Below are 72,089 nucleotides of genomic sequence, written 5' to 3' on the forward strand. Positions count from 1 at the left end.
AGGCAGCATTGTGGAGTAGTGGTTAGCGTTACTGCCGCACAGCACTGAGATGGTGAGCTCAATTCCCAACCAAGGAGCTATCAGTGTGGAATTTGCATGTTCTCCCCCAGGTCCGTGTAGGTTTCCTCCAGGTGCTCCAGTGGGTGTGGCAGATTTTCTCAATATTCAGAATGTCCACAGGTTCTGAATGTCGACAGTCAGCATGTCGACATGGTCATTAGGTAGACAGTCAAAAATTTAGACATTTATTAAAATCGGCCTGGTTAAAATGTCAACGCTTTCCAAACATAGCCTGTAAAGCGACAGTTAGGAGCTGATTCGTTGGTACTGTATTTATCTCCACTTTATCACTCTCCAAAGCTTAGTACATAGACCCCATAGGACAAATGTAATAGGTAGAGCCGGCCCTAGGCATAGGCATTCAAGTCAAATGCCTAGGGTATTTGGAATGCCTTAGGGGCAACCCACGGCTCTGAACTATTAGCGGTGCAGCCGGTGCATCGCGACAATGAAGGGGCCCGCTGCCGGCAGTACTAATAATGAGTCACACTGACACATTATTACAGTACTCTGAGTCTGCGCTCCGGCTGGGCGCAGGCAGCACCGAGGAAAGAGGCGGTCACAGACCAGAGGAGGGGGGCCCTCCCCTTCACCTAAGTCCATTGCGCTACGCTGCAATACCCATAACACGTGGCCCGTGGGTGACTCATTGTTCCCGGCCGTGTTGGCTACTGCATTGCTGCCGCTGCTCTCCCCGCTTCCCGCACATCACCATTGCTGCAGGCTACAGCAGGTCACACTTCCATTACACCTGTGACCTGACCAGCCTGTCACTAGACTGCAGGAGACCCAGCCCCTCCCCCCCCGAGTCCTCCCCCCCTCCACTCTGTCTAATCTACATGCACACTCCTTTCCTCTGCTGAGATCCCGCCCCCTAACCCCGGGTCCCCATCCCTTCCTCTCTAGTCTAGCCCTCTGTCACACAGTCTCTCCTTTCCTGTGCCATGTAGGAGCCCAGCATGGACCACACATCCTCTTCCAAGATAGGTAAGTTCCAGTGTCATCTAGGGGGGTGGTATCTGTAAGTAATTGGGAGGGGTGTATTTTTTTTGAGGGGGGGTTTGGAGTGTGTTTTTAATACTCTGTGGTGGGGTGATGTATTAATGTAGTGTGTGTGTGTGTGTGTGCGGGGGGGGAGTGTATTAATTTAATGTGTGTGGGGTGTGGGCTCATATTATCTGTGTTGTAAGTTATATGTGGGTCACTGATGCTCTCTGCATTATATGGTGCTCACTACGACGCTCTGCATTATGACGCTCATTGTAACATTCTCTGCATTATATGGCGCAAACTGCGAAACTCTGAATTATATGGCGCCCCACTGTGACACTCTCTGCATTATATGGCCCTCACTGCGACACACTCTGCATTATATGGCTCTCACTGTGACGCACTCTGCATTATATGGCTCTCACTGTGACACACTCTGCATTATATGGCCCTCATTGTGATGCTCTCTGCATTATATGTCCTCACTGTGACGCACTCTGCATTATATTGCCCTCACTGTGACGCACTCTGCATTATATTGCCCTCACTGTGACGCACTCTGCATTATATGTCCTCACTGTGACGCACTCTGCATTATATGGTCCTCACTGTGACACTCTCTGCATTATATGTCCTCACTGTGATGCACTCTGCATTATATGTACCTCACTGTGAAGCACTCTGCATTATATGTCCTCACTGTGACGCACTCTGCATTATATGGCTCTCACTGTGAAGCACTCTGCATTATATGTCCTCACTGTGACGCACTCTGCATTATATGGCTCTCACTGTGACGCACTCTGCATTATATGTCCTCACTGTGACGCACTCTGCATTATATGGCCCTCACTGTGACGCACTCTGCATTATATGGCTCTCACTGTGACGCACTCTGCATTATATGGCTCTCACTGTGACGCACTCTGCATTATATGTCCTCACTGTGACACTCTCTGCATTATATGTCCTCACTGTGACGCACTCTGCATTATATGTACCTCACTGTGAAGCACTCTGCATTATATGTCCTCACTGTGACGCACTCTGCATTATATGGCTCTCACTGTGACGCACTGTGCATTATATGGCTCTCACTGTGATGCACTGTGCATTATATGTCCTCACTGTGACGCACTGTGCATTATATGTCCTCACTGTGACGCACTGTGCATTATATGGCCCTCACTGTGACGCACTCTGCATTATATGTCCTCACTGTGACGCACTCTGCATTATATGTCCTCACTGTGACGCACTCTGCATTATATGTCCTCACTGTGACGCACTCTGCATTATATGGCCCTCACTGTGACGCACTCTTCATTATATGGCCCTCACTGTGACGCACTCTGCATTATATGGCCCTCACTGTGACGCACTCTGCATTATATGGCCCTCACTGTGACGCACTCTTCATTATATGGCCTCACTGTGACGCACTCTGCATTATATGGCCCTCACTGTGACGCACTCTGCATTATATGTCTTCACTGTGACGCACTCTGCATTATATGGCCCTCACTGTGACGCACTCTGCATTATATGGCCCTCACTGTGACGCACTCTGCATTATATGGCTCTCACTGTGACGCACTCTGCATTATATGGCCCTCACTGTGACGCACTCTGCATTATATGGCCCTCACTGTGACGCACTCTGCATTATATGGCTCTCACTGTGATGCACTCTGCATTATATGGCCCTCACTGTGACGCACTCTGCACATTATATGTCGCTACTGATACCCTATGTGCTATGATGCTACGCCTCTTCTCCATGCGTCCACACCCATTTTTTGGCTGCATGCCTACTCTGAGCACAGATAGTCTCTTGCTTGCTATCTGCACCTGGACCAACCACTCACTAGTTCCGCCACTGGGCTGCGGCAAGTAAAATGGCCATTGGAGGGCATGCTGGGCATGCCCAACAAAAGCGACTCTTCACATCTCATTGCTCCGTCTCCATCAGCCGCCCAGCATCCACCAAGTTCAGCAGGGACGGTCCAGGAGCTGGAAAAATAAGCGGGGGTGGCCGAGACTGTCCGTCTGCACATGTGCTTGGCACTTAACTGGGAGGGGACACGGCAGTGCCTGAAAGGCTTCACTGAAGCTGGAAAGGCAGCGCTTGGTCCCCATTGCCGGCAATGGGGACCGCATTGCTCTCGTCACCTAAAGATGGTGAGAGCGATGCTGAGTAATCTTAGATTACCGCTGTTTGTTGAATACAGAAAGGATGACAGCGAGGTTATGCATCATTGATAATGTTGCCCTAAGTAAGTCAGCTGAACTCTCAGCTGGTAGAGGGGTGCTGCTGGATGACTGAGAGGTGCTGACTGTGCTGGGAAAGGGGTGCATAGAGTCCAGCCTGGCCAGGGGTGCTGACTGTGCCTAGGGCACCAATTTGGCTAGGGCCAGCCCTGGTAATAGGGTGACAGATTAGCAGTAAACTCTCTCACTTTTTAAACCCAGCCAATGTAATAGAGTCTGAGAACATACAAACTCGCATATTTTTAGACTTAAAAAACTCTCACAACTTAAACTCTCATCTAGATGTTTTTCCATTTTGAAGATAAAACTCGACCAATGTGAGAATCTACTGCTAAACTCTCACATTTTCTAAACTTACATTTGGCCCATAGCCACTAAATTTAAAGGGACGACTAGTTTTAAGGGAAAACCTGGTTGGTTATATCAACAAAATCGCTCTGGTGCTATTACATTGGGCAAGTAAGTTCCACCTGGGCAAGTACTGATGTGAATGACAAATATTCTCTGTAAAGTTCTGTGTAATATATGTGCACTATATACACAACCATTAATAATAATATGAATAATAATAATAATACATTACATAATTGATAATCAGGCTCAGTCCTGATTTTGGAAATACGGTGGACAAAATGAGTAGGGGTCCCCAGCAATTTCTAGTGGGGGTGTAATGCCATAGACGGGAGACCCTTTAACCGGGTCCGCCGGCCAAAACATTCACACCTGACCACTAGTCAGCACAGGCCAGGGATCCCTGGGGAGGTGGGGACCCCCCAATACAGGGGTTCTCCCTCTCCAGGGCACCCCAGGCCTGTGCTGATAGCCTAGGGTTATCTGTGGCACCCCTGGGCGCTGGGTTGATTGTGTCAAAAATTACATGAATTAATATTACAGTAAACCTAGAGGTCCCAGCAAGCCTCCCCAGCATGCTGGGACTTCTAGCTCTATGAGAACCAGAAGTACTAGCATGCAGGGCATTAAGGGCCTGCTGGTATCTCTAATTCATCTGCAAAAAATAAAAAAATGAAAGAGAAGACTCACAGACCATGAAAGTACAACTTTATTACACTCACACATACTCACCTACCAACCTTGTAGCCATTCACGTCCTCTTCTCCATGTAGACATCCACATCTTCAGAAAACAAAGAAATGCCAAAGACCTGAGCTACTGACTTTAGTACTGTCCTTGAAGTACGGTACTTCCTGAATGATGGCTTAGCCGGGGCATTTCACATAGAAATGCATGGGCTGAGCGTTCATTGGCTGAGAGTGACATTAACACTCAGGAACACAGTAGAAAACTTTGAAACTGACACAAAGCAAAGCAAACAATTGTCTAATTGACTATGGGTCTCATTCAGACCCGCTCGCAAACACCTGAGCGCTCGCAGATGGGTCGATGTTTGGCCGTGCGCACGTGCAGCGGCCGCAGTGCGCAAGCCTTGGAGCGAGAGAGAAATTCTCTCGCTCCGTGGCTCACTACAAAAGGGGCGGCTGTCGACCCATTTTGTAGGCGTGGCGGGGGGTGGCTTCACAAACGGAGCGTTCCCAAGCGAACGCCTACCGTTTGTGGACGGCCCCACTGACATCACCAATGATGTCAGTGGGAGAGCTCCCAGCTCTATTAGAGCCGAAAGCTCTCTGGGGCTTGTGGCAGACATGACCCTACCACAAGGGTCTCGTCGCAACCCCGATGGTCGCGATGGTCTTGACCATCGCGACCATCATCCTGGTTGCTCGTTAAGGCTGTGGGTGGTAACCCACAGCCTAGTGAGCGGCCAGGAGGCCGGATCATTTTTTAGATGCGGCCGCCCTCATTCAGAGCGAGCGCTCGCATTTTGCGAGCGGCTCTGAATGAGGTCCTATGTGCACAGCTCCAGTCACTGACACCACTTTCAGGGTGTTTGGAGCTCCCTGTAGTTGCCAGTGCAATGTGTGAACAGCGTAGCTGTGAGAGAGATCTCTGTGCTCCTGAAACCTAGACTTGTGCTCCGGTGCTTGCCCTAGCTCCTTGTCAGCCTCTGGCTCTCTGCATAGCGTGCACCGCTCTGCCTTGCTCTCTGCTGAGATCAGTCCTGCACCTTCCACCGGACCCACTCCTGCCTGAACCTGTCTCCTCAGTTAACCCATTCCTGCGCTGCCATCATCACAGCATTACCGGATATCCCCTTCAGCCCCTATTCAGCAAACCAGGATATCCACTTCACTCTCACAGTCTATCTGGATTCATCTCTGGCACTGATCTGGACATTCGTTTACTCCCATTCACTACAGTTCCCTTCAGCCACATATATCAGTTTGTTTATTACTGGACTTTAATTTATCTTATTATTCATGTCTACGAACATTCACATTAAACAACCCATCTTTCAGTTTAAACCTGGTCCGGTGTCTGCTCCTGTTTCCAACCCGGGTCCACAACAAACACAGACTCTGACAATTGGTATGTCTGCACAAAACACTGCCAATGAAAGCATTACTGGAGGTAATAGGGATGGTATGATGGCAAATGATAATTAGTTTTACTACCGATGGTGTAGTCCCGATAGTTAATGTCAGCTCCGGTATGTAAACGCATGTCTGCAGTCTACACATACGTGAAGATAAACCACCGATGGCTAAATCATTAATGATTTTTTACCAGTGATTTAAAGGCATCGACCATCGATGGCAAAGCCACCAAAGGTCAACCTTAGGAAGAATCCAGAGCATACTTGCCTACTCCACGAAAATTGAGTGGCGCCCTTGGCTGCCCGGAAGAGCAGACAAGTCTCACGGAGCTGGCCGCCACCTCTCCGCACCTTCCCGTAGCTGCCCACAGTGTTGCGGGGGTTGGACGTGATCCAGCCGCTGCGTCTCCCGTACCTCCCACCTATACCGATGTCATGCCCTCTACTGGGACGAGTCTGGCAACCTGGCAGAAAGTCGGCAAAAATTATCCAGAGATGACCAATACCTCTTTCAGACAGAAGAGTAAATTACCGGGTAAAGCACTTATACCCGGTAATTTGCTGATCAAAACGAGTATTTCTTCTATCTGAAAGGGTCAACCCAGGTCGAAATTCCTGGTACTTCGACCCTGGTTTTTATTCATACACAGCGAATCGCATCAGTGGCTATCTGCCCCTATTTGAGAATATTCTTTTTTATTAAAGTGATATATATATTTTTAATCTATCTACATATTTATTTACGTATTTATGTACAGTATATGTATTTATCGGGATGTAGTTAGCAGACAGGCATGCCGCTGGTCTGAATCCCGACGTTGGAAGCCCGACACGGGAATTAAGATAGGCGTCGAAATACCGGTACCTATTTTAATCCCGTTGCCGGAATACAGACATACGCCAGCCCAAACGAGGTAAGCTGGGTGCGTCTTAGCTGTTAGCCGCGGAAGGGGGGGGGGGAGTGTTAGGTTTAGGCAGCATAGCGGGTTAGCGTTAGGTTTTGGGGGGAGGTTAGGGTTAGGCATCCCTAGAGGGTGGTTAGGCACCACTGGGGGGAGGGTGAGGGTGCGGGGTGGGGAGGGTTAGGGGTGAGGTCACGCATGCATAAAGCCGCAGGGTGGGTCAGCAAGGAGGCGGCGAAGTGATCCGATTCCCTCTTCACATACCCGGAACTCCTTCCCATAGGAAGAGAGTGGATACGAGAAGGTGGCACTTGTTCTTGCAGGCAAACTAAGAAATCTTTCAGTTTTTGGAGTTTGCTGAATATCAGGGGGTCCATTTGGGACCTCTGATGATGAATGGCCCGGTAACCTAAATATGCAGAAACTAGCGTTCCGCATGGTTAACGGGCCATTATCGTATAATGAATAGACCCCATATTCTTAAAGGCATACAGTAGTTGTCATATACTGTAGATTCAGTTGCATCTCACACTTAAAGCTCCTTTCAGGAGGTGTGGTGGGGGCCGGTGAAATGATGGCCAAGTACGGTAAGGGCATGTCCTCATAAAATGCGACTGAATTGGACATGAAAGCAGATGTGGATATGCACTTGTAGGGAGGTGTATCTCTTGTTGGTGCTGATGCAAATATACGCACTGATGATGACAATTAGTGGCATTAGCTACCCACTTCTAATTGGCAGCATTCATCCTGACTTCTTCCATTGTTGATACTTAGGGCCCAATGGTTTGCGAACATCTCCGATATTTTGGGGTCTGCACATGTGCAGAAGGGGTCCTGCGATCTCGCTCGCAAATAATCAGCATGAGTGACACGCTGCAGCATTTGGGGGGCAGAGACGAGTCTTACCAGCGTTCCCAGAAATGGGGAAGTGTCGCCCCCATTATCTGGGAGGGATGAAGCCAGGGTCTGCGTCGGTGGACTCAGATTTTCTGGTCTCGCAGGCTGCCAGGAACCAGCCAAGCTGAGTAAAGTCTAAGTTTACGCAGCCTGGCCAAAAGAGCAAACATCACGACTAATGGTCACAATGGTGATCCGAGGCCGCGTCTACGGACTGCAGGTGCGGCTGGAGACATCTATTTTCTACAGTCACCTCATGCCCCATTTGCGTTTGAGTTGGACGGTATTGTACAGCTACTTCCTTGCAACTGTGCACTACCCTCCACCTCTAAATCAGGTCCTTCATTCATTAGTGTGGCTGATATATGGCCCCACTTTGTCTGCATTACTTATAAAAGATTATCTAAAAATGTAAAGATTTTAGGACTGCAGAAGGAAACAATATTTTTAATCTTAAAAAGGAAGCCAGCAAAATTTGTATTTAATTTAATGAGTACTTTTATTTTGTATTTGTGTCTGTATTTTACATGGTAAATGTAATTTTCACATTTATTAACAAAACTGTGCAGACACTATTCTTTCTTTCTTATGTACCTCATTACAGTATTATATTGTGTACAAATATGGTAATGCTTACTTCTGGCATTTTATAGCCACTTCCCTATGCTTTCTCTATGCTATTGTTGTGTGGAAGTATACACACTTATTACTATTTAAGTGAGGTAAAGCTGCTGTTACGTATACCAGTTTGCAGAACAAAGACGGTTTAAGAGAGGAAGGGGCCCGTGTGCAGGATCTCTGGGCCCCCTCCTCTATGGCAGCGCAGTAGACTGTGGACTTGTGCCAGAGTCTATTGCACATGCCCAGGTCTCTGGCAACATGGAGCCCATGCCAAGTTCCCGGACACTTCTCTAATACCCATGCGCAAAAAACACCAAGAAAAGGGCCGCCAATGCGGGACTCCGGAGAGGTATTATTATGGGTCTAGGGTGTGTGGTGTGCAGGGGCCCGTGTGCACCGCCCACCCTGCACCTATTATAGATACACCAATGTTGTAGAGCCATACTTGTCTTGATATTCCAAAACATTGTTTAATCAATATTTATTGAAAATGAGGATTTCAAATAAAAAAAACTTACATTTGATCTACTTGTCAAGACGGGAATTGTAGTTCTCTGAGGTCCAGTGAGACATTATCGCACCGGACCTGCTGGGTACACACCTAACAGATATATCTGCAGATGATGGTTGGTCATACACACTGAACAACCATTATCTGTCTTCTGGCCGCAGATCCCGCTGCAAGTGTACACGCAGCACAATACTGTATATCTGCAGATATATCTGCCATCGGCCAAAATATCTGCCAGTGTGTCCCTGGAAATGATTATGACATTATGGCAAGTCAGGTCGGCATATTTGGTTCAGAACTTTAGCTCTGTACACACGTAAAGATTTTCTGTCCAACCATCCAACTAGTTGATTGGTTGGAATGAAAATCTGGTAAGGTATGAAAGCAAATGACAATCAGCAATTTGCTCCCAAACCCTGGACAATGGACAAAAACTGTTGTTTGAACAAATTGTTTAGATCAAACATGTAACAAACTTGTCTGACGACTATTTTCATCTGTTTTCTGGCATTTAGGAGCAAATTGCTGATCATCAGTTACTCCCATACGTTACCAGATTTTCATTCCAACCAATCAACTAGTAGGATGGTTGGACAGAAAATCTTTACGTGTGTATGCACCATAATAACATTGTTTAATCGTTTCAGATAACAGCTTCCCTCTTCATTAAGTCACCGGGCGTTTTCTCATCTGCCTTTGAAGGAGAGAAATCAGGTGGGCGATGATAGATCTCACTGATAACATATGCTGCGGCCTCTTACATCTCTGAGCTTCCTATTGATTTCATAATATGTAAAGAGGTGTTTTATGAAGACCAGCAGAGAGATCCGTTGTCACATCCCCCTCCCTCTCTTATCATTCCCAGCACATACTCCGCGCACTCAGCCTGGGTCTGTTTGCCTTCTGGACAGTGCTCTTGTTCCACCTAGAGAATAGAGCAATGATAGATTTCCTGTGATCCAGTGCAGGTTCCTGGGAGGGCGCTGCCCATACTGAATATATACAGCAGGGGGGAGATTTTATTCCATGTTTGTCCTGGATTTTCACAAAGGAATCAAAGCACTCTCTTCTGCCTGCTGCTGTCACTTATTTCTATGGCAAATGCGGACCCTTCCAGCCAGAATCTACGCCTAAGCTACATGGGGACAAGAAACAGACTGCAGTACCCAAGTGGTAAGCACTATATAGATTCATTATCTCATTACTCTAATGTGCATTCTGCAGCGATTTCCCAGGCCTTATGTAACGGTGTGCTTAGATTTAACTCTTACATCATCTGTGGTACTGTGCTCTCTCGCAAAGGCTGGTAGGATTGCCTAACAGATTGCTCCAGGAGTACCAATATAAAGGATAAAACACATCAAGGATATTATATAACATAATCCTCTTATAGTGCTGACTAGGAAATATGGTGTAGTGGTGATTAGTGTGTGTGTGTGTATATATATATATATATATATATATATATATATATATATACAATGTTTGGGGTCAAACAACAAGGATAAATATTTATTTTCTGCGGTAGATATCATTTTTTGCCCTTTAAAGGCATCTTCTTCTCATGTCAGCAATTTTTATTTAAGAATAATGATCTGCCAAAATGACAGAAATGACATATTAAAGTATTTGCATGGAGCACATAGGCATTTAAAATAAAATAATCTTGTCCCGCATTTTGTTGCAGCCTAAAACATGTTGCCTGCGACAGCTGATTCAGTTTGCCTCATTATAGGCACCTCCCTAGGTGCCTCATACACCTTTTCTATCATTGCGTAACATGTGCCCAATTACATTATAATAGAAATGCAATTCTTGTATATGGTGAAATAAAGGTCACATTTATGAGCGTTGGCGCCAGAGGTGCACTGGGAGTGTCCTGTGCCCACGTACCTGCACCTGAGCAAACTCCGTAATCACCTGCCTACTCCACGACTTCCATAAGGGTGGTGGTGTATGCATAAGCTGCATTGCAAAATGAATGAAACATTGACCAAAAATGAGCAACCAATGGCTGCTCCCCTTGCTATGACCTATCTGAAACATAAGGTTGGTTAATGTTACCTTCCTTAATACTTGCATTGGGGGGATGCAATGACTGATCAACCAAGAGGCTGATGAGGCTTGGTAGGCCTCAACCTCTCTACTGTACTGGGACACAGCAATTGACCAAAATGTATTTAGATGTTCTCTTCTCCTGGCATCATTCAGGATTTCAAAGTCTTAGATGTGTGCACTGTGCAGAAGAGTTGGGAGGAGTACCCGGGACTATACTTCTAGAGTGCTCTCTGTATTGTGTGGTATCACTGGGATAATCTTTGTATTTTATGGTTATCCCAGGTTCCTAGCGGGTCTTTGAGGTGTTGATGTGCACTGATTGCTGCAATCATATTTCAACAAGGGTTAATGAAGTCTACAGGTTGCTGAATATGAACATAAACTGTGGGGATGGAGGGTAACAATCAGGCGGTGCACCTAGAACTCTTGATTAGGCCCGGGATGGAGAGTGGGCCTTCAGAATGGGTCAATGAAGAGCTGGCACCCTCCCCTTCCCTCATATTTATACTTTACTGTAGCGGAGGACTGAGAACTTACTCTTTGTGCCTCCTTTGGAGTGCCATTGGCTTTGTACCCCGCTGGCAGGGGAAGGGTAAAGGTGATTGCAGCCCATAATTACAGCAGCCCCCTTTTCCTCAGTGGCCCCTTAGATCTTCAGGTTCAGGCACTTATGTTCGGCCCTCAGTTTTCTTAAGGTAGATTAAGCTCCAGTAAGGCTGTGTAAGCTATGCCAAACACAATATAACACGTTAAGTTTCAGGAACACTACTGTTAATCAATTAATTGGATAAACAAAAGTGTTTTATCACAAAAGTATACACATTTTTTCTGGCACTGTAGAAACATTGAAAATCATTAAAAAGTAAAGCTGGGTACACACCTTACGCTGGTGCGACCCATCTGAGCGAGATATGTAACAATACATTGCACGCACTGTACACCCTGCACTATCCGCCATAGATGGCACGGTGTGCTGCAGGCAACTACACAGCGTCATTCATTGCATCATCCCATGTGATGTGCAGAACAGCAAATAAGACGATTCAATGAACAACGGCCGGGAAAGACGGATCGGCCGTACACACTATACGATGTGTACGATATATTGTTGCATTCCTCGCTGGCCCTGATCCCTCCAGGCTGCAGAGCCCTGGACAATAGCCCCGACAGCGCGCCCCTTAAACCATTCCTGGACAGATAGTGTTTGTGCTTGCTCTTTAGCTATGTATGGACACTGTAGTGCTGTTAAAAACAAACAGAGAGCTGAAGCTCACCTCCACATCCTTCATCTATAAGAAAGGGCCCTTAGGGGATTGGATACAGGGTAATAAGCTGTCATTTCAGCTGCTATGAAATCATTGTCAATCAATTCTGCAAAGCAAGTCTGTCAAGTTGCCATTCACTCTGTGCCTGATTCAGAGATAGAAGCTAATGCGATCGCAGCTGCGTTTTCGCAAGGAACGCAGCTGTGAAAACATGCTAATAGTTCAAAAGATCACCCGAGCATAGAGACACCCGCTGCTGCCTTCTCATCTGCGAACGATGTCGCTTACCAGCATAAATATCGCTAACATCGAGCAGCCATCTTGCCCTTGTGGAAGGTCTGATCAGCCACAAACAACGCGGCTCTCCTGACACGCAGAGGGCGCTCATGCTGCGTAGGAGATCGCAATGGCTAATGTATGCACGCCAATGTAACGGTGTGTAAACAGTAAGACACACCTGCGTATTCTGACCACCACCCCCATCACCCCACTGAAACGCTGACTACCTATCACTCATTTTGTGAATGGGTTCTCTGTGCATGCGCAATCGGAAGACAATGGCAGCGAATACTTAGACGCATGCGCAATGGCAAACAATCGCGCGATCTGCGTAAAACTCACGATTGCGCCCATCTCTGAATCCGGCCCTCTGTGTATGTTCTGGTAGAGAATAACCTACTTTTTAACATGGCAACCTGTTTAAAGGATAATTAACATATTACAGTATGTTTAGTATAAACCCTGCAATTATTCCGTACATATTATTTATCTTGATATTTATTCATGTAATATAGTAGTGTTACTTGGTCTATAACTAGGTGCTGCTCTTTGTTTTTTTTAGCCCTCTCCACTAACAGAGAAAAACAACCTGACAGAAAGGAAGAGGCCTCTATAACTGAGCCACAGACATTGAGTGAACTTTCCCTCTCAGTTCTTTTGGACAGATTACATGTCAATCAAAGTGGCATGCACAAGTAAGTGTGAATGACTGCAAGGGCAAATGTAGGATGTCAAAAGGGGGGTTTCCAAAATACTTGATTTTGGAACAATGCAACAACAACAACAACAACAAAATTAAATAAGGCTCCAAAAGATACTTAATGTAGTAAAATCATTTTACTGCACAGTTCGGTTGAGTCAAAGGGCTATATAATATTATCAGCGATAACGATAAGTTTGACATATTCGGGCGATCAGTTTGATAAGATTACACTGATGCAGTTATCACATGTTTATCGGGAAATCCTATTACAAAACCGGCGTTAACGCATTCCCGCGATAAATATTGCAGGGATGACAGGTGAAAAGAGGGAATTCAGCCTATACTCCAAAAAAAAGGAAAAATAATATTAGGTAACATCATAGGGGGTAAATTTACTAAAGTGAGAGATTTTAGATGTGAGTTTTAAAAGTGATGTTGCCCATAGCAACCAATCAGATTCTAGCTATTATCTTCTAGAAGGTGCTAGTTAAATGTTAAGTAGAATCTGATTGGTTGCTATGGGCAACATCACTTTTAAAACTCATTTCTAAAAACTCTCACTTTAGTAAATGTACCCCTAGTAGTCTGTTAGTTGCCATAATCAAAGGGTTTGGGGGGTCTTTAAATTGTGTCACATGGCTGTTATATGAATTTTTCCTGTAACAGTGAAAATAATGTAGAAAGCAATATTTTTTGGACAAAATAAATAATGTAGTTAAATTAGGGGTACATTAAAATGGGTGGAAGCATATTTTGTGTTATTATAGGGCATTAAAAAAAAAAAAACACTTCACTTGCGTCTACAATCCTAAAAATACCTGTCCCATCCATACAGCACCCCCATATACCTATCCCTTACTTTAAACCCATTTTCCAACACTTTTTACTTTTTCACCCCAAAAATTTAATTATTGGCCAAATTAAGCTAATTAAAAAATTATTTTCACCTAATTAGTCATTATGGAGGATGTCCCAGTGGTTCTGCACTGACATTTTTAGCCAAAAATAGTGGTTTTACACAACTTATCACCTGCTCCTGGGTCCTGAAAACAGAATAGCGATGACTCCAATGCAGAATTCACTTCCGCAAAAACCGCGGCTAATTTGGTTGCCCGATAACCATTTTTTGGCAAAATGTTTTCACAAATGAAAACTTATTGGGGAAACACTGGTTATCGCAGCTATTACAACATGGCCCATAGTGTTGTTTATTCACAATCTGTAAGGGGAGATTTATCAGTCCTTCTTATGAGGACAAGATGATGTGTTGGGCAATGAGACCTAATCGAATTCTAGCTAGCATTTTATAGAATGTACTAGATAAATAATACCTAGAGGCTGATTGGCTGCTATGTGATACACCTCCACTTGTCCACTTTAAATAAATCTCTTGATAAATCTTTCCCACTATCTAATAATAATTGATAATTAACATTAGGGGCTACTTCAGAGGCAGCTTTAGGGATCAGGCTGCCCCTAGACACAACATTATTGGTCCCCCGCCACCCTCCTTCACAACAGCCCTCAGATTCTGCGTTATGGGCTATGAAGCATAACTGCAGAGCTGCCCGGCAGCAGTGACAGATGGCTCTGCCTAGACATGATGAAAGTATCACTGCAGGCTTCATGATGGCCGGGGCATACTTGCCTACCCTCCCGATTTGGTCGGGAGCCTCCCGAAAATCGTCTGCCGCTCCCGACCTCCCGGGAAGGCAGGCAAGCCTCCCGGGCACCAGCGACCTGTCCGCTTCCGCCCCCCCCCCCGCACTTACTTTAAAAATCCCGGCGGCAGTGACGCGATTCGCGCTGAATCGCGTCATCGTGGCCCGCCCCCTGCCCTAAAATGTTCGTCATCTCTGGGCCACGCCCCCTTTTCACCGCTACCCGCCCCGAGAAAGCCCGACAGCTCCCTCCCGGTAGGAGGGAGTGAAATGTTGGAATGTATGGGCTGGGGCCAGTTGTTCTCGGAGCTGAAGCCACTCGGCAGACAGCAATTAGACAAGTTTCCCCAACGTCTCCACTACATATCACCCCTGGAGGGGCGTCTTAAAGAGAGGAGGGGGCCCGTGTACATTCTCCGTGCCGGGCTCCCTCCTCTCTCCCTGGCGGCCGACTGACGCGGCTGGGCGGCCACCGCAGAGTCAGTAGACTCTGGGCACTAGTGTGCCCAAAGTCTACTGCACATGCGCAGAAAGCTAGAAAAATGGCCGCGGCTGACATTTTCTGGTGTTCTGTGCAGCGCTGACACCCGACACAGGACCACGGACAGGTGAGTTTAGATAATATGGGTGCAGGGTGTTCGGTGCAGGGTCACTCTGGACCCGTGTGCCCCACACACCCTGCACCCATTATTGATACGCCCCTGTGAACTCCCCATTCCCTTGCTGTTGCTACATAAAAAAGTATCAGCAGCACTGATGCAAGTGAGTTGGTCTGGTGGAGTGGCCTGCTGTGCTGCACCCAACAGGTGTTGCCCCGAGGCAAGTGCCAAGTGGGTAAATCCAACACTGGGCCACCTACAGTATCTGGTCATAGTACTACCAGTAGCAGCTACTGAAGAATGTTGTGACTCCACTCACATGCAGGAGAGAAACCGTGTAACATATACGTCACATAACTCCCCTCAAGTCCCACCCAGTATGAAAGGGAACCGTGTGATAGGCCGGTGCCAAGTGTTGTGGTATGAAGATAGGGAATAGTCAGGGCATGAAGCGAGCAGCAGTACCTCCTTCTGGGGAAGTTGTACCCTATGAAACCTATAGAGGACAAGTGAAGAAGTTGCGTATAGAAATCTATCGGCTTCTTGCTATCATTTTATAGAATGTACAAGATAAATAATAACTAGGATTTGACTTGTTGCTATGGGCAACTTCTCAACATGTTCTCTTTAGAAAGTTTGATACGTCTCGCAATCTAAGTGGTAGAACCTGAGACAGTTTTACAGTAGAAGAGGTACATGAAAATATCAAGCAGGGCACCAGACATCATGCTCCAGCCCTACAGATGACAAACTACAAGCATCTCAATATGTGTACGGCTCAGTATGGGTGGAAAGACACTATGTAAATGCTTTCTGGGGAATAAATCAGGTTATCACCAACATGCATCAGCTGTAGGGGGAGATGTAGCAAACCTTCGAGAGAGGTAAAGTGCAGAAGATGTCCATACTAGCCAATGAGCTTTGGTCATTTATCTAGCACAGCCTATAAAATGAAAGTTAGAAGCTAATTTGTTGGTATGGGGGAATCGGTATGATATCCCGGTGGCTGAATAGTAAGCGGGTTCAAATACCAACGCCGGAAGCTCAATCATCCAGGATCCCGACAGGGTCGGTAAGTACCCTAACCCTCCCTCGGTGGTACCTAACCCTAACCTCCCTGGGTAGTGCCTAACCCTTCCCCCCCCCCCTTTCTCGCACCCTAAACCTAACCCTCCCTAGGTGGTGCCTAGCCCTAACATGCCCAGGTAGTGCCTTACCCTAACCTCCCTGGGTAGTGCCTAACCCTAACCCCCCCTTCCCACACCCTAAACCTAACCCTCCCTGGGGTGTGCCTAACCCTAACCTCGCCCCAATGGTGCCTAACCGTAACCCTCCCCGGGGAGTGCCCAACCCTAAGCTCCCCCCAGGGGTGCCTAAACCTAACCCCCCCCCCCATCCCCAGGCTAAGTATCATACTTACCCATCATCTTACCTTCGGGATGGTGGGGATTGGAATGCTGACGTCGGTACCCCAACCCTCTTCTTGATGTCATCGGCATTATGCTGGGCGTTGGGATTCCGGCGTCGGTATATTGACGCCTGGGAACCCGTCCACCGGCATATTAAACATATACCAGTATGGAATCTTCTACACTTTATACCTCTCGGAGGTTTGATACAGTCTCCCCCCCCCCCCCCCCAATGAGTTAATTTTCACTTGATGCATATACCAACTGGGTGCAACTGGGTGGTTCCTATAAGTCAGCAGATCATTCGACTGGAGCAAATGGAAAGAGGAACTGTCCCCTAAAATCGCCCCTGAAAAATCCCCTGTACAGTATATGTACAATGGAACTTGTGAGGAAATGTTGATATTGTCAATGGTCTATGAACACCTTATAACCCTATGGGCGGGATGCATCAATGTCAGAAATGCAGTCAAACCCCCGAAAATGCAGTTTTCAGGGGTTTGACTGCATTTCTCATATGCACCTAGCCCCAGAATGTGATACATTCCAGTGTTTGGATGCGGTGGGCAATGTCATTTCAGGAGCTGCAGTATGACCGCACGGTTCACTGTTCTCTCAGCAGCACAGCATTACATGTGTAATCCTGGATCAATCGCCGGTTAGATCTGTACAGGAGTAGTGGACTGCTATGGATACAGTAGGTATGGGGTGGCAGGGAAGCAGCAATGCGTTTTGTTGCAATCCCCGCAAACAACATGCAAAATATATGCATATGTTTAACTAAATATTTGCCTTAGATATAGGAAACATATGTCTATTATAATATCTATATATAATTCTCAGATGGAAATATAGAATTGGTTTCAATATGGATAATTGTGACATGAGTATAATACAAAAAGCCTCTCAGGTAACTTAACTATGCAATAATGATGATCCATGGAATTAACAAGATGGAATCCAATTAACCAATAATTATATAAATCTTCCTTTATTTAATGGAGTTGGATTTTGATGAGGGGTATTCTGCTTGAAAAAGTCCACAGTGGTGGACGGAACGCGTTGCTGCCGCTGCAACTACAACAGTCTGGAACTAGCAATGTACGGTACCGTAAGCAGAATACTATCATTTAATCAAGGATTCCTTTTTGTGAAATTACCTATTTGTGAACGGGATGCAAGATGCAGCATCCTGACACTTAACGCAGTCCTTCTGCACATGCATTTAGCACTGCGGGGGGGATACTGGGAGGGATCCCATTGAATCCCTCTTATTGGTAAATGCAAATAGAAGCCCAAAAGATGGTGTTGGCCTAATGCTGGTGGCACTTTGGAAACTTTTTGAGCAGTAACGTTAAATGTCTGACACACAGGGCGGGATGTAACATGTATCACATACACTATGCAAAACATTCCGCCCCCTATCGCATGTATACTGATATTTAATAACGTCGGTATGTCGGAATGTATGAATACTTACACCACCCCCGGGACAGCACTTACAATAAGAGCTTTCCTGGTTTATAATCCGGGAGTCCTATTGCACTTGCGTGGCCATCGGCCTGCGCATGCACAATCGTCAGGGGACAGAGAGGGATCCTTCTGATTCCTCTCCGGGCTTTTGCAAAGAGAAGCCCATAGACTTCTATAGGCAATGGTTATGCTTTCCAGAGCTTACTGCATACCGGCACATCACAGCCCCATAGACTTCTATAGGCAATGGTTATGCTTTCCAGAGCTTACTGCATACCGGCACATCACAGCCCCATAGACTTCTATAGGCAATGGTTATGCTTTCCAGAGCTTACAGCATACCGGCACATCACAGTCCCATAGACTTCTATAGGCAATGGTTATGCTTTCCAGAGCTTACTGCATACCGGCACATCACAGCCCCATAGAATTCTATAGGCAATGGTTATGCTTTCCAGAGCTTACAGCATACCGGCACATCACAGCCCCATAGACTTCTATAGACAATGGTTATGCTTTCCAGAGCTTAGTGCATACCGGCACATCACAGCCCCATAGAATTCTATAGGCAATGGTTATGCTTTCCAGAGCTTACTGCATACCTGCACATTACAGCCCTATAGAATTCTATAGTCAATGGTTATGCTTTCCAGAGCTTACTGCATACCGGCACATCACAGCCCCATAGACTTCTATAGGCAATGGTTATGCTTTCCAGAGCTTACTGCATACCTCCACATCACAGCCCCATAGACTTCTATAGACAATGGTTATGCTTTCCAGAGCTTACTGCATACCTGCACAACACAGCCCTATAGAATTCTATAGGCAATGGTTATGCTTTCCAGAGCTTACTGCATACCGGCACATTACAGCCCCATAGCCTTCTATAGGCAATGGTTATGCTTTCCAGAGCTTACTGCATACTGGCACATCACAGCCCCATAGACTTCTATAGGCAATGGTTATGCTTTCCAGAGCTTACTGCATACCTGCACATCACAGCCCCCATAAACTTCTATAGGCAATGGTTATGCTTTCCAGAGCTTACTGCATACCGGCACATCACAGCCCCATAAACTTCTATAGGCAATGGTTATGCTTTCCAGAGCTTACTGCATACCGGCACATCACAGCCCCATAGACTTCTATAGGCAATGGTTATGCTTTCCAGAGCTTACTGCATACCGGCACATCACAGCCCCATAGAATTCTATAGGCAATGGTTATGCTTTCCAGAGCTTACTGCATACCGGCACATCACAGCCCCATAGACTTCTATAGGCAATGGTTATGCTTTCCAGAGCTTACTGCATACCAGCACATCACAGCCCCATAGAATTCTATGGGGACTGTAGTGCCAGCGCTCGGAGTGGATATCTTTGATATCCTCTGCAGACCATTTTCAGAAGTTTTGCCACATTTTTTTGATTGATACATCCCGCCCCCCAAGAGAGAAACGTTGACTACCCCTGATGCAGGGAGTTCTCAAACGAATACAGAGCCTGACTCAGAGATGGATGGTATCGCACAGCCGCACAGAAACGGCTGTACAATACCATCCAACAAAATGTAAATGCAGCAAGAGGTGTCTGGAATAAATAGGCACTACTTGCTGCATCTGAGTCTGTAGACGCTGCCTGGGATCACCACCCTTTGGCCAGTCTGCGTAAGCTGAAGCTTATCTCAGCCTGGCCGGTGCCTGACACTTGTGAGGCCAGGAAATCTGCGCCCTCCCATGCAGATCCTGACCTTGTCCTTCCCGGAAAATGGAGACGACCAGGGCCGGATTAAGGGGGGGACGACAGGGGCGGTCGTCCCTGGGCCCCCACACACAGAGGGGCCCCCACTAGCAGCGGTGCGCTGTCTACACCCGCTGCTAGTGTCCCCTCTGTTAGTGTAGTGTAGACCGCGCAGTGAGCGCGGCCACACTACACAGTTACAAACACACAGCCGCCTCCGGCAGATGTGTGTTTGTTACAGCAGCCTATGAGAGTCAGACAGACTCTCATTGGCTGCTGCGTCAACAGAGGGAGCTGGCTGGAGCTCACTCATGAGCTCCACCTTCTGGCTCCCCCCACAGCGTGTGATTATGGGAGAGATGTCATGACGCTGACGTCTCTCCCATAGTGCAGGAGAAGAGCCGCCGGTCGCGTCAGGAGCGGGGATTGAGGTAAGTTGTGGCTTTTTTTTTTGTGTGTAAGGGGCACTGCATCGGGGTGTGGCTGCTTCATGGGGGCACTGGGTGGTGCTACTAGGGTTAATGCATAGGGGGGGACTACAGGGGGCACTGCATAGGAGGGACTACTACAGGGGGCACTATATAAGGGGTACTGTATAGGGGGGGACCAATACTGGGTCTGGGGGAACTATAGAAGGGGCAGTACTGGGGGCACTGTATAGGAGGACCACTACTGGGGGCACCATATAAGGGGCACTACATAAGGGGCATTACTACAGGGGGCACTGCATACGGTGGAATACTACAGTGGGCACTGCATAGGGGGGGGCATTACTGGGGGCACTTCTACTGGGGACATTGCATAAGGGGCACTACTACAGTGGGCATTGCAAGAGGGGTCTTACTACTGGGGACATTAAGGTGAATAAAAAAGAAAAATAAATGTTCCTAGGGTGACAAGAAACGGTGGTATGTAGGGGCCCCCACAAGTTTGTTGCCCAGGGGCCCCCACAGACCTTAATCCGGCCCTGGAGACGACACACCCCTGTTTCCGGGAGCGGTGGCTGCTCCGCCCCTCCCAATTGGACACTGCTAGCGGACGCGTAGATGGAGGGCTGCACATGCGCAGTACACATCCTGTGCATGTGCTGTACTCCAACAATCGGAGATGTGTGCCCTCCATCAGATTAGCGTACAGCTCTGAATCAGGCCCACCAGCTACACCCAGAGGGGCAATTCAATACCTTTTCTGAAAAGCAATGTAAGCAGTACTCTGTTTATGCTGTGATACTCAGGAGCATAGAAAAGGGGTTCTAAAAATCCCATGGGAGGGTATGTTAATAACAGCAAAAATGGGATGGCACTCAGTGAGACTCCAATACAAGGAAAAAAATTACAGCACTGCTTTGCTTTCACTTGTCAACATATCAGTGTTCACACACTTTTATCAAGACACGACTTGATAAAAGTGTGTGAACACTGAAACGTTGACAAGTAAAAGCAAAGCAGTGCTGTAATTTTTTTCCTTGTATTGGAGTCTCACTGAGTGCCATCCCATTTTTGCCGTATATATATATATATATATATATATATATATATATATATATATATTGTAACATCCATGTAAATAGCGATAGGGTGGTTTCCTGGGAGCACATATCTTTATCTGTTGTCTGTTATTTATTTATACATCATTGTGAGTGTTTAAACATGGTGAGTGCTGGGTTTTCTGATTTTATTTATTTAAGCAATGTGGTCACAGGCCACTTGCACCCCAGACCTGGGAATGGCGAGTGCAGGTCTGCACCCCAAATCTACGAGTGGCGAGTGCAGTGGATTTTTGACTATGTATGTATGTATGTGTATGTGTGTATATATATATATATATATATATATATATATATATACACACACACACAATGTGTCATAGACATTTAACATTGTACAGCTGGGTACACATTAGACGGTAATTTGTCTGCTCCGACGGATCGGTCCAATATATTGTCAATATCATCTAATGTGTATGCTCTATGTCAGGACATGCGCGCTCCCGTTAGGTAGTCAGCCCCATCGCCAGGTTGTCCCTGCATGCAACTCAATCCGACGATGCGACTGACGACCCCAGGCAGCAGGAGCTGACATATCAGGCGGTCGGGCGCCGGATTGTCTAATGTGTACTGGCTGCCTGATATGTCGGCCCGTGCAGTTGCCCGTCGGATTGCTGGGTACACATATTGTTTAATGTATACCCAGCTTTAGTTATAATGTATAGTAACCCACGTATCTTGCATTAATAACTTTAATCCTTAAAATGTAATACTTTTGTTTCTAATTTCAGTAGAATGAAGTGTGAAAAATCACATTACTTGATTGATACAAACTCAAAAACAAAGTATTTATATTCCCTCCAATCCTTTATAGAACATATGACTACTCTTTTACATACCATCCTTCGGTGACATCAGTTTTCTGCTAAAACTTGTTTGAGAGCTTAGGGCCTGATTCAGACTCAGTCGCAAGCGCTCGCAACCGGGTCGATAGTGGCCCAGAGCGCATGCGCACAACGGAGCCGGGTCTCGTACCAAAGGGTGCGTGCTGTCGATGTTGAGTGACAGCACGCCCCCCCTTTGGTGGATGGGCCGGGAGAGTGGCTGCCCAGACGGAGGCGTTCCCATGAGAACGCCTACCATCTGGGGCCGTCCCCACTGACATCACTCTGTTTGAGCCGAAAGCTCTCTGGGGCTTGCGGCAACGAGACCCTACCACAAGGGTCTCGTCGCAAGCCTGATGGTCGCGATGGTCTTGACCATCGCGACCATCTTCCTGCCCGCTTGCTATAGCTGTGGGTGGTCACCCACAGCTATGCGAGCAGCCAGGAGGCCGTTCTAGAAAAAAAAAAAAAAAAAAGACACCCTGATTCAGAGCGAGCGCTTTGTCAGAGCGTCCGGCTCTGAATCAGGGCCTGAGTCAGCACGGATCACTACGGCGAACGCTGCTGTGTAATCACACGCTATGAAGCTGCGAAAATATGCTAATGTCTGCCACTGCTCAGCCAGCATAGAGACGCCCACTGCTGCTTTCTCACATCTGTAATACCTCACAGTCCTGCGTATACATCAGAGAACATCGGCCCCTCATGCATAATTACAGCAGCTCTGACCAGTCTCAGAAATTGCAAGTGTCGTCGCACGCAGTGAATACACAAGCTGCGTATGCAATCGCAGTGGCTAATTTATGCACACCCATGCAACGGCGGTCAAACAGACAGGCACGCCTGCGTTTCTGCAAGCACTCCTCCGTCACCGCCCCCAAACGCTCACAGCCTGTCACTCACTCTGCGATGGATACCACAGTGTGTCCGTAATTGCAGTGCGATCGCCATGTACATACAGCTGTTTGCATGCGCAGGACGCAATTGGCCGTTCTGAGTACGCAGTTACAATTGCGATCCGTGCTGAATCAGGCCCTTAATGTGATAAATTCCCATGATATAGAAGACAGCAAAAATCAGCAGATGCCAACTAAACCCTTGGTGTATTTCTAGCAAGAAAAGTGATTTTTTTTTTTTCCACATAATTAGTAGGGTAATTTCATAATGGAACTAATTAATGGCACCACTTAGCAGCTGGCAAGAAGAAATTACAAGTGTAAGGATTTGCATTATCTATGACTCCTAATGTCCAAATAGGTTTATAAAATGAAAATAAATTGCTTTACAAGGAAATGAATGCAGACAAATGTATGAATAGAGGGCAGAATTACAACAGAACAAAAGACACAGATTGCGGTGACGTCTTGAACATCACTGGTGTCAGGATTGCATTCAACAGTGGATGATAACTAAACTTTCAGGGTGTAATCTCTTAAAAGTTTTCCACACAAGCAGAATAAGCACTAATAACTGAGCATGATTGGGGTAACAGGGAACTGCTTGGCAAATTCTTACAGTGAAATTCACCTGCAATTATTACGACTTTTTACAAAAAAATACTGCATTTTCCTGTACCCCAAAATGCTAGAAAGATGTTACTGTGATGATAAACACTCACTTCCTATCATTTTTCAACCATTATTAAAAAGTGCAAAAATCGTCAATTTGACACCATTTAAGAGCCATCAGTACTTTCCTTATGGCCACTAACAGTCTTCTACATGGTTCTGCTATCTCAGTTGTCACTTTTGGGGGGTTGACGGTTTCCCCACGTTTTCATGCTCTTTTCCAATTCACGCAACATCACAGCGAGTACCGTGAACTGGCATTTGAATTGCACATTCTTAGGTGCACGCATTAGTACGAAGTGTGCGAGTATCATGAAACAAGCTCGCATTCTCATACTCGCCTAACTGAATTCCCCCCCTATACCTTCAGCCAGTCTTGCCATCTTTCCTGAGTGCCAGAGTTTTTGCTCTCTCCTGCACCAACTTTCTGAAGTTATCACCTGAAAGATGGCACCGCTGGCAGAATGCATGGGGGGAGGAGGGCCTACTGCATTGCACACAGTGGGGTTTCTTCTGGCTGCAGGGTCTGTGTGCACTGCAAACCCTACACCCATTAATGATAAGCCACAGCTGTGCATCAGTCTAATGTGTGTATACAGCAGGGTTAATAATAATTCTATTTATATAGCCCTTTTCTACTGAATGGACTCAAAGTGCTTTAGATTTGCCGTTACAGTACAAAATAAGCTTAAACAAGGGACATTAGTGAACTGCTTGGGTGAAGAGACGAGTCTTGAGTCTATTTTTGAAGGATTCTAGAGTGGAGGCCTTTCGAACTGTGCGGGGAAGTGAGTTCCATTAGGTTGGAGCCCCAAAACTGAAAGCTCGACCCCCAGACGAATTCCGGGAGATTCTAGGTACTGTTAATAGTCCTTTGTCAACGGATCGCAGTAATCGAGTGGGACGGCAAGGAATCAGAAGCTGCTTTTGGTACCCTGGGCCATGGTCATGTAGGGCTTTGTAAGTTAGTAAGCCAATCTTGAAAACAATACTGCTAGCAAAGTATTTATTGATCCCTAAGATGTGCAATTAAATACTTGATATGCAAAAGTGCAAATGACGACAAAAAATGGTGTACGTCCACAATTCAGGAAAGTCACCTGAGGAGCAGTGGTTCTTGGACGTCCTTTGACCTCCTGCTGTACCTCCTCCATTGTCAACACAAATTGCAATAATGTACTTAGCTCTTAATCCGGTTCACTAGATGATGTCTAGTGTGTACCGACCTCATTAGCAACAAGACCTGGCGGGGTGCTGGCATTGGTAAGTGCATACACACTTTCCGATGCCGGCAGCAACGGAATGATGACGAGGGCCTTCGGCAGCATGGCCCCCCGCTGACTATATCGCCCGTCGGACCTACATGTAGGTCCGACGGACGAGGTCACGCATCGCCAGTGACATAGTGCATACACACTGGATGAACAATTGGTCGTTATCAGCATATTCGTTTAAAATGTCGTCTAGTGTGTACCCGGCTTTACCTTATACTGACACAGGAAAATGCCATGATCAATTTAGTGTGGACAAGCCGTTCTAGATCACCAACAGCTTTGTGTATGTATTGTTGCCTATAACCATTGCATAGCAGTAATCTGAATCTAAACAGATGTTATCTTCCTGAATGAATAGTTTGAGACAAAGGAGTATAGAAGGTTTAGCGCAATGTTGGAAAAAGCAATTGATTATTTCCAATGTCACACATAGTAACCACACATTCAAAAAAAACTCTCACAGTTCCTTCTAATCTCTGAGTGATGGATACAATTATAGATCAGAATATACAATCTTTAGGTGGTGCCAGAAGAAACAATTTCTATATAGAAGTGGAGGAAAAGTGTAACAGAGTCTCCGTACAAAGTTCTCTTAGAAACAATGGTACTACAAAGGGCATGAAGAAAAGTGTTGAGTGGGACAAGGGAACAGAGGAGCTCATTCAGACCAAGTTGAGGTAAAAATAGTGGGGGTCCTTTGATAAAGCTGCACCTTGATGCAGTGAAACGCGTCACGCTTTTGGGATCATCACCCCACTATATTTACCTCAACTTGGAAACTTCCATCTGGACTTTACCTCTTTGCCTTTAAGCAGCCCTTGGGACCATAAGGATTTAGCCACTAAAGGAGACATATATCACTGGCCGCAGCCAGCCCTTTGCTGCCCTTGGACACCGCATATTTGAGGACCCAATAATTTGACCAATTCATCTAAAAGGGACATCCCTCTAGCGGCAACCAGGACCACTATCCAGCAGACAGTCTCCACGCATTATATTGGCATTCCCTATGTTACCCTATAAAGGCTATATATGAACTGGTTAATATGGACTTGAGGCTGTGGGTGAGATCACATGCTATCAAATGTTCAATATTTATTGTGTATATCCAACTGGAAACAGTGATAACATTATTATTAATTATATGTATTAAATATTTAAATTTTATTTAGCACCATATTTTATTTATATATGTAATATAATCAAAATATCAGCGCCACTATCCCTTGTTCTATTTCTATGTGTATTAGGGAGTGACTATCCCTTAATATAGTGGCTGCTAGACAAAACAGCTCATCTCAGCGCTTGTGCATACCCACTAGGGTAATTTCTTTTTTTTTAACCCCAAAAGATGCTCTGACATGGGGGGATCACTATGGGTACCCCCGAATAGCCCTGCTAAAGGTATGTGGGATCTTTAAACGGTCTCAATAGATGCTGTATAGCGTCTTTGGGAAAGTAGTGAAGAATAGTATTTAGCAACTTTTTTGGCGAAAAATAAGGTGTCCCATCAAATTTGGGGTACATGAAAATGGGTACGAACATATTTTAAAGTGGCTAATGTGAAGTTTTAAAAATCTTGAAAATCCATCAGCAGCAACCAACTGCAATCACAAAAACCCCTGCCGCATACTTGGGGACCCCTCTGAGTCTATTTTGTTAGTTTAGAAGTTTGCTCCCCAATTATTGTTTTTTGCCCCCAAAATGAAAGTACCTTTTTTGGGGTGGTCTCAGAGGTGTAGCGTGTTGCCAGGGTGTCCGGAGCATGTGTATGCTATGGCGCCCCCCCCCCCCCAAGTGTTCCATGGACGAGGTGTGTCCAGCATATGGGGTTAAATTACAGGGATGTAAAAATAAACATTAGGGGCTCTATTTACTACAATCCGCATATTGAATGCGGATTGTAGTGTGATATTACTGAGTGAATTCGCATTGCGAATTCAGGCAATATCACAGGGATTTACTATAAATCCCTTGCAGGGACAGAGCTTGCGATAAAGCTCTGTCCCTGCGGATCCCATCCGCACTCTAGTCGCGGTATTTTCTGAAAAAATACCACGACTAAGAGCCCGCGCATGCGCCGACCCACCGTCGCTGCTACCCCCCACCGACGCTAAGCCCCGCCCCCACAATCGCAGACCCCCGCGACCCCCCCCCTCCCTTCATTACACTTGCCTGCATCCTACTGGCCTCCGGTGATCTTCTCTGGGCTTCCCGATCAGGTGATCTCCCTTACTGCACTGGGGCCCGATCACCTGATGACCGGGCAGCAGTGCACTGTGGGAGACCAGCTGACCGGAGAGGAGCCATCACCGGAGGCCCGATCACCGGTCCCTGGATTCAGGTAAGTAAAAAAAAAATGTTTCATTTTTTTTTTTACAGCAATCAGCTTGCGGTCTGTTTAGACCACATAGCTGATTACTGGTACCGGCTCCCGCCTCTGCTCTCCCCGTTAGAGCAGAGTGGGAGCCCGGTAACCGGGGGAGACCCTGGATAACGCCACCTCCAGGTGGCGTTATTATCACAGGGCTTCCCCTGGTATTTTTTTACAATTTATTTTTAGTAACTATGGTCGGATCACATTTCCCATTACAATTATGGGAAATGCGATCTGCTTTACTAAAAATAAGTGATACTTAGGGGTTGCAGTAGAATTTTACTAATTCTACTCCAATTGCCCTATAGTAACTAAAGGTGATACTAAAATAATGTGAAAAGGGTGTGAAGACACCCTTTTTCACTTTATTTTAGTAAAAATAATGTTAATAAATAGAGCCCTAGATGAGGTATTGAAATGATATATTCCAACCCACTAAAGTAGTTCTGTTAATAAAATAAAAATAATAACCATAAGATTATGGGGGGTTTCTCTGCAATGGGGAACCTCTAATCGGGCCCCCCCCCCCCTAACTGATTGTAGCAGGCCCCCATTGTCTATAATACTCATTACACCCACCTTACTCACTGTCTGTGCACAACAATTGTACTGTTTAGTGACAAACTGTCTAAATAGCAAACAGGTGCAGCCAGCACGATGTTTCACCTGAGGTTGGGGTTAAGCACCTCGAAACGTGGTGGTCAATAAAGGAATCATTTATATGAAAATCTGCATATGTGTTTGTATTTTTGGTTGATCCGAGGAAAATCTCCAATAAAAGGAGATTGAAACGTCGGCTACATGATGGTCTAATTGTCATTTAATATATTACCGTGTGGAAGTTCTGTAAGTGCCGCCTTCTATACCATATATCACAACGGTGTACATCACCCCCAGGAGGGCGCCAAGACAAGATATTTATTTGACTTTAGTGGAGTGTCAGTATGTATATATATATATATATATATATATATATATATATATATATATTGAAAAACAAGGGAATTGACAATCAGGCGACTAGTTTGCTAGATGTGTAAAATCACACACAGTGAGAGATACAATGTAGAACAGATGAGTTAACCAATAACTCATCTGTTCTACATTGTATCTCTCACTGTGTGTGATTTTACACATCTAGCAAACTAGTCGCCTGATTGTCAATTCCCTTGTTTTTCACTGTTTCTAATAATACTCGCACTGGTATTACACTATTGACTCAGAGCAGACACCGAAACACTAATAGGCCAAGTTGCTATACACTATACAATTTATTTGGTTCACTCAGTAAGTTATACAGGTAGTGGCGCTGTACCCATCTATTTCTTGATATATATATATATATATATATATATATATATATATATATATATATATATATCTGTGTCAGGTGCATAAATATTGGGATATTGACAGAATTTTCATATTTTGGCCTCTATTCACCACCACAATGGCTTTGAAATGAAACAAACAAGATGTGCTTTAACTGCAGACTTTCAGATTTATTTTGAGGGTAATTACATCCAAATCAGGCGAACGGTGTAGGAATTACAACGGTTTCTATATGTGCCTCCCACTTTTTAAGGGGCCAAAAGTAATGGGACAAACTAAACAATCCTAAATCTAACTTTCACTTTAATACTTTGTTGCAAATCCTTTGCAGGCAATTACAGCCTGAAGTCTGGAACGCATAGACATCACCAGATGCTGGGTTTGGGTTTCATCCCTGGTGATGCTCTGCGAGGCCTCAACTGCAAATGTCTTCAGTTCCTGCTTGTTCTTGGGGCATTTTCCCTTCAGTTTTGTCTTCATCAAGTGAAATGCATGCTCAATCGGATTCAGGTCAGGGGATTGACTTGGCCATTGCATAACATTCCACTTTTTAGCCTTAAAAAACTCTTTGGTTGCTTTTGCAGTATGCTTCGGGTCATTGTCCATCTGCACTGTGAAGCGCCGTCCAATGAGTTCTGAAGCATTTGACTGAATATGAGCATATAATATTGCCCGAAACACTTCAGAATTCATTCTGCTGCTTTTGTCAGCAGTCACATCATCAATAAATACAAGGGAACCAGTTCCGTTGGCAGCCATACATGCCCACGCCATGACACTACCACCACCATGCTTCACTGATGAGGTGGTATGTTTTGGATCATGAGCAGTTCCTTTCCTTCTCCATACTCTTCTCTTCCCATCACTCTGGTACAAGTTGATCTTTGTCTCATCTGTCCATAGGATGTTGTTCCAGAACTGTAATGGCTTTTTTAGATGTTGTTTGGCAAACTCTAATCTGGTCTTCCTGTTTTTGAGGCTCACCAATGGTTTACATTTTGTGGTGAACCCTCTATATTCACTCTTGTGAAGTCTTCTCCTGATTGTTGACTTTGACACATATACACCTACCTCCTGGAGAGTGTTCTTGATTTGGCAAACTGTTGTGAAGGGGGTTTTCTTCACCAGGGAAATAATTCTTCTGTCATCCACCACAGTTGTCTTCCGGGTCTTTTGGTGTTGCTGAGCTCTCCGGTGCATTCTTTCTTTTTAAGAATGTTCCAAACAGTTGATTTGGCTACACCTAATGTTTTTGCTATCTCTCTGATGTGTTTGTTTTGATTTTTCAGCCTAATGATGGCTTGCTTCACTGATAGTGACAGCTCTTTGGATCTCATATTGAGAGTCAACAGCAACTGATTCCAAATGCAAATGTCACACCTAGAATCAACTCCAGACCTTTTACCTGCTTAATTGATAATGAAATAACGAGGGAATAGCTCACACCTGTCCATGAAATAGCTTTTGAGTTGATAGTCCCATTACTTTTGGCACCTTAAAAAGTGGGAGGCACATATAGAAACCATTGTAATTCCTACACCGTTCACCTGATTTGGATGTAATTACCCTCAAATTAAATCTGAAAGTCTGCAGTTAAAGCACATCTTGTTTGTTTCATTTCAAAGCCATTGTGGTGGTGAATAGAGGCCAAAATATGAAAATTCTGTCAATAATTTTCTCTATATGTCGCTGTTTTAATATGACGATATTCTGAAATATACCTTTTAAACAAACAATTTTTAATGTAGTGCACAGTAGCAAATGAATGTTCTACATCTAACCATTATGGAGATCCCACAAATTATACTTCATTTGCAGTCTGCAGACTAAATGAAAAGAGCACACACACACTCCATCTTTACTAAATGCAATGCACAGATCCCCCCCAGCCTTACTAAATGCAATGCACAGATCCCCCCACCCTTACTAAATGCAATGCACAGATCCCTCCACCCTTACAAAATGCAATGCCCAGTTCCCCCTCACCCTTACTAGAAGCAATGCCCACATCCCCCTCACTAAATGCAATGCACATACCCCCCCCCATACTAAGTGCAATGCACAGATCCCCTACTCACCCCTTTTCTGCAGTAGCTACACTTAACTGTCACTAAGATAGACTTACCTTAGGCAGTGGCCCCTCTCATCACTTTCAGGGTCCAGGACAGGCTGTCACACTGGGTCTCCTCTCAGTCTCCAAGAGTATCTGAGGCTGCAGCCATCTGTATATCTCAGATATCAGGCCACACCTCCTGCTCCTGTGTAAAGCATGCAGCTCCTCTCCTCGGCTCTTCTTCAATTCACACACGGCCTAGGCAGGCACACACTCACTCACAGAGTGTACATTCAGCATGACGTCATAAAGTCAGGTCACGTGCGTCCGTGTACCCAGTGAAAGCCAAGGCCACTTGCAGACATGGGAGGCCGAGCTGGGAGGCGGAGCTTAGGGACGGGGGAGGTGCTCTAACTAATTAGACAGCTCAACAGCCAGAGTCTGGGCTCAGCGTGCGGTGCCTTCTGACATTATCAGCACCTGGAGCATGCGCTCCACTAGAACCGCCCTCCCTACGCCCTGGGTGGCCTGTGGTCCTTTTTTCTTTTTTTTTGACACAGAATAACTTTGGGGGACTGTCCAAGGGGTGCAGGGTGGTTTTGGAAGTCTGCACCCAAAACCCCAATTCTGCTCTTGTTCTCGCCATCTATTCAATGGTGATACTTTTTCGTATCACCATTGATCCCAATGCATAGACTTTTCACTCCGGCGAAAAGTCGGGAAAATTGAATACGGGGATAACTCAAACCTGCGAAAATGATGTCATCGGCGATAAAGTATCACCGATAACGGGTTTTCAAGCCTAATTGAATACGGCCCTATGTGTCAAAAGGAACACAAAGGGTCTGTAGGGCAGAAGTTGGGTGCAGAATATGTACACAATTGTGACATATATTCGCACATATGAAGAGTAGTACACATTTCAAAGTTACAGTACAACTCATTCAAACTAAACAGCAAGTGCGCTATATATATTAGAAATGACTTTTTTTTTTCTTTAAATTGTACGTGCCACATTCACATAACGAAGACAGTCATTTTATATTAAACATTCATAATAATTCAACCTATTAATCGGCTATAACAAATGCAGTCTAAGTGAGGGTGACATTTGACCTTGAAGTCATAAGACAAATGCTCCATATATAACCTAATCTGTGGTTCCATATGTTGTTCTGTAATGTGCTGAATCAATATATACTGACTAGTATGCCCGTGGCGAACATTTCGCCAATTTGAAACCAGAACACAAGTACGGAAAATGCTTTGTTAGACAATGGCTAGATCATATGTTAATACGACGGATTCGGGTTATAAAAAATGTGTGTGAAACATAACCGGCTAAGCCACGGCCTTTTATGGTTTTTGGGGATTTTTTCTATTGTAATATTTCTCCAATTTGTAAGTGTGATGATATATTTGGCCATGGACTGCAAGCTGAGCCCCTATGGACGCAAATGATAAGGCACTGTTACTCCACCTCACCGTCTCCCAGCCTCCTGCCAATCAGCGGCTGCCGGCAGCTCTCGTGGAAAGCAGAGAAAATAGGCACTGATTTAGAGGCGCAAACCCAGTGCTGATTGGCTGGGAGTTGCGAGCCCGGAATCCACATGTTGGAGAAAGTAGGTGAGGGAAGAGCACCCCCTACGGCGGCAGCCTCACTTGTGCCGCCCGCGCGCCTTCCCTCTTTATGTAATAGCTACGTCACGGAGCCAGGTTGCCAATCAGGAGCTGAACTGGACAGAACGTAAACTGTGTCCGCACATGGCTAGTTCCTGAGAACAGCAGCCGGCAGCGGTCACCCCTATCCCGCTTCCCCCAGGTCACTGTGCCGGTTCTGTGCTGGTAGTTTTCTTGACATTTTCAGGTTAGCTATACCAAAGCATTTGTTATGGTTTTTGTCGATTTTTTTTTATTTATTTTTTTTTCCCATCAAATTTGATAGTTTTATTCCAAATTCTGTAATTCATTGCTGATTGAAATCCATCGCAAAAGAATCACATTAATATATTAATTCGTCTTTGAGATATTCAAATTCAAAGAGCATTCCGGACAAAGGGACTAAGCAAATTATATTATATATAAGATCTATGAAAGCATACGGAGGATGACAGTTTAATTTTTTTGTACAATAGCGCAGAAAGCTATGGATACAATTACTACACACTTGCCTACTTTTTCTACCTTGCGTTCATGAGATCCTGAGGCAATGAAGGAAAAGATTACATGGACTAGTAAAGGGAACTTGGCATATGCCAAGTCGGGTCACCTTAGTCTGCCCCTCCCCATCCTGTCCCCTTCTCTGACTGCGGCTCTGTCCCGCTTTGCTGCTCTGTCTGGCCCCACCCACCACTCCATCCTGTCCTCCTGCTCCATCCCACCCCCATACTAACCCAGTTACCGTTACCCAGTGGATCCTCCTATTTTAGGTCTGTCCCATCTCCCTAGAAGTAGGAGCCATTGGGGAGTGCCCAGGTTCTAACTGCACTTGTATGTTGGAGATGGGCCAGACCCTCTATAATGGGTGCAGTGCACACGGGCCCCCGGGTCCAGGTGGGGCCTGCACCACACACCCTGCACCCATATTATGTAAAACTGACCTCTCCGAGGTCCCACATCGGGTCTCCCAGCGCTGCTCAAACTCCAGAAAATCACCGTCATGGCCATTTTTCCGGTGTCATGTGCTGTGAGGAAATTGCCGGGAAAATGGTGCCACGCCATTTCCCCAGCGTTCTGTGCCTGCGCAATAGACTCCGGGCACACTCTAGTGCCCAGAGTCTATTGACTTTGTGGTGGCCGGCAGGCCGTGACAGTCGGTTGTGGCCACGGGAGTGAGAGGAGGGGGTCCCTGATGGTGGATGCACATGGGCCCCCTCCTCTCTATAGACGCCCCTGGCCAGACCTTACATAATTATTATATAGATGGGGCAATAGTGTTATCAAGCCATGCCCACCTCAGTAAACCCAAGTGGCAATAATTGTGTTTACACCAGGGCAGATAAGTGCTCCCAGGAGAATCACTCTCCAGTAGATAGAGCGATTCAGCGATCCAATAGAAGTCCAGTAGATATCACCACATTGTTTGAGAGTCTGTTAGATATTCTAGGTAAGGTAAATGTATAAAGTGAATTGTGATAAATTCTTGCACTTTGTTTGCGCCAGTATGGCAACTCTTATTCACGACAACTATTTGGTGATGTCACTTATTTTAAGTAAATTGATGGGTTGTAGGAATAATGGGTAAGCCCATAATATGGTTTTCTCCACTGTGCACACAACATGTATATAAAGTCAGATTTCCTGCTCCAAGTAATAATGTGTATTTTTTTACTTGCAGAAATTCAGTTAAACCAGAGTAACCCCTTTCCTGAATATTTTGGTTACATCCGGAGCACCCATGATCCCACATTGCTGGTGTCCCCGCTGGCTGTGGCTGGTATTGTAATAGGACTGGTTCTCTTCCTATCCTGTGTCACCATCATCATTGGAAGCCTGAGGAAAGATCGGGGAGGAGACTGGCGCCTTGAGAATCCAAGCCTCGGTATGAAGCTTTCCCTCAATAATCTAACACCTGACAATACATATGTTCGTCAAACCTCCAGTGTAGCACTTGACTGGTTTCTGGCATACAGTCTTTCCATACCTCTAATTTCAGGAAAGGAACCCTCTCAAGTTCACAGAAAAGCTGAATATATATTTATTTCATGCTAGAATACAAACCTAGAGAAAGAGGGTGATCCTGCACCGAAAGTAATCACATGCAAAGAACTAAAAAACCAACAGTACTTATTTGTAGTGGGCGAAAACCACCCTAAGATAATTTATCATACAGTTGGTGGTGCTCCCCCGAGGATAATGACAATGAAATCACGAAGGGTGTCCATGCAAGGTGCAAAGACTAGAAAGTAACGTCTCTTTAGGGGCACTCTTCTGTATTTGTTTTTGTTAAGATTTAACCTTTATTAACTATACATTAAAAAGTAAGTCTCCCTTTTTGTATCTCAATAAAAATATATTTTTCATGACCATTTCTACTCCTATACTCAAGAGCCAAGTATAAAAAATGTCAACCTCTCGCTTATTATTGTTTGGTGGAGGAATGGTTGACAAGTGGTTGAAAATGACAACCGGGTGAAAATATTTTTTCCTTCTGGCTATAAGCAATTTAAGGTCCTCAATACCATTAGCCACAAGCTTCTTATGCACAAAAATGTTCACAAAATAATTATGTGAAATATAATAACAAATTTTTATGATCAGAATATAAAAATGTCAGATATTCCCATAGTTCACCAGCAGGGTCTCTGACACGGCCGACATCCAAATTGTAGAATTTATTCCATTAACCCTTGGGAGTTGGGTTAGTTTAGACAATAATATACCTCTCTGTCTGTCAGAGTAATCTCCCACTTTTTCTTATAGTGTCCACACAACAGAAATTCAAATAGTTATACGTATCACTGTATTTAACTTTTAATGGTTAGGCCAGTATTCAATTGCCGGCGAAAAAGTCCTGGACTTTTCGCATGCTGGACTTTTCGCCGTCATCGCTAGTTTGGCCTCCAGAAAAGTATCGCGCTCATCACCGCGATTCGCCGTATTCAATTGCAAAAGAGGTGAGAACGCATCCCGGTGAAACTGAGACTGGCGAAAAGTCCTGTCAGATTTGGGAATTTCAGCCTGACACCCCCCAAAAGATGCACTGACATGGGGGATCATTATGTATACCGCCGAATAGCTCTGCTGAAGGTATTTGGGGTGCTTTAATGCTTTAAATTGGTGCTATTTAGCATCTTTGCACAAGTGGTGAAGAATAGCATTTGGCAGTTTTCTAAAAAAAAAAAAAAAATAAGTATTCCCAGCAAATTTGAGGTACTTGAAAATGGGTGTAAGCATGGTTAAAAATCGCTAAAGTGAGTTTTTAAAAAATGCACCTTCAGCAAGCACCAGCAAACAAAAAAACAGCTTGGGCATACTTGGGGGACCCCCTGGAGTCGATTTCGCTAGTTTTTAATTTAAGTTTGTCCCCCAACTTTGTTTTTGTCGCCCCCAAAAACTAAAGTACTTTTTTGGGGGTGATCTAAATATTTTTTTTTTTATTACTTTTTTTGACGCAGTATACCTTTGGGGGACTGTCCCAAGGCTGCAGGGGTGTTTCCGCAACTTTGCACCCCAAACTCCCAATTCTGCACTTTTTTCCGTCTCCTTTCAGAGGCGAATCTTATCCGCTGGTTTGAAGGCGCAGACTTTTCACACTGGCGAAAACTTTTTACAATTGAATACGGGGAAAGTTTTCGTCTAGCGAAATGGACGTCACCGGCGAAAACTTTTCTCCGATCTCGGCTTTTCGCCGGCAATTGAATACGGCCTTTAGTGTGAATTCGTATTTTAGCAAGGAAACAGATTCATCAGTATGTATTATACCCTTCACAGCCAGGTGTAGTCAGGGGCGTTTCTATATTGGGTGCAGGTTGTGCGGGGCACACAGGCTCCTGAGTCCAAGGGGGACCCACACCGCACACCCTGCACCCATATTTTTAATTCTTACCACTCTGCTGCTGGCGTCCCACATCGGCGCCGGTATCAGTCAAAATCGCCTGAAAAATGGCCGCTGCGCCATTTTCCTGTCGTTCGCGCATGCGCAGTACAGGGAAAATGGCCACCACGCCCATTTTCTTGATGACCTGTGCATACACTATAGACTCTGGGCACACTCTAGTGCCCAGGGTCTATAACTCCAGCGCTGGCCGCGAACAGCTCAGTGCGCTGCCGGCGCCAGGCGGAGAGGAGGGGTCCTGTGTCGGAGACTGCACACGGGCCCCCTCCTCTCTAGAAACGCCCCTGATTTCGGTGCTGTTAGCCTGAGAGTCGCCATTTTGTGTATTTAAGGATTATATATATATTCAGTGTTGTACTGTATCTTTAATGAGAAGATTGTATGAGAATGGATTAATATTACTTAAGTAAAGTGTACTATGAAGAGCCTTGTTAAGGGGCCTAGCCATTAGCAGATCTTTCTGAAAGACAAAAGATTTATCTTTTGAAAATTCCTGGGGCTGCTGTGACAGATATCGGTCATGTACATGACAGATTTTTGCAACCGACGAACGATATTGTATGACATCATTCTGGGAGTGGATTTTTTTTTTAATGTTTCTATTCATTTTCATAAAAAAATCATTCGTCGTTTGTCGTGTGAGCGGGGAGCAGGGTCAGGGGTAGTATAGTGTCTGCAGAGAGCAGGAGCAGGGTTAGGGGTAGTGTTGTGTGAGTGGGAAGCAGGAGCAGGGTTAGGGGTAGTATAGTGTGTGCAGAGAGCGGGAGCAGGGTTAGGGGTATTAAAGTGTGTGCAGAGGGCGGGAGCAGGGTGAGGGGTAGTATAGTGTGTGCAGAGAGCGGGAGCAGGGTCAGGGGTAGTATTGTGTGAGCGGGAAGCAGGAGCAGGGTTAGGGGTAGTGTCGTGTGAGCGGGAAGCAGGAGCAGGGTTAGGGGTAGTTTAGTGTGTGCAGAGAGTGGGAGCAGGGTCAGGGGTAGTGTCGTGTGAGCGGGAAGCAGGAGCAGGGTTAGGGGTAGTGTCATGTGAGCGGGAAGCAGGAGCAGGGTTAGGGGTAGTATAGTGTGTGCAGAGAGCGGGAGCAGAGTTAGGGGTAGTGTCGTGTGAGCGGGAAGCAGGAGCAGAGTTAGGGGTAGTATAGTGTGTGCAGAGAGCGGGAGCAGGATTAGGTGTAGTGTCGTGTGAGCGGGAAGCAGGAGCAGGGTTAGTGTCGTGTGAGTGGGGAGCAGGGTTAGGGGTAGTGTCGTGTGAGTGGGAAGCAGGAGCAGAGTTAGGGGTAGTATAATATGTGCAGGGAGCAGGGTTAGAGGTAGTGTCGTGTGAGCGGGAAGCAGGGTTAGGGGTAGTATAGTATGTGCAGAGAGCGGGAGCAGGGTCAGGGGTAGTGTCGTGTGAGTGGGGAGCAGGGTTAGGGGTAGTGTCGTGTGAGCGGGAAGCAGGAGCAGAGTTAGGAGTAGTATAATATGTTCAGGGAGCAGGGTTAGGGGTAGTGTCGTGTGAGCGGGAAGCAGGAGCAGGGTCAGGGGTAGTGTCGTGTGAGCGGGGAGCAGGGTTAGGGGTAGTGTCGTGTGTGCAGAGAGCGGGAGCAGGGTTAGGGGTAGTGTTGTGTGAGCGGGAAGCAGGAGCAGGGTCAGGGGTAGTATAGTGTGAGCGGGGAGCAGGGTTAGGGGTAGTGTCGTGTGAGCGGGAAGCAGGAGCAGGGTCAGGGGTAGTGTCGTGTGAGCGGGGAGCAGGGTTAGGGGTAGTGTCGTGTGTGCAGAGAGCGGGAGCAGGGTTAGGGGTAGTGTTGTGTGAGCGGAAGCAGGAGCAGGGTCAGGGGTAGTGTCGTGTGAGCGGGGAGCAGGGTTAGGGGTAGTGTCGTGTGTGCAGAGAGCGGGAGCAGGGTTAGGGGTAGTGTTGTGTGAGCGGGAAGCAGGAGCAGGGTCAGGGGTAGTGTCGTGTGAGCGGGGAGCAGGGTTAGGGGTAGTGTCGTGTGAGCGGGAAGCAGGAGCAGGGTTAGGGGTTGTGTTGTGTGAGACGAAAATATAGTGTAATGGATTGTTTGGGGAAGGGGGCCCCACATCAGTGTCTTGCTTAGGGCCCCATGAGGCCTAAATCCGCCTCTGGATCTTGGTACAACGATGTGGGGTGAATGTAGTGGGATACCAGTTCAAATTTTGCACTGGTGCTCAGGAACCGCCAGATACAAATTATTATCTTTTTTAATCTTTACCCTATGTAATCTCTTCACAGATGGAATCTCCTATGCAGCTTCCTTTGGAGACCTGAGATCTGTCTGCACTGGGGACATTTCTCCAGCCTTAGAGTTTGGCTCCTATCTAGAGCTTAGTGCTACATATATGGATTTCCCCCCATGGTAAGAACATGTAAAGGTATAGCCCAGTCTATAAAGCACAATATAATGGAAACAATTACAGATAAGTTGTAGTGCTACCCAGGAAAATAACGTATGACTGCCATTAGTACTGTAAATGGTACCCGTATCTTAAAAACTAAAGCGATGTTGCACTCTTCGGCTTTGTTACACTACATGCTGCTCTGTCTGTCTTATGGGAATGCCTTGTGTCTGTGATCTCACAAGCTAGAAGAGGAGCGAGGAGATGGTGCATCTAGGAATCTTGTGAATGTAATTGCTCTGCCTACTGATATAAACATTTATGTCTTATACAATGTGCAGGGTACCAGTTGCTGTCTCGCTGTGACCTTAAGGCTTTATAGATGACTGATTCTTCCAGTACAAGAGACAGACAAAGATACAGGGCCTTATTTAGACGTGGACTCGAATGGAGCCGCGACTGAGTTGTTTTACGCAGCGACTGCATTGTTTTACCCATTGGTTTACGTACATATCTTATTGTGTGTTCGCGCCTGCGCAGAACGGTTCCAGCGTGCTCACACGCAGTCCCCCACAGTCCCCCCTTAGCCTCGGCGTGAGTGACATGCTGCGGCGTATAGGGGGCGGCAACCTGGACCGTTGTAAAAAAAAACAGTGGCGTGATGCCTCCGTTTTATAGGCGTTTCAAGCGCAGGGTCTGCGACGTCAGGCGCAGACTTCCTGGACCTGGCAGAGGGGTTCCGACAGCCAGGCTGAGTAAGCTTTGGTATACGCAGACTAGGCACTTAGGGCAGCGAATAGGTCATCCGAAGTAGAGTCTACGGACGCTGCACTCAGATCGCAGATACATGCAGGAGACGTCTATTTTTTACAGACACCTCCTGCTGCATTTGCATTTTAGTTGGACATTATTGCACAGCCGCTTCCCTGCACCTGTGTAGTACCGGTCACATCGAAATCAGGAGCTCATTCAGACCCGCTTGCTAGATGCCTTCGCTCGCAGCTTGCATATGCAAATCCAGCCACCACAAATAAATAAGGCAGGCGATCGCACGGCAAGGCATTAGCACGCCCACTATGCCTTGGCGTGCGATCACTACGTGTATGCAGACGCCCACCTGCCATTCATAAGATGCCCACTTGCGCACGTCATCTCCAAAAAGTGCATGAAACCATTGATACATCTTGCACCATTGGATGCACTCGCAGTGCTTGAGGTTGACTATACCCTGCCGCAAGCACTGCGATCACTTCAGTGTGAAATACAACCAAGTGACGTGTACTATGACGCTGCCTGTTAATTATGCATGCCTCTGAAACGGCGTTAAGACGCTCAGGCACGCCTTCGTTCGCACCTCCACTCCCCCGTTTCTAGTGGCCAGCCCGTCACCACCCACAAATGGCTTGTCCTGTCACTCACTCTGCTGGGCTGTCTATGCGCAGCGATCGAACGCTTCCCGATCTCGCACTGGTTCGCGCAATACATATGCAGATTGCAAATATCGGCCAGCTACGAGCGATCGCATCCTAGCTTGTAGGCCTTTAGTTCTTCAGCCTGTTCTCTCTGCATTGTGTAGAATATCATGACAGTATTGCTTGCCATCTATCTAGTGAACAGACAGGCGTTCCCCAACTATGGCAGCTCTGGTCTTCTGCATAACATAAACTCTCAGAATACGGCATTGATTGGTGGTAGATGTTAGGACTCTAATCAAAATTTACTTAACCTATACTCAAATTGCTGTTCAGTGAGTGCATTTTTTTTTAGAATTCTGTAAGTCAGGGGAGAGAGCATTTAAATAAATCATAGTTGGCAGGCAGGATAGATGGACAGCACGCTAATATGCCTTATAAGGAGGATGAATGAAACCCTGGCCTGGATTATATTATATTACTCGTCTGCTTTATTTCATGTAAGACAGATAGGGAATGATTAGAGGCTTTTTCTCGCTGCCCTTCACGGTGAATTTAGTTTAAATTAAGAGGTCATGCCATTTAGTATAGGAGTTGTTTTAGCTGGGTATGATGCTCATATTAGCCTAATGGCAGGGTGAAAGCATGCCCTCGGAACAGTTGGCAGACAGAGCGGCCTTGTAGAAACTGCAGCAGTGTTTTCAAGGTTGTCTCTTATAACATAGTTGCAGTTGGCATAATCACAAAACCTCAGAGCATGTAATGTTATAAATTGGAGAATCGTTTTAAATATGTTTAGATCTTTAAATACAAAGGTTGGGATGCACTAAAGGGGTGAATGCGGTAAAGCCCCCAAAATGCTGTTTTCAGGGGTTTTACCACATACTCCATATGTACAAAGCACTGGAATGCATCGCTCCGTCATGGTAGGTAATGCTCCCTGTACCCGAAGAGAGACGGGATGTACCATTCACTTAGACGTACTAAGCCCTGAAAAGTGATAAACTGGAGAGTGAAAAATGACAGGAGCCGATTGACTGGTCGTTTTTATCAAACACAGCCTGTCACATGACAGTTAGGAGCTGAGTGGCTGGCAGTTTATCATTCTCCACTTTATCACTTTCCAGAACTTTGTAACATCTCCCCCAAAGTGAACAAGAACAAATATAGTATTACATTTGGAAATCAGTCATGGAGAGTCAGTCTGGCAACTCTGGCATATGACAGAAAGTCCATTGTGTCGGAATGTATGCAGTCCTTCTTTTAATAAAATAGCCATGTCCTGCAGTCACTGTATGCTCTGTCCCAGATAGTACTGCACTTCGGGCCTGATTTAGAGATGGACGGACATGCAGAGCCAGGGGCGTTTCTATAATGGGGGCCCTGCACCGCACACCCTGCACCCATATTATTTAAAACTCACCTGTCCATGGTCCTGCGTCGGATGTCAATGCTACACAGAACACCGGAAAATGGCCGCCGCGGCCATTTTTACCGGGCGTTCTGCGCATGCGCAGTAGACTCTGGGCACACTCTAGTCAGCTGCCGGCCGCCAGGGTGAGAGGAGGGGAATGCACACGGGCCCCCTCCTCTCTTAAAACGTCCCTGTGCAGAGCCGCACACAAGTGGCTGTGCAATTCCGTCCATCTAAAATGCAAATGCTGCAAGAGGTGTCTTTAGAAATACAGGTATACTGTGGCATTATTATTAGGCAATATTTTTACATAGGAATGTGGCTTTAGATGTTAGGCCAGCTTTATAGCCCCAGGCCAGCCCTGTGAAGTTCCAAATCAAAGAAACTTATTAAAGTAAAAACAATATTTAAAGGACATTTGTTCTATTGCTGTGTTACATTTCTCTGACTGCGTGCAGTGAACAACACAAACATTTTCAAGATGTCAGGCCTAATTGGCGTTCCAGATAAGGAATCAAAGCAGCTCTGAGCTGTTGCAAAGTTGCATGCAAGTAGACCGATATTGCACTCGAAATCTTAATACGGAATCACTCCTGTATGCAGACTTGCATCCATTTATCCATCCTCTTTTGGAAATAGCAATCACTGCTATCAGAGGGGGTCATTCAGACCCGCTCGCGAGCGCAGGACGCTCGCAAGCGGGTCGATGTTCCCCCAATGCGCATGCGCACGACAGAGGGAGCTCTGTCGTGCACATGCACGAGACCCGGCGAGCGACGGGCTCTCCATCGCTCCGGGTCTCGCACCAAAGGGGGCGTGCTGTCTATGTTGATTGACAGCACGCCCCCTTTGGTGGGCGTGCCTGCCAGACGGAGGCGTTCCCATGGGAACGCCTACCATCTGAATCCGGCCCCACTGACATCACTAGTGATGTCAGTGGGAGTGATTTTGGCTCTAAAAGAGCCAAAATCACTCCAGGGCTTGCGGCAGCGAGACCCTATCGCAGGGCCTCCATCGCAAGCCCGATGGTCGCGATGGTCAAGACCATCATCATGGACGCTCGCATATGCTGTGGGTGGTCACCCACAGCTATGCGAGCGGCCAGGAGGCCGCTCCATTTTCATGGAGGAGGGCCCTGATTCAGAGCGAGCGCCCAGAGTACATATGCACCAGTCCTATACCTGCGTCTCTACATACACACAACTCAATTTCATCTACACGACTGTGACACGCTCTAGACTACATGTGAGCTCCCTGTTGTCACCCAGTTACGCCCCATCAGTTGTAAGTGGAATTGCACCGGAGAAAGGGGTGTATGTAATGTTCCCACTAGGCTGTATCAGGGTGCCGCGCTCTGCCCGATTTTAAAAGGGCAAAATGTGCCCTGCCCTTTTAGCGGTGCCCTGCTAAAACAGCATGCCCAGAACCTTCCCCACCCGTGGGCTGCAGTGGCCCGCAGGTGGGAAAAGTTGCGGTGACCGATCGCCGCCGGGTGAATAGACACCGTGCGCATGCACACGGCATCTATTCACAGAGCTTGGGGGAAGCCCGACACCTCTGTAAGTGCTGGGCACGCCCCCAAGTGTGAAGCAAGGACACGCTCCTCCTCCATCAATCACGTCCCCTTTTAGGGAGAGCTTGCGCCTTTAGCGCATGCATAGGATACACTGGCCGCGAGTCTGCACCCTGCCCCCCCGTTTCCTAGCGGGAACACTAGTATCTATAATGGATGCAGGGTGTGTGATGTACACGGACCTATGGGTCCGGGGGGCACGGCACTGCACACCATGCACCCATGAGAACCTTCTATAAGTGCTCATAGCTGCACCATCTTTCCATGATGTATTCGAAAAGATGGTGTCCGTAGAGCTGACTGCAAATACTCTGGCAGCCAGAGGCTTTGTTCTCTACCGTGCATGCACCAACTTTCCTAATATCGACAGGAAGATGGAGGGGGACCGGGAGTGCTCACAGATGGTTCTTCCGCACAGACACTGGCCGTCAGCACAGGTAGGTGTGCGTGTGTGTGTGTGGGGGGGGGGGGGGGCTGCTGTATGATGAAGGTGCAAAAATGCAGGCACCCGTTCCATTGTTGCGTACTGCGCATGCATGCGCGTGCGCAAACCAGCCACTGTGATCAGGACTGTGATCGCAGTGGCTACGCAGACCCATTGCGGAGTGATTGACAGGAAGTACCATTTGGGGGTGGTGACGGGTGTGTTCGGAAAAACGGAGGCGTACCAGTGCTTTTCAACGCCGTTGCAGGGGCGTGCATAAATTAGCCACAGCGTTGGCATACGCAGTATTTCTGGGTAAGGTCTGACCTGCCATAATTGTGCATGAGGCTCTGATGGTACTCGATGTTTTCACAGACTTGTAAGGTACTACGGATGTGAGTAAAGGAGAGCGGGCATCTGTATGTTGTGCCACGGTGGCATTGCGATCAAAGTAATTTGCATAATTTCACATCAGAACTGTGTATGCATTTGCTGCCGCACTCGCATCAGTGATCCTAGCCTGAAACCCTTAATGCCGTCAATGGCGAAGACCCATCAAAGAAACAAAAATATATATAAAAAAAAATATATGTAATAAAAATAGCTACATTATTCCTTCAATTTTAAAATAAATTACACAGATTTGATATTTTATGGTACATCATACCCGGACGACCTAGCTCAGTACATATCTGAAGCAATACGCTGGCGCTATATAACGATCACTATAACTATTAATGATAAATGTCTATATAAGTATTGCCCTGCACTAACTGTGTGAAGTCACATGAGAAATACTTACCTATTCCCTAATGGTGACCTTTTTTTTTAACTTATATTACAATAAAAAAAAATTATGTTCATTATATATTACCTAAACAAACCAAGCTCAATAGCTCCAAAGTCGAGCACTTTAAAATGTTAGCAATATAATAAACATGATATTTCAATTAGGAACATTTGGTTACATTAATGATTTATATGGATGTTCCTTTTTGGTATGTTGAGGTCTATGGAATATTTGTCTTTTTTATGAAGTGCAAAAGCAACAGTGACATCTGGGACTTATGAAAACAAACTTACCAAACACCAACAAAACAATAGTACAGCAAACAAAATAAATATACCAAAAAGTTTTTACATTTCATTAATATTTAATTTTAATCAATATAGTAGAAAAATATATCACTAAATTAGTTTTACTTTAAAGCGATTAATGGTGCATACACACGGTCAGATTTTTCCTTCAGATATGAACGATAACGATTTAAAAATCGTTCAGTCGTTCATATCTGAAGGATAATCTGACATATCTGATATGCCTGGACGATCTACGATGCGCGTTCCCGTTTGTCAGATAACGATATCTGACATCTGATGTGTTTGCAGTCAGACTTGGACGATTCCATTCATTTTAATGCAGTCAAAAATCGTTCAATCGTTCAAAACTTTGGTAAAATCGTTCAAATCGTTCAACTGACAAATCTGACAAGCCTGACCGTGTGTATGCTCCATAAGACAGCACTGAGATTGGATCTTACGGCCTGATTATACGCAGATCGAGCGATCGTTTGCCATAGCGCATGGTTATAAGCCAAACTGAGCATGCGCAGCATTCTCATTGCGATAATGGACGCATAGAGGAATCCATTGCAAAGTGAGTGACAGGCTGTCAGCATTTGGGGGGTGGTGACGAGGGGGTGTTGGAAAAAAACGCAGGCGTCTATTCGTTTGAACGCTGTTTCATGGGCGTGCATAAATTAGCCACTCTCTGCGTACGAGGAAACTTGCAATGTGTGCGGCTGGGCAGACTTGTAAATGCTGCGTGACTGCCTGATGTGCGTCGATGATACCGATGTTTACGTAGAAGAGCAACATTGGACGGATATGAGAAAGCAGCAGTGGGCGTCTATATGGCGGCTGAGCTTTGGCAGTAGGGAGGGGGTTAGGTTTAGGCACAAAGGGAGAAGACTTAGGTTTAGGCACTAACGGGGAGGGTTAGGGTGCGGGGTGGTGAGGGTTAGGCTACAAATAGAGAGGGTTAGGAGGAGAAGGGAGGGTAAGTATCAGGGGCGTTTTAAGAGACGAGGGTACCCGTGTACACTCCTCGTGCTGGGCCCCCTCCTCTCTCCCTGGTGGCTGGCAGCAGACTGACGCAGCTGGCCAGCTACGGGAGCATTAGTAGACTCCGGGCACTAGAGTGTGCCCGGTGTCTACTGCGCATGCGCAGAACACCGGAAAATGGTTGCGGCGCCCATTTTTCCGGTGTTCAGAGCAGCAGTGACACCCGACGCGGGACCTCGGACAGGTAAGTTTAAAAAAATATATGGGTGCAGTGTGTGCGGTGCGGGACCTGCCTGGACCCGCTCACACTGCACCCATTATAGATATGCCACTGGTAAGTATACTTACCCGACCCGTCGGGATACCAACCATCGGGGTGACGCTGTCGATATTTTGATAGGAGGCATCTCGACAGCCGGCTTTACATACAGATTCCGATGAAATGGGTCATGTTAGATTCAGCCACTGCAGCACATTTACTGCAAGATTACCAAAGTGCAACCTGTCCACGGAAGACCAAGGCTTGTTTTAGGGCAGTACAAAGAAGGCAATTGCATATCAGTCATATAGTAGGATCTATGGGGAGGATGGGGGAAACTATGGCCAAGGGAGGTAATACTAGTGGGGATTGATGGATATATTACCACTATAGGACGGGTACAGTTTCTTTTACCATGGTAGTTTATTACCATTGGGGATAGAGTGGGTAATGCTTCAATGGAAATCTATTACTACTGGTGGGGGGGATGCCACTTGGGAGTCTATTAAGACCGAGGGTATGAGGCATATGGACCCTGGGTGGGTGCTAGATATCCACTAGACATTTTATTTTAACTACAATATTTAAATATGGTTTTAAAAATATGTTTTTAGGTTAATTAGATTAATTTCTAAACAATTTTTGCCGATTAGCCAGTTAAGTGGTTAAGTGACAAAACAAATCCATAAGCACCACTGCTGGAATCATCTGCTCTCCTAACAGTCTGATGTGAGCTGGGGATTGTGCAGCACAGATTTACACAAAACAAGGGTCTCTATTTGTTTTCCTAGACCTGATGAGCATCTGCTGCTACAAAGTAATCATCTCCCATAATATCCTGCAGCATATTCTAGACACACAACAATCTAATTGCTTTCAGATTCCTGTCCTTGATCGTTTTAGTTCTGAATTTACTGTCCATCTGCTGGAGGGAGAGAGAGCTGCTTTTATCCAGACCCTGCCTGTCTGCTTTCGGAAGGGTTCATCTGAGTGCAAAGTCTGAGCCCTCTGCTTTAGTTATATCTACACAATAAAATCAAGTGCTGATAAAAATGATGTCATCACATTGGTGAACGCAAATGAAGTTGGACCCAACGTGCACGGCATGATACTGCTGCCAAGTTTAATAAAAAAACAAAAAGAACACCTTTCACACACTCTGGCCAACCGCCCAGCACCCACTCAACCCCTGCCCCACCCCCTGCTCACCACCTGCCCCCCACTTCAGTGATGTGCGGTGAGGTCAATGGCTCGGGAGGCACACAAGTATAAAAACACAGTTTTTACGTCAAAACTCTGGAGAATGACAGGGGGTATGCTAGGGGAGGGAGTATGCTCTGCCTCCCCTATCTACCCTGACTGCACGTCCCTGCCCCACTCACCACCCCTAAGCAAATAGAAAATAGCCCTCTATAAAGTGAGAAAACACAATCCAGGCAAGTAGGGATATACGTTAGGACTGCCGAGCACGCACATGTGAACCAGTTTGGTGACACACACATCGCACCGACGGCAACTGAAATAACTTAAGGTGCCCATATGGCAATTTAAAATAAGAGAAAGGGGGGGAAGAGCGTGAGAAACGCGAGTAGGAGAGAAAGAGACACAGAGGGTGGAAAAGACAAAGGAGGGGTGAAGAGAGAGAGGAGGCAAGAAGGAGACAGTAGTGGTGGGAGAGAAAGAATGCGGGAAAGAGAAAAAGGGGAGAGAGAGAATTTATTAGGGTCTATGGGGGAGATGTATGAAGTTATGATACCGCCCCTGTCATTATCAGCGCTGCTATCTACAAGATAGCAGGGCCGATAGCCTGGGCAATGTATGAACGGTCAGTTCGTCTGACCGTTCTGCCCGCTGCAGCTGTTGCTATCGACAGCTACAGCCTGGCGATGCCCTATCACCACAGCAGGGACAGCGCTGTCCCTGCTGCGGTGGCGGCCGGGACTGAGACACAGCGCGTCAGCACTAGGCTGATGTGCTGTGTACTCAGGCAGGGATAACTCCCCTGCTCCGGCCGATGAGATGTTCATACATCTCATCGGTAGTGCTTCCTGCTTCACCTCGGTAAAGAGCCGAAGCAGGAAGCGATATATCGACACGTTAAATGCTGCTATAATACATCTCCCCTATGTATAGTATGTATCAAGCCTTGAAGAGCGATAAAGTGAATGGAGATAAAGCACCAACCAATCAGCTCCTGTCACTTTACAGGCTGTGGGCCTGATTCAAACCCGCTCGCGAGCGGGTTGATGGTCGGGCAGAGCGCACGCGAGCCCCGGAGCGAGTGAGAAGTTAACTCGCTCAGGGCTCGCAGCAAAATGTTGATCGACAGCTCGCCCCGTTTTGTAGGCGGGTCGGGGGGGGGGGTGGCTGCACAAACGGAGACGTTCCCGAAGGAACGCCTGCCGTTTGTGGGCGGCCCACAGCCTGTAAAGTGACAGGAGCTGATTGGTTGGTACTTTATCTCCATTCACTTTATCTCTATTAGAGCAGGAAGTTCCCAGGGGCTTGCAGTGAATGAGACCCTACCACAAAGGTCTCGTCACAAGCCCGATGGTCGTGATAATCGCGATCATTGCCAGGCCATCCGCACAGCTATGTGAGCGGCCTGGAGGCAGATTTATTTTTTTTTAAATCCGCCCTGATTCAGAGCGAGAGCTTGCAAATAGCGAGCGCCTCTGAATCAAGACCTGTGTTTGAAAAATGACAATTAGGAGCTAATTGGTTGGTACTATGGGGTCTATTCATTATGTTAATTATCGGGGTCCATGCAGACCCTGATAATTAACAATTCCTACTGCCCACGAGCGCCTGAGTAATTCATCATTGCTCCGGCGCAGAGATAGCTGATCCGAAAATCAGCTGTCTCAACTAATGCTTTCACACTTCCTTTTGGAAACTTAGCACTACCGAGTCTAACTCACCAGTGCTAGTGCACTTGTGTGAACTAGCCTATGAGTTCATGCATGAGCACAAAGCCCCAGCTTCCGGCGTAAGGAGCCGGACAGGGGCGGAGGGATCCAAAAGGATCCCTCTTCGCAACCCGGGACTCTTTCCCATAGGGAAGGAGCTGGTGTGTGGAAGCAAACACCATCTGAAGATGGCGAATGTTCCTGCAGTCAAGCTCCAAAAATATTATATTTTCGGAGCTTGATGAATTTAGGTCCCCATACTAGTGTATGGGGACAGCGGGAGAGAGATGTAAGTAGGAGATATCCGTGATATCTCCTGCGTTACCTGTTTGATGAATGGCCTGCAAAAACGCCTGGAAAATGGCCGCCACTGTCATTTTCCATCATTTTTCACATGTGCAGTACTGGGAAAATGGCCACCAGGGTGACGACCTGCGCATGTGATATAGACTCTGGGCACACTCTAGAGCCCAGAGAGTATCACTGCGACGCTGCGACGCTGGCCGTGTTGCCCTTAGTGACTGAGAGGAGGGGGCCCATGTCGGAGACTGCACACGGGCCCCCTTCTATCTTGAAATGCCCCTGCACACAGTACATTTCGGTTTAGGGTGTATGTAGCAAAGACATTAAAAGCAGTTACTTCAGCATACTAGTATATAGATATATATATATCATACTTGCCAACTCTCCCTCATTGTCAGGGAGACTCCCTGAAATAGTAGCAATCTCCCTGAAGAGTCTAGCAATCTCCCTCATTTCATCCTTACCCCCATTATGAAGCTGTTATATTAAAAAACAGAGATATATACATTCAAATGGGATCATTAGTGTCATTCCCTTGCATTGGTTATTATAAGGCACAATGATCCCTATGAATTTCTGAAAAGTATTAGTGTGTTTTCATCAACAAACAGATCTTACTAACTGCTTTTGGGCTGGTTTACATTTGGATGTAAGTCAGGTTTAGGACACGCCTCTCAGATTTATCAGTACACGCCCACTGTAACACGCGCTCATTGGTGCTGCTTTCATAATCTCCCTGAAATGCTTTTTCAAAAGTAGGCAAGTATGATATATATTTATACTGCGCTTCCAGTCTTACAAAGCACTGTACACTATTTTTTTTTCTCCCTCAAGCTTAACGTCTATTTTATTTCCTGACATGCAACAAGAAAAAGTGACATGTCCAACGTCACAATGTGCTGACAATCATTAAGCTTCAAATCATGGTCTCCATCAAGTCTTTTATTATTGCTGCTATTCTATCAGTATATATTAAACCCTGGGCTTCTAGTTCTCCATGTGAGAATTAAAACACATTTCATTCTTTGATGTCTGTAAATTCTCTTACTGTTAACTTAATTTCCACTCGGAAACGGTGTCAACAACCCTGGGGTGACGGAAGGGATTATCTATCTAACACACAAGTGGTCAATTAATATGAAGACTCTTTCTGAGCCTCTCTAGAAGGACACTTGTAAAACTTTTTTGAGGTTAATGCCAGTAAGAGTAGACATTTTCAAGAAGTAATCTATGTTTGTGCCCTTTGTTCTTCCAGCTACAATGATTGTGTTGGACCAGGAGCCTTGGGAAACTTTCCCCCTGCTGACAACCCTCCACCATACTCCTTGGAAGACCCACATCTTAGACGAGACTTATCACCTTGCATCAGCACTGAAAGGATTACACCGAGTCCGCAACACAACATGGACCATCTCCCTCCTTCAGCACCTTTGTCTATGCTTAGCCTCCTTGTTGTTCCACCAAACCAAATTCCTGTAACACCAATGGACGTACTGAAAGATATCTCAACACCGGGCAGTCATGTATCACAAGAAAATGCTTAAACGATTTTACTTAGCAATACACTAAGTAGCAGTCTATTTTGTCTATACTTTGGAAAACTGGTCATCTTTTTATGTTCAAAGTCATCAGATATGTATGTTTTTGTAAGATGGTGGTTGTAAGCGTTAACTATAAGAAGTGCAATTAGTTTATATATAGCAATAAAATAGGTGCAATAGTTTTATATGGACATGTTGTTGCCATCTTTGAGGGCTACAGGTAACCAAATTTGTCGCCCACCTAGCTGAAAGTTATCTTTATAAATGTGTGTGTTTTCTGGATACCAAAACAACGATTAATGATGAATAAAGTAATTATTAACTAGACGGACATTATATTGAAAAATATTTGTTTTTAAAGACCAGGGACGTGCAGTCAGGGTAGGCAGAGACTTCCCTGTCATACTCTTGAGATTTGATAGAAAAATGATTAGAATAATACAAAGAAGATATTTATAACTTATAAACAACTTCTTTGTTTATTGTAATCATTTTTATAGTTAACACTCACCAGCTTTGTAGAGCTCCCTGGGACTGCAGGGAAACGAGAGATGAGGCAGCAATAGGTCAGCCTCGCTTCTGTATAGTCAGACACTGCTAGCAGAGCAGGGGGCAGGGCCACACCACGGGCAGTAAGCTGCACAGAAAGAGAGCTAATAGAGGCATACCTCTGAGTATGGGGAGCATGCCTTGAGCACCGATGGACACCTTGGATGTGTCGTGACCAGGAAGTGCACTGCAGTGTTTAGAGATCGGAGCTCAGTTAGCAGCAGCAAGAGAAGACACAGTGATGCTGGTAGGAATATCAATGGACACTGAAGCTTAGTGTAGTGAGGGGAGAGTTACAGTAAGTAGGGGGTGAGACAGGCTCCCAGCACTTAGACACATCTCCATGTGTGTCTCCCCAGCCATTAACCCAACCACACGCCACTGTTAGACAGATTTGGGGAGATGTCCTAAGCCTTGCAGATAAAGTGGAGAGAGATAACGTACCAACCAATCAGCTCCTAACTGCCATTTTTCAAACACAGGGGTCTATTCATGTAGAACATGTGGCTCACAATAAATATCACTATATATCGCATCACATCAATGCGATATATAGTGATGTTTAGTAGCCATTCATGTATGCTTACCTCTCCGACGTCTTCATGTGCTGTCCGGCCCCTCCGCGATCCCTGGACGCAGTAAGAAGACAGATATGCCTGTATTCTCACTGCGCATGCGCCGGCATCTGAGAGCAGCAGGTCAGAGCTGCTGCAAAGGATGCTGGGGAAAGTGGGCGGAGCCAGTGTCGGGCAGACAGCAGAAAAGTATGCAGCTTCCCTGCTCTGTTCGGCTTCCGGTACAGATTACGCCATCCTCAGATGGCGAATCTGCACGCAGCAGAGGAACGGAAAGCTGAACTTTACGTTCTATGAATCGCACTCACCATACAAAAGTATGGTGATGCGATGCAGGCATGGAGCGGAGGGGTGCGGCTGGAGAATTGCACGGTAACTTGCTCCATGAATTGCAGAGAAGAGCCTTGATTTCAGCTAAATAGGGCTCTTCTCTGCTTTATGCATAAACCCCACAGTCTGTAACATGACAGCTAGGAGCTGATTGGTTGGTACTTTATCTCTCTACAATTTATCACTCTCCAAGGCTTAGGACATCTCCCCCATTGGCTCTTTTTTGCTCCCCAAAACTTATATAGTTATTAATTAATTATCACCCGGAAATCCTCTTTAACAAGTTAGGTCATACTTACCGACTTTCGAAAACTCCGTTCCGGGTGCAGCCCAGAGAGGAGATGCTGCTAACAGGTTCGGGGGCGGGGCCGGACTATAGAAGTCATTAGGCAAAATTATGCGATTCGCTGCATTTAGCCCCGCCCCCTCCCTACGGACCCGCAAATTCCCTGTAAAATCTCCCCACATCACTAGGCAGTGGGCAGGATGCGGGAGATCAACCTATTCTTTCGGGGATGCAGGTGGCTACCTGAAAAATCGGGAGCAGGGGCGTTTCTAGAGAGGATGGGGCCAGTGTGCAGTCTCCGACACAGGCACCCTCCTCTCTGCCCGGCAGCGCACTGAGCTGTGCGAGGCCAGCGCCAGAGTTATAGACTCTGGGCACTAGAGTGTGCCCAGAGTCTATAATGAATGCACAGATCACCGGGAAAATGGCCGTGGCAAATGATGGGAAAATGGCCGCCGCGGCCATTTTCCAGTCGTTTTACGGCGCCGGACCCCCGCGCCGACGTGGGACTCCGGAGAGGTAAGTAATATTATGGGTGCAGGGTGTGCGATGCGGGGCCCCCCTGGACCCAGGAGCCCGTGTTCCCCGCACCCATTATAGATACGCCCTGATAGGGAGCCTCCCGCAACTTCTGGGAGAGTAGGCATGTATGATTAGTTACCGCTCCCTTTAATTAGACTAGCTCAAGCAAGTCATTCACACAGCAGCTGTTTCAAAGCATTGTGTGGTATATCACTGATATCTTCAATATTAAATTGTAATTTCACTGCTTTTTATAGTTTTATCTGAATTGTACATTTTTTATGCCTGCCTAGTAGCAAATATTTAGACCATTGTGAGCAAAAAGGTAAAAAGCAGAGCCAGCCCGGGCGTAGGCATACCCAATGGGAACAGTGGCACACCCTCATGTCATCCAGCACACACTGACAGGAGGAGCCGCCGGCAGACATAGCCTCTCAGCAGTGGCACTAAAGTCAGCGTTAGTTGTCATTGTGACAATGCCAAAAAAAAGCACTTACTGTAGCGTCGCTTCTGGGAGAGGTCACGTCTGGTGGTAGCTGCAGAGGTGTAGCCAGCTTTTGAAAAGAGGAGTGAAATTGGGAAAATAGACACCACCACCCCCCCCCCCCCCACCCCCCCAAGTCACACCTCTATGTCGCCACAGCAAAAAATATAAAAACGCACAAGGCAGTGGAAGATGAAACAAGGCATGGGGTCACTTTCACTTTGCAGTGCAAAATGGCAGTGTGCAAGACATACCACAGAAGTTGGCACAGTCCCCTACAATTGTGACTGTCCGGTCTAAATCTGGACAGCTGGGTAGTATGCATTAGACCAGCGGTAGGCAACTTGTGGCACTCCAGCTGCGGGTGAAACTACACATCCCAGCATGCCTTGCCAGTTTTAGCATGCCTCAATGCAAAATTGTAGCAATGCATGCTGGGATGTGTAGTTCCACAACAGCTGGTGTGCCACAGGTTGCATACCCCTGCATTAGACATTATGCAAACAACTGTTCCTAAACATGACAATGTCGCTTCATAGCTTAGGGCCTGATTCCAAGATTTCTGCTAATGCAATCGCAACTGCGGTCTCTTATGGGTCACACTTGCTATAATATGCTAATGCCTTTCATAGCTTAGCTGAGCATAAGGACGCCCATTGCTGCCTTCTCATATCTATCCGACAACAGTGTAATATCAGTAACATCGACACAGCTCGGGCACTCATGCAGCATGTTAGTCAAGTCTGACCAGCCGCAAACACTCTGGCTCTCCTGACACGCAGAGCGCCCTCATGCTGTAAAGGAGATCGCAATGGCTAATTTATCCATGAAAGTGAGGGCCTAATTAAGACCCGCTCGCAAGCGGGTCGATGTTGCCCAAATGCGCATGCGCACGACGGACCCGGATCCGTCGTGCGCATGCGTGAGACCCGAATAACGACGGCCAAGCCGTCGTTATGGGTCTCGCATCAAAGGGGGCGTGCTGTCGATGATTGACAGCACGCCCCCTTTGGTGGGCGTGCCGGGGGCCTGGCTGCCCAGACGGAGGCGTTCCCATGGGAACGCCTACCGTCTGGGGCCGGCCCCACTGACATCACTAGTGATGTCAGTGGGAGTGCTTTTGGCTCTGATAGAGCCAAAAGCACTCCAGGGCTTGCGGCAGCGAGACCCTACCGCAGGATCTCGTCGCAAGCCCGATGGTCGTGATGGTCTTGACCATCGTGACCATCATTTTAGCCACTTGCTATAGCTGTGGGTGGTCACCCACAGCTATGCGAGCGGCCAGGAGGCCGCTCCACAAAGGAGCAGGGACGGCCCTGATTCAGAGCGAGCGCTCTGTCAGAGCGTCCGGCTCTGAATCAGGGCCTGAGTCTAAACAGTCCGGACAAACCTGTGTAAGCCTAGCCACCCCCTCGGTACCCCTCCCCCAAACGCTGACTTCCAGTCACCAACTTTGTGGTTGAATCCTCTGTGCGAGCGTGATTGCAATACAATCGCTGCTCGTGCACAGTGTAGCATTCGCCATGCGCAATGGATAGAAATCACTGTCTGCGTACATATTGGCAATGCGTGAATTCTGAATCAGACCCTTAGTACAGATTCAGATCTATAAATTCAGCTAATATAGGGAGATGACAATCATTATGATTCGCACTATTAAGTGAAGGTTAAGAAGAGGTTTTGAATTTTTTTATTTTTTTTTAACTGGAACCCAGGTAAATGCAGCTTGTGTCTCATTATTAGAAAACAATGCTGGACGCATTCTGAAACTGTGTCTGGGGAGAATAAACTTTCTACAGATTCCTCTCATGAGTAATAGAATTTAAGACGGATTGGATGAGGGGGGGGGGGGGGGGGTCACAAAATATTTTTTACTAACATTTTCATAAAAATATACTGATGACCAGCAGTTTTTACTGACATATTGTTAGGTTAAATAAAATATATACAAAAGGGGGTGTGGTGACAGTGGGCCAGAGATGGTTGCTAATGCAGCCGACGCCGGAATGCCGGCTACAGAGTTATGACAGGCGTCAAGATACCGACGCCTGTCATAATTACCGACGCCGGAAAGTAGAACGATGAGGGCCCAATCTAGGTAAGTATGGACGCCCGTTCTACTTAGCTCCGGGGGGGGGGGGGTGGTTTAAGGCACCCAGGGGGACTTAGGGTTAGGCACCCCCCACCGGGAAGGTTAGGGTTAGGCTAGGGGAAGTGGGATTAGGCACTAGTGGAGGGGAGGTTAGGGTTAGGCAATCCCCCAGGAGGGTTAGGTTTAGGGAGCGGGGAGGGGGGGTTAGGTTTAGGCACTAACGGGGGGAGGTTAGGGTTAGGCACAAAGGGGGGAGGTTAGGGTTAGCCACCCCTAAAGTCGGGTTAGGCTTAGGGGGGTAGAGGGGAGGGTTAGACTGACTTACCTGCGCTGTCGGCATTCTGTCCTGCCGGGCTCTCCCTGACGGGATTTGAATCAGCGGCTAAATAGTCGCCGGTAAAACAATCCCATTCCATGCTGGCAGCCACTCTCGGAATAGCGGTTGTGGGAATATGCAAATGCTAATCTCAGCCTTCCCTGTGTGCTGGATCCTGTGATGGAGTGTAGGAGAGGTGAGACGCCTACTTTCAGGCTCCATGGTCTGTGCATTTGCATTTCAGATTGTAAACGCACCAACATTGACACAACATCGGTCGCACCATCAACACTTGCGGTAGCCTAGGGTCTACTCTAGCTACTCTCCTCTAATCCAACTAAGCAGTCTCCAGCCTGATACACCCAGGGATCGCAAACCCCTTTTCAAGCGTTAGCTCACATCGGTTCACGCATTGTGCTTTATAGGTTTTCGAGACGTTTCGCGCATGTACAGTAGCAAAACATTGCTCAACTGCGTAAATATCGGCACTGAGTAGATTTCTGAATCAGGCCCAGTATCCAGAGGAAAGGAAGGATTGGGTAAGGTAAGAGAGGAGTTTAAAATCCTTCTATGGCCCGTGTTCAAGTAGAGGCGAAAAGCCGAGATCAGCGAAAAGCGCGATGTTTTCGCCTCATGCGCCTGTTTTGAGGCAAAGTTATTGCGTACTTTCACAATGCAAGCTCCCGCTTTTCACCCTATTCAATTGCAAAACAAGCGAAAACAGGGATGTGCGAATGGCGAAACTAGCGAAAAAGACTTCTATTTTTGAGGAAATGTGTCTGTACCCCAAAATAATCATGTGACCCTGGTAATCAATATATAAGTGAATTAATAGCTGTAATAAAAGTATTTTGGATTTCTAAATTGAGTCTAATGGCTGCTATATGCACTTTTGCATTATTGTGAAAAAATGATATAAAGCTATTTCTCTGGTGAAAAATAATTGCTGTAGTTAATTTGGGGGTACATTTAAATGGGTACTAGTATATTTTGGAGTTAATAAAGTTAATTTTAAAAAACTTTAGAAATACTGCTGCAGCCCCCTGCAATCCCCAAAACACCTGCCCCATCCATACAGCACCCCAAAATACCCCACTCAATACTTAAAACCCATTTTCAAACACTTTTTACATTTTCACACCAAAAATGGCATGCCTTTTTTATGGGGTATTAAGATTTTTTATTTGTTTTTGCCTAATTAGTCATTAAGGAGGTGCCCAAAGGGTTCTGAACCAAGGCCCTGATTCAGAGCCGGACGCTCTGAAAGAGCGCTCGCTCTGAATCAGGGCGTTTTCTTTTTTATTTTAAGACACAGTGATGCAGGTAGGAGAATCAATGGACACTGAAGCTTAGTGTAGTGAGGGGAGTTACAGTGAGTAGGGGGTGAGCCAGGCTCCCAGCGCTCAGACCCATCTCCATGTGTGCCTCCCCAGCCATTGACCTCACCGCACGTCACTGAGCAGGACACTACGCCGATTACTTTGATACTTGACACTCTGTGGGCGACTGAGTCTCTGAATCTGTATACGAAGTGCTACGATGCAGCGGCCTCCTGTTTTTTCCTCCGGGTGCATCTTAGTCGCATTGTATTGTAACTAGGACACATTATCGAGCAAAAACGACACGCGACTCTAGCAAAGTCGCGCGGGACCTGGCGGCTCACTCACGCCAGGCATCTTGCGCCGCATGGCGTATTGAGGCTAGATGGATGAGGACACATCTGTAATTAAATATGCTGTCAGCTATTAGTGCAGCATTTTATCTTGTAAACCTGTACAGTAATGTGGCAAATGAACCTGGCCTAAATTGACAGCAATCAACATGAGTGGCAGGCGTACCCAGAGAAATAATGAGACCCATACGCACTGAGAAATGCAATACATAGACGTGGGTAGTGGCAGCTCATATACTGGGGGAGATAAAGGGGCTAATTCTGAGTTGGACGCAGTCGTATCTGCATCTTATGCTAATGCCGCAGTCTATTTTCCTAAAGCTGAGACACAGACTTGCAGTGTCTGGTGAAAGTGCATTTCCGTCTCTGGGCCAGATGTACTAAGCTCTGAAAAGTGATAAATTGTAGAGTGATAAACCACCAGCCAATAAGCTGCTGTCATTTTTCAAACACAGTCTGTAGCATGACAGTTGGGAGCTGAGTGGCTGGCAGTTTATCACTCTCCACTTCATCACTTTTCAGAGCTTAGTACTGTGCGCTAGATGCACCATCCACACTTACACCAGCCCCAGGGCAGGTGCAGTTTCCCCATCTGACTACAACCACTTATGTAAGTGGTTCAGCGTCATTGGAAGCAGCCGCTTTCTGCAAAACGCGCGCTAGCCACCCCCGTTACCACCCAGGAATGCCCACCAAAGTTCATTTCAGTACTGCGTCTCTGAGCGCTAACAATTAGGGCTCTAAATACCATTTCTCCATAGCACAAGTGCCAGCGCTTATCCAAGCAAAATGAATGAAGAAAAAAAATAAATGACTGTAGTATGTCCCCATAAGAACAATGTCAAACTGCCCTTAAATGATCAGGGACAGTCCCTGATTCTGAATATTTGCCCATGTAAATGTCTCAATTCAATATTAACCAACTACAAAGTAAAACTCCCTTTTTCCTGCAAGCTTGCTGCAATCCTTACTATGGGCCTGATGCACAGATGCCTTTGGACGCAGCTGTGTGACCATATGCTAATGCCACAGGAGGCGCCTGAAGGCAAAAGACGCCCACTACCGGCATTACAGATCCCAGTGCTGCACCCAATCACCATAGGGCTGCCATCGCCTGTGGAGTAAGCCTAAATGTACAAGGTCCTCATTTATCAATGAGTTTATCACTCAAAACGAGTGACAAATTTCACTTTTTATGATAAATGGTGCTCCAGCCAATCAGCCCTCAACTGTCATCTGTTAGAAAAATGACAGTTGGGAGCTGATTGGCTGGAGCACCATTTATCATACACAGTAAAATTTATCACTCGTTTTGAGTGAAACTTGTTGATAAATGGGGCTGTGGCTGCCGGAACTCATTTGCCAGGGCCAGGAAATCTGCATTGAAAGAAGCACACCCTGGCCTGAGCCTCGGCACGCCCGTTTTATGAAACGTTCACCGTCGCCCTCCTGCCCCAAATGGCTTAGGGGGCACTGGGATCATCATCGCATCCACTGATCTGCACATGAGCAGTGCTGGTCATGCACAGATCAGTAACCATCGGAGATGTACACATACCAGCATCTAATACAGGGGTTCCCAACCACGGTCCTCAAGGCACACTAACAGTCCAGGTTTTAAGGCTAGCCATACTTGAGCACAGGTGACTTAACTAGTACCTCAGTTACTTTAATTTAACCATCTGTGCTCAAGCATGGGTATCACTAAGACCAGGACTGTTGGTGTGCCTTGAGGACCGAGGTTGGGAATCACTGATCTAATACGTACACCTATGCCAACACATGGCTTCCTATCAGGGCTACAAGCACGAAAAGTGCTGTCACTGTACAAATCACCTGTGCAGACAAACCTCACAATAAAGAGGAATAGCAATGTACACTAGTGCATGCAGAAGGGCACGAATAGGGGCAATATAAAAGCAATGCACTTTCCATCATGTAATCCCCGGGACAACCTCACTGTACACTTTCACTTTTGCTTCAGAACTTTAGACTTCCTGACATCGGGTTTAAAGACTCTGTTTGATTAACAGAGACTGTGGCCAATGGAACCTAATGCTGTGTACAGACACAACCAATCCGCAACAGGCAGCCGCACACTGCCCTGCTGTAACTTCCTCATGCTCGGAGGGAGAAGCAACAGCATCTAGCAGCTCCAGTAACATGAAGGGGAGCGCAGACAGCCGGGAACTGTACCAGAGATATGTCTCCTATTATCAGGCTAGGAGCCAAGAAGGGAATATGTCGCTGTGCGACAAGCTGGACGCAAACGCTCAGTTGCTGCAGCAGGCGTGCGATTCTCTTGCGACTCCTCCATACTACTGTGTCCTCAGAGAGAACTTCCTCCGGAGCACGGAGCAGCACAGGGCTGCAGTGCTGAGGCACACGGCGAAGGGTCTGGCCATACTTGAGCTCATTTGTGTCAATCTGTTTCTTTGTCCCTGGAGGAAGGAGATCCGGTCAGTGAAGGTAAGGACATAATAAATAGTGTATGGTACATTTCCCATTCTCACAGATGTAGCAACTCATGAAGCATGGACCAATATATATCCTTCGGCTCAGCAGCGGCTTGTGTGAATGGAGCCTAGGGATGGCCATCGATGATTGCCATCAATTGGTCCATAGGTGGCTACCATCGATGGCACAAAAACCATCTATGGTGAATAATCGATGGTTTGCACCCCTTGATGGCCACCGCTGCACTGGGGAATGGCGGTTCGCGAGCCAATCAAAAATGGGTGGGGCTTAGCCGACACAGGGAAGGGGCTAAGCTTTGTAAAACAAAAAATTCTCTCATCCATCGATGGCAGAGAACCAGTGATGCTCTGCCATCGATGGTGAAAGTATTCCACATCGGCTATAAACCATTGATCATTTTGAATCATCGATGGTCAATGGCCATCCCTAATGGAGCCTCTTAGATGGTCTCCACCTCCAGTGCCAGCGCCAGGGAGGATTCAGATGCATGCAGAGGACCTGGACCGCAGACATGCTCCAATGGTAATGCAGACAGCCGGCGGCGCCAATAACCCGCTACCAGGCATGCGTTACATAGAGTGTACGCACAAAGCATCTGCTGTGATCGGGACAGGCGGTATCAGAAATGGGTGGGGAAAGTGATTCCTGGGTGGTGACTGGGAGGTGGCCCGAAGCGAATGCAAAAAAAAATCAATGTTATGGGAGGGTTACGGGCGTGTCACGGGAATGTTATGGGAGGGTCACGGGCGTGTCACGGGAATGTTATGGAAGGGTCACGGGCGTGTCACAGGAATGTTATGGAAGGGTCACAGGCGTGTCACAGGAATGTTATGGAAGGGTCACGGGCGTGTCACGGGAATGTTATGGGAGGGTCACAGGCGTGTCACAGGAATGTTATGGAAGGGTCACAGGCGTGTCACAGGAATGTTATGGAAGGGTCACAGGCGTGTCACGGGAATGTTATGGAAGGGTCACAGGCGTGTCACGGGAATGTTATGGGAGGGTCACAGGAATGTTATGGGAGGGTCACAGGCGTGTCAGTGATGGCAGCTGCTTTCTCAGCTTCACAGCTGCAAACACAGAGTCCATGTTCAGACAGACATTGCACGTGCCATAGTGCTGGTGTAAGTGTGGATGGTGTACGGGATGACGGCGTGACATGAATCACCGGCGGTGTTACAGCGTGTAGAGACGCTGACAGTGCCCGTTTCTGGGCTTGCTCATTCAGACGCAGGTTACTGCACCAGGGGAAGGCTGATATTAGCGTTTGCATATTATTGCAGCAGCGTCCACCTCTGAATCAGGCCTCTGTATATCTTGCTAATTGATAACACAAGCGCCAGAGCATTGAAAAGGATCTTTTGAGAAAAATGGGGACAGCCAAACAGTTAGTCTGGGAGAAGACAAATAATAGGGGGGGATAGAAGAGAGGAGACCTATTCGTAGGGCACCCAATTGTTCATCCCCCTTTTTTATTTTAAGTGGACCTGTTAGTGCTGTAACATGGCGGCAGTGCACCCTGTGCAGGCTCCTCCCCCTGAGCGCATGATGTGCAGAGGAAGCTCCGAGTAGCTGCAGAGACGGCATGGTGTGTGTCCAGGCACCCTGCTAGCCATAGGCAAGGGCCTAGTTACCACCATGGGACCGGTTATCTACATGCAATTTTGTGAGTTGGACCAATATTAATGAGATTATAGCTTATGGTAAAGGGCCACATGGGACTGGAGTAGTGGCATCACTGGGGTTGGGTTCAAAGGGTGCGGACCGCACCGGGTGTCACCATCCGAAGGTGGTGACAACAAAATGTCTGCTCCACCTTAGTAAGAGCCGGGCGCTACCCTATGACGGCACTGGGGAGTAGCTGGCTGTGCAGAGAGAGTCTCTAGGGGCTAGAGTCTGTGCTGCGAGGCCACACACCCTTATTGGACGAATGCGCCAACCTCTGTGACAGCCACTGGCCTGGACCTGGAAATGAACAAGGGCCTATTGTTTTAAGTGTTGGGAATGCAGCTTGTGTACTCTCAATTGTCTGTTTACAACAGGGGTGGGGAACTTTTGCTCTACTGAGGGCCATTTTGATATATATAACATTATTTGCGGGCTCGGTGCAAGCCACGCCCACTCCGTGTGATGTCACATGGGGATGGGGCCACAATATCCAGTGATTACATCAATGCCTGGAGCATCCTGAGGATACTTTGGGGAGCTGTAAGGGCAGCGGTGTGACTGTCTGCTGCATATATTCTGGCTGCAGGGTGCCATTAAAGGCACCATGCTATCCAGATGAGGCTAGCAGAAAAAAGCTCTGAGGGCCAGACCAAATGATTCTGGGGGCCTTATATGGCCCCCGGGCCTGAGGTTCCCCACCCCTAGTTTACAATGTCCAATGCAGTGGGCCAGGCACAGGCTACAGCACAATATTGTGACTCACTGCTGCAAATCGCACCTCATGTCTGAGGATGCGCAGTATCTCCCATTTTGCCTCTCTTGACAAAGCAATGCTCGAGTTGGTATGTAGTTATATTGCCAGCGGACGGAATGCCAGCCACCGATATACCAATGCTGGAATCCTACCGCCCAACATAATGCAGACAACAATATTCCGAAGGAGATCAGGATACCGGCGTCGGCACCCTGAACCACCGAAATCCCAAACGTCCAGGCCGGGTAAGTATGTGCGTATCCCCGGGGAAGGGGGGGGTTAAGATTAGGGACCGTCGGGGGGAGGTTATGGTTAGGCACCCGGTCCCCTAGGAGGGTTAGGTTTAAGGTGCGGGAAGGGTGGGTTAGGGATAGGCACCGCCAGGAGGAGGTTAGGGTACTTACCAGCCTCCGTCGGGATCTTCACTAGTCGGGCTACCAGGGGACGGGATTTGATGTGTCTCAGCCGCCAATATTTCATACCAAACCCCTGGTGTTGTACCGTCAGATCAGCATGGGAATGCTTATAGCGGCCACACATCGCAGACGCTCATTTTACCTTTCATTTTGCTCTCCCGTAATTACTCATAATGCAACCACTACAGATAATTGAGATGCCCGTTAGTGACACCGCAACAGTGAGCGGCAGGACAGGAGGCTGTGCGGACCACCAGCTATTATGCTTTATTTTAATAATACAGCTTGGTCCCTCTCTATTACATCTGTCACTGAGATGACAATAGCATAGGAGGCCAGACTGCATTACAGGTATCACCGCTGTCCTTTTGACTAGGAGATAAATATGACAAGTTACCACATGACAGCCCCAGTCATGGCTACTGCTGGCAATACTCAGGGGCTGCCCTTGCCAATTATGGGGCTTAATAAATACGGATAAACCCTATTGCTTTCGTTAGATTTAGGGTTCATCTCCCTTTGATAAGTAGAAACACTCAGAATTAATATAAAGGGCATCTATCTCTGTAGCATTCACACATACAGTATATACTGGATAGAACTTGAGATATTATAAAGGAATCGGTATGACATACTGCCGGACTAAAGCCGGCGGATGTAATACCGACGCCAGAAGAATGAAGATCCCGACAGGGTAAGTATTCAAGCTATTCCTAAACCTTCCCCCCAGGGGTGCCTATACCTAACCCTCCCGTGGGGATGCCTAACCCTAGCCTCCCCCCAGGGGTACCTAACCTCCCCCCCCATCCTCTTGCCCTACCCTCCCGTGGGGAGGGTGCCAAACCCTAGTTCCCCGGGGAGCCCCTAAACCTAACCCCCCTCCCCCCCTGCAGCTACCTGCTCCCGACGCCCGATTTATCTTAGTTCGTTATCCCGGGCGTCGGGATTTCGGCATGGAGATAATGATAGGCGTCAGGATTTTGACGCCTATCAATAGTCCCATGTCGGGATTTCACAGTTGGGAAGCCGGCGGTCTACATTTCGTCCGCCGGCTTCCTGACCGCGTACCATTATAAACTATACTTACTTTGCAGCTATTGTTAGCCATTTCCAGCACTGAGAGCTAAATCCTCCAATGGACCGAAGCTGCCCATAAATGCTGCTATTTGATGGCTGTTTCAGATGTATTTGGCTGTACATTGTAACTTGCTCCAGTCTGCATTATTATCTGATCCAAATACGAGATGTCAGTCAATGTGGACTGTAAGAAGGCGATTCAGTTAAAGACACTCTACTATGTACCTGCTTTGTGGGTTTTATACCATGCCCCATCCCCAGGGGTGCACAGTAAAATGAACAATGTTGGGCTACCCTATATACAGGTGATATTTGCATGGTACATCGCCCTGTGACATGCAATGTTACAGCGCATTTCATCTAACCAACCCCTAAATGCCTATGGCCACTTCACGCAATTTTTAAAACGGCACTAGTTTTTCCTGATTTGACTACACGTAGCCAAATCGGAATTTACCTGCCTATGCTCCCAGACATCTGAGAGACTCTCATATTTTGGGAGGTAAGTATAATAAGTTAGTATTAATGGGACATTAGCTTTGAGAGACTGGACCTGCTTATACTGTATGTGAGCACCTTTTCAATATCTTCATGTCTAATAAGATATTGAAATTTGGCAAATCTAAAATAATTTTTCTTGGGGAAACAAAAAATACATAATTATAGTGGCGCTATTGTACGGTGCGCTTGGCTGTGAACGATTACCCCCGATGTGGAAGTGTCTGTCTGGATGCCGGTAGAGAGATGGCAGTCGGCAGTGGAAATCGTACAAAGTGAGAAGTGAGTTTCACTTTCCAAGACGGCAGCTGGCTTCATCCAAAATCAGACGAGAGAGGGAGGTAGAGAAGAAAAAAAATGTAAAATATATACATACACTCGGGCACAATTGTTAGGATGTTTCTGTATGCCTCAGTCATATAAAGAAACTTCTAGGATCACTCTACCCAAAAACATAAATTACAAAATGGTAATTTCTTTCCACCAAATTTTTTCCGAACTGGGCCGATCTTCGTAGGCACTTGTGACTGTTGCATACGGTACTTTAGATTTCTCTACTGCGTATCGTAAAATATGGAAGATATGTAATTAAAGCAGCATATACAGTAGTGCTGATGTCATTTAAAAAAATTAAAACCTTGCAAACATATCCAGGAAACAACTCAGTTAATACTAATCTGCAGAAAAACAGGAATTTATATAGTGGTTTCCTGGTTCATACTGATGTCGTGCATGTGTTTGTTATATTGTTATATCAGAGATAAATTCCTGAGCCTGCATCAAAGGAGAATTTCATCCACAATCTTAAGCCCCCTATCCTATGAAGAGTTTTAAGGTGCCTATCCAATAGACGATTAAAATGAGCGATTGAACGATATCGATATCATTCGATAATCGTTTCAACATGATTTGAAAATTTGGTCTTTTAGACATCTATCATCGTGCAAACATGCTGGTCAACCTGACGATATAGTCAGGCTCAGCATGTTTGCAGATGATTGATTGTGCCTGCACCGAACAACATATAGTTCAGTGTGGGCACCCTGCAGTGTAGTGAACGACTGAACAATATCATTATCGTTCAGTCTTTTCACTGTCGGGTAGTGGATACCCGCCTTTAGCTCTTCACAAAGATGTTTTATTGCTTTAAAATCCTGAATGAAGACACTGACAATTGAGGTGGAATCAAAAGGTCAAAGGTTTATTAATAAAATCTTTTTTTAGGTGGCGTAGAAAAAAAGCATTGCTTCCAAAGCTCTAGCCCACGATAAAATACTAAACGTGGCTACTTGAAGGCCTCTGACGCAACCTGAGTTACGATAGGCTACACCCCCCTTTATTTGGCTTAATACTACTGGGCCCAACCTCTAGGAAGAAGCCTAGGTCCCCCCCTTGAGGGCAGAGATAGCATGCCCTGCGTAAGGAAGGTGTGCCACAACCAATACTTGGGCAGCTGAGAAGCAATGCTTTTCAGCCTCACAATGTAAACATTGAAAGCAAAGTTAAATAAAACCAGAAAACAATGTACCAGAACAACGGGGCATGGACAGGTGGGAATTAATCTGTTAGAAAAGAGAAAGTGAACCCTGCTTCCTTTAAGTATAGGAGCCAAGACCCTCCCCCAACTAGCCCTGTGATAGGCTACCGAAAACCAGCCCTGACCTGTCAATCATACAAGGCAGGGTAACTACATAAACACTCACTGAAATCCCTAACCCCCATAAGACGTGTCTTAATGTAGCATCAGGCATATGCTGCCTTCAGCTACCTAAACTGGAGGATCATTGCCTTGTTGCCGATCCAATTTCAGCCAAGCTTCAATTGTCGGATAGATGGCCATGCCTTTTTTTCTCTAAAATTCTAAAGCCCATGACCATGCTTGTCAGTTGCTATAAGGTTCTTTATGGTGACATGCTGTGCTCAGATAGGGGTATAAATGCTGTATACTAGCTTACAAGTCCTGCTCACTGCCAGATCACTTCCTCCTACAGGTTCTTTGTTCTCTAATTTAGTAGGAAGCTGCTCTGGAGAGAATCTGACCATGACTTTGAAGCTACAAATTGCACACAATGCAGGGTTATATTTAGTATATCAAGGTCTCGCAGGTGGAGGGAAAATAGAGGAACTGTTATGGGGTTTTTTTTTTCTTCATTAACAACTTGTGCACAAGGAGTAGTGTAAAACATACATTTCCCTCAAACCTCACAGGACCTCTTTATGGGCGGGATGCACTAAAGGAAGAAATGCAGTCAAACCCCCAAAAATGCAGTTTTCGGGGGGTGTGACTGCTTTTCTCATATACATCAAGTCCCGGAATGAGATATATTCCGGGGTTTGATGTGGTGGGCAACGCCATCTTCAGATGGCATTGCCGAATAGAAGCATATGGGCTTCTATTCGCGACACCCCCTCTGGGAGGGATCCAATCTGATTTCTCCCAGCACCCCCCACAGCACATGTGCAGAAGGACTTCTGGGTCATAGCTGTCCTTTGCGTTTTCGCTCATGTGTACTGGCATAATTAACGCTGGCATGCATGTGAAGAGTGGCGGGATAAATCCCGCCCATCGTATATATTATAAATGCCTATGAGAATCACCTGACAGTGATAGAGAATGATGACTGCCTACTTTTCCATACTTCTGGATGCGGCCAATGCCAGATGAAGTATTTATCAAACTGATGCATTTTCCCAGTGTCCTTCTGATTGCTATCATTAAAAAGAAAAATCTGTTAAAATGTAATATATTGTTTCCTTGCAGAAATTTACGGGGACTTTTATCTATTATGTTGAACCTGTAATTCCAAAGGACACCGTAAGGCAGATTCTGCAGCGAGTGGGGTACTCCACAGACACAGAAACTGAATATATAATTGGAGGACTGATAAACACAGAAGAGGCAAAGCAGGCAGCCTTTGAATTATATTGGTCTAGAATTCAGTGTGAAGAGCTGATTTCGTTAATAGCTGAAAATCAAACTGACCGTGTCAATCTCTTCATTTATGAGCCCAGTACTGAGAGAAGGAATGAAAGAGGAAACATAGGACTGCCCGTTAAAAGCGACTGTAAAGTTGTTAGCGTCATAGAAATTGAGGCTGTAATTAATGCTAAAAAAAACAAATCTGAGAAGATCATTAATATTGACTCTAGAAAGCCTTCTGAGAAACTTGATGTAGATGACGCTCACGAAGACATCTATGAAACTTCTGCCAAAGATTTAAACTTCAGTTTTAACAAATACTTAGACAGCGATGAGTTCCTTAATAAATACAGTGACCTCAATTTGGCCCAGCAGCCAATCTTCCCTTTAAATAACAGACAAATCAATACTGAACTGAAAGAGTTGAGAGAAGAATGGGTACAGCTCGCGTATGAAGAACCAAACTTGGCAAAACCACATAACCCTGAATCCTTTACTAAGGAATCCGAATCAGACTTGTCTAAAGGTCGGGAACGTCATGCGGACTCAATTTGTGGCCAAAAATGTGTAAATGTTGATGAGAGGATATATGCGGATGTGCAGAGTAAGTCGGACCCTAAGAGACCGATCATACTTGGTGAGTCTCCTGTTGAGTTCAATATACCAAATAAACCAGGACAGTCAGAGCGTATAGTGAATAAACTGAAGATGGGAATAATGGACATTGAGTTGTTGGCTTACCCTGTTGAAGAAACATTACCTCCAGATCCCGTAGACTTTTCCAATAGCAGCGATTTGTGCCAGTGGCAGTCAAAGTGGACAAGCCACAAAAGCAAAGAAGTAGTGGATGGCACCAAAAGTCCAGCATCAACATCTGGTTCCCCCATGCCCAATGCTACCGGTAAGGCAGCAGAGGGGAGTGCTTGTATTGAGAATTTAAACAGACTCAGAGAGCCGCCCAGCTCCACATACATTCCACCAGGAGTGGGAGAGAGACAGTGTTTGAGGATCACGGATATACAGCCGGAAGAAAATCACTTCCAGGCACCTAGAGACATGGATCTGGTCAGTGAGACGTCGTATAGCATGAATGAAGACACCAGGGAAGACTTTGTGATGATTACCAAGAAAGAGTCTTTCCAAAACTGAATTGTGGTCTTATTGTGCACTAAGAATAGATTATTTTAACATTCATTAAAACTCAGAACCTATGAATTGGGGAGTGACACTATGTTTAATGGGGTGTTATTTGTTAAAACAGGTGAGATTGGGTTGGGTATGATATACCGGCTCTCAGGATGCCGCTAGTCTGAATACAGACAGCGGCATCCCGACAGGCAGTATCCTGACAGCCATAGGAGTGAATGGTGAGTATTTTTGTAACTCCTACCCTAACCCTCCCCCCCCCTAGTGCCTAAACCTAACCTCCCCCTATAGTTAACGCGGTATGCAGTCGGGAAGCCGGCGGACCAAATCCCGACAGTCATATCACGGCAAGGGTCTAAAGACAGGCGTTGATACACCGACGCCTGTCATTAGACATATGCCGGGAGCCCGATCCCCGGCATCCCGATTGAAGGGATGCCGAGCCCGGATAGCTGCGGGTGGGGGGGAAGGTTAGGTTTAGTGTTCCCGGGGGGGACTTAGGGTTAGGCACCCCCCAGAAGTTTAAGTTTAGGCTAGGGGAAGGGGGGGGTTAGCGTTAGGCACCCCCGGGGGGGACTTAGGGTTAGGCTAGGGAAAGGGGGGGTTAGGTTTAGGCACCCCTAAGGGAGGGTTAGGGGGTAGAAATAGGCTAGTATATACTTACCTTGGACAATCGGGATATCCTCCTCTGCCGGGATTCCAACCGCCTGGCATGGGTCCGGCGGTAAATCATACTGATTCAGTTAACGCTCCCCTCGCCCTGCACCCCGATACTTACCTTCGGGATGCAGACAGTCGGGATACTGGTGCCGGCATCCCGACCTGTTGGGATTTCAGCGCTGGTATTAAGACAGTCGGCATGCCGCACACCGGGATGCTGACCACATCCTGGTGAGATGTATGGCTCAAAAGGTATAGTCCAAGAAATAGGTCCTTGGCTGAATTTGTGTTGGTATACGGACCAGGGACGTGCAGGTTTCTACTCATTTTCATTTTAGCCTTATATATACAGATGTGTTATTATACATGGTTGAAGGAGTTACACCAAACAGCCCTTTCTACTTCAGGGTCCATAGGGTATCCACAGGATACCTTGGGGTATAGGTGTGACGTCAGTCGCAGGGCACCAAAGAGTTAAGCTTTCAGCCTCCCAGGATGCACTAGGTCCCCCTCCTATACCCCGCCCCCGGGCCAAGGCACCCCAGTTTAGTTTGGTGCCCGGCCGGAGTCGGGTGCACCTGTTGGAGTGGGGGCTAGAAGAGCCCCTGAAGCTTATTCTTCATGCAGCTGTGGCTGCACAACTGGATGAACAGCATGGACAGTCAGTCCTGACGTCCATGCTGTCTTCCCTACACCCCGCCGGTACCAGAACGCCGGTACTGATCCGGGGATGCTGGTGGGCGTCTGGGGTCACAGCTAGCGGTGACCCCAGATGCTCCGGACCATGGCCGGATTCAAGGGGAACAGAGGTAAGCAGCGGGGTCCCGCGGTGGGTCCCCGCTGATCACATGGTCCTAAGTCCCCAGGCAGGGGGCTCCCTGGGGACTGGCTGCAGCGTGGAGCCAGGCGACCAACCTGCGCTTCCACTACCCCCTGGGACAGCGGACCGCAGCAGAGCGGTAGCGCTGCGGCGTCCCAGGGGTTAAATGCATGCCAGGGGAGCGCGCCTTCCCTGTCTCACAGCCGGTGCCTCCCCCGCTGCACACAGCCCTCTCTGCATGTGCCGACTGGTCCTGTGGCAGCGCTCCTCCCCCAGGCCAGCCTCCTCTCTGCTCCTCGGCGGCCATCTTCTCCAGAACGCATGGTGAACGCTGCTGGAAGCGCTGGACGGAAGCATCGTGGTCTGGGTCCCCCCGCATACCTCTCCTCCGCTGTGGTCAGGTCTGTGTATGCAGCGCTGTGTCTGTGTAGTTGAGTGATCAGCGCTGTTAGTGCAGGAATTGTTATTTTTCTGCATTGTATGTGACTGTGCTAGCGCTGCTGCCTGTAATCTTTTCTTCTCTAAACTGTCAGCTTTATTACTGTCCCTGTTCTTTCTGCTAAAGCCCTTGCGGTGCGGTGCTGCAGGGTGGTCTCTCGCCTATTTAATACTTAATTGGTGAGAGAGGTCACATACGTGGTGCCATCATGTCTGAAAGTGATTTTCCCCTCCGGCTACAGTGTACCACGTGCAAAGTACCGTTAGCGGAGGGGGAGGGTAGCGCGGAGGGCCTTTGCCGGCAGTGTTTGTCCATGGCGCGGCCTATTACGGTTACAGCACCGGTACAGGAGCCGCCCTGGGCTTGTTTCGCTCAGGCGTTAACAGCTTTAGTGGGCCAGTTAGCTCCGCAGCCCGCGTTTACTCCGATGGGTTTGTCCCAGCAGTCTGTGGTGTCGTCACCCATGCAGGGGTTCCCACGACAATTGGTGGTACCCCACAGTCTCCCTATTTCCCCGCTCCCGGGTTCTCAGGAGCCAGCGTGGGTTAACTCCCTGACGAGTTCTGTACAGCACTTGTCGGATGTGTTGCAAGGGGAGTCTGTGATGCGGTCTCATAAAAGGCCGGTGGCGTCTCTGTCCGCTCCTTATGAGGATGACGAAGGGACGTCTGATGATGGGGAGATTCTAGATCCTTACGATCAGGAACCTCTCCATACTAAGGACGCTGATGCTAAGTCCAAAGTATATATTCCTGGACTTATTCGGGCGGTCCGCACAGCCTTGGTGATTGAGGACGAAGTTCCCCCAGCGGCTAAATCTAAGTATGCCTTTTTCAAAGATGTGAAGGGCGATGCCACAGTCTTTCCTCTTTCGGGTCAGTTGGTGGACCATTTAGAGGAGGCGTGGAAACAACCTGGCAAAAGATACCAGCCGCAGAGACGCCTGGCGGTGACTTATCCGTTCGCGGATAATTATTTTGCGAAGTGGGAATCCCCTCCACAGGTGGATTCCCACGTGACCCGTCTTGTCCGTAGTGCCACATTGCCGATGCCATCCATGTCCTCCCTTAAGGATGCTACGGACCGCAAGGTAGAAATCTGCCTGAAGTCCGCTTATTCCCTTGCAGGGGGGGCAGCACGGCCGGCTATGGCCATTTGCTGGGTTGCCAGAGCGATGGAGCGCTGGGCGGATTCATTAGAGGCTTCTTTTGAATCCGACTGTCCGGCCGATCAGGCGGAGTTGATTGGCAGTCTCCGTGATTCGGCCACCTACATCAACGAGGCGGCTCTAGACATTAGTACTCTGGTGTCTAGAATTTCTTCAGCAGCGGTAGCTGCTCGTCGCACCTTGTGGCTGCGATCCTGGAAGGCGGACGCAGATTCCAAGAAAGGTCTGGAAGCGTCGCCGTTTACCGGAGAAGTTCTCTTCGGTCCGGATCTGGATAAGATTGTGGCCACGCTGGCGGCAGCCAAATCTGCCTGTCTCCCGTCGGCCGCTGCTCCTTCTGGTTCGGGACCATCGTCCTTTCGGTCATCTAGGGCCCAGGGCAGGCCCAAACCACAGTCGTTTCCTCGACAGGCTGGCCCTAAGAAATCGGTCAAGCCCCGGAAGCAGGCATGGAGTACCAGACATCCGGCCCCCAAGCCAGATGACAAGCCTGCGGCCTGACGGTCCGGGCCTCCCTTTGGGGGATCCCAGGGTGGGAGGCCGCCTGCTACAGTTCGCCC

At 46.9% G+C, this 72,089-nt stretch overlaps 2 protein-coding genes across 2 annotated transcripts; both read left to right on the forward strand.

Moving 5' to 3' along the window:
* The first annotated feature begins 9,357 nt into the window (after positions 1–9,357).
* Positions 9,358–50,986, forward strand: BEAN1 (brain expressed associated with NEDD4 1). The gene is made up of 5 exons (XM_088451284.1): positions 9,358–9,880; positions 12,872–13,004; positions 34,208–34,411; positions 38,657–38,780; positions 50,374–50,986. The coding sequence occupies exons 2-5, from the start codon at positions 12,980–12,982 to the stop codon at positions 50,660–50,662; spliced, it is 642 nt and encodes a 213-aa protein (XP_088307410.1). The 5' UTR covers positions 9,358–9,880; positions 12,872–12,979; the 3' UTR covers positions 50,663–50,986.
* Positions 50,987–59,536: 8,550 nt separating this feature from the next.
* LOC148500842 (uncharacterized) lies at positions 59,537–68,927 on the forward strand. The gene is made up of 2 exons (XM_088451283.1): positions 59,537–59,954; positions 67,138–68,927. The coding sequence occupies exons 1-2, from the start codon at positions 59,541–59,543 to the stop codon at positions 68,443–68,445; spliced, it is 1,722 nt and encodes a 573-aa protein (XP_088307409.1). The 5' UTR covers positions 59,537–59,540; the 3' UTR covers positions 68,446–68,927.
* Positions 68,928–72,089: the final 3,162 nt, after the last annotated feature.

The sequence above is a fragment of the Taudactylus pleione genome, unplaced genomic scaffold (genome assembly GCF_031769625.1).
Source record: "Taudactylus pleione unplaced genomic scaffold, aTauple2 ptg000545l, whole genome shotgun sequence".
In the NCBI taxonomy this organism is placed as follows: domain Eukaryota; kingdom Metazoa; phylum Chordata; class Amphibia; order Anura; family Myobatrachidae; genus Taudactylus; species Taudactylus pleione.

Bases quoted from the DNA above. Each gene is read 5' to 3' on its own strand.
- BEAN1 (XM_088451284.1), top strand. From the start codon at position 12,980: ATGTCAATCAAAGTGGCATGCACAA. The intron at 34,412-38,656 runs GTATGAAGCTTT...ATCTCTTCACAG, and splicing joins CCTTGAGAATCCAAGCCTCG to ATGGAATCTCCTATGCAGCT. The intron at 38,781-50,373 runs GTAAGAACATGT...TTGTTCTTCCAG, and splicing joins TATATGGATTTCCCCCCATG to CTACAATGATTGTGTTGGAC.
- LOC148500842 (XM_088451283.1), top strand. From the start codon at position 59,541: ATGCTGTGTACAGACACAACCAATCCGCAACAGGCAGCCGCACACTGC. The intron at 59,955-67,137 runs GTAAGGACATAA...GTTTCCTTGCAG, and splicing joins AGGAGATCCGGTCAGTGAAG to AAATTTACGGGGACTTTTAT.